The sequence below is a fragment of the Saccostrea cucullata genome, unplaced genomic scaffold (assembly GCF_032062105.1).
Source record: "Saccostrea cucullata isolate Sc308-1 unplaced genomic scaffold, CSIRO_AGI_Scuc_v1 ctg4104, whole genome shotgun sequence".
In the NCBI taxonomy this organism is placed as follows: Eukaryota; Metazoa; Mollusca; class Bivalvia; order Ostreida; family Ostreidae; genus Saccostrea; species Saccostrea cuccullata.
The window spans coordinates 192-72,280 of NW_026936605.1; the positions used below are offsets into that span (position 1 = coordinate 192).

Consider the following 72,089-nt stretch of genomic DNA (forward strand, 5'->3'; position numbering starts at 1 on the left):
GCCATTCAGAATAATTCCCCCCCCCCCCCCCCCACCCCCCTGGCCCCTTTTCTCCCGAAATCAAATTCTTAGTTTGTATACTCAGAATATTAATATTCAATGTGTATTGTAACACAAGAAAATCAGTCTTGTAAAAGGAACATCAAACAGTCATTAAACAATAGTATTTCAAACAATATATTTGCTGACAGTATTTTAAATTGGCAGGGAATATGTTTCAAATTCAATTTCAAACTTAATCCTTCCAAGTAAATATTCTCATTATTTATTTATATTTTCTGCAGGAATGCAAAAATCAGATCTAGTAATGATAGGGAAAAATATTTAAACTTCTTTAAAATACTAAATGACTCTTTGCCTTCGGCATGCTCGGAGAAACGAGATTTCCACACCTCCACTGTGTAGAATAAATTTTTATTGACAGGACAATCACGTGGACTTCCTGTGAGCCGTGTAAAGCTGAAGATAGAAAATAAAAGCCGATGATTACTTTCAAATGGATTTATTAATCTTAAAAATTTGATTACTTTTACTGCTTGGAAAATTTAGGGAAAATAATACGAATTTTTATTTTATACAACAAATATCTCAGAATGGAAGGTCTCTCTCTCGTACATTTCTCTTTTCAATAAAAACTATGACAGCACGTGCCCATTACGTGTTTAGTTTAATTTAAAAATTTAAAGTAATAATAATTGGAATGCCTCTTTCCATCATCTTGTCCTAGTATAATCACAGATACATGTAGAAATTAGCTAAAAGAATCATCATAAAAGAATAAAAAAATACACATAAATATAGAATATTTTGCATAAGAATTTTAAGATTCGAGTGTTTTATGCAAAACGTTAACAGACAATTGTGTATTAAAAAAAAAATCCGTTATTTTACTCAGAATCGCCTTGATACGGAAATACATGTGTGGTTGTTTTAACCGTGTACAGTGTAATAAATTCATTCTTCAAGCAGTAGTTTTATCTTAAAGTCCACATTATTTTATTAGTCAAAAGAATAAGCATATTCACTATATAAGAAGATTAATTTTATATTTAGACTACACGCATGGTAAGAAATACACATGTTTTACGGCAATTAAAATCATGTTATTAAAATATCGATTTAAAACATAGGTGTGTGCAGAAAAATATTTTTATTATTTATTTATCTATTGTTGTTTATTTATATTTTAGCACCTGAAATTAGAATTATAGAATAATAGAATATTTTCAATTCAATGAAAAGATCGGAGGCATTCCGAATAAATCGTTCATCTTTCGTTCATCGTTCGTTCACCGTTCACTTTGCGCTCGCGTTCGCGCTCCGTTCGCGTTTTGCGTTCACTCACCGTTCACCGTTCGCACATCTTTCACCAAGTTGCGTTCATCGTTCGCACATCGTTCACTCACTGTTCGCTCTGCGTTTGTTCCCCGTTCACCGTTCGTTCGGCGTTCGTTCACCGTTCTGGTGGGAAAGTAGAACGTTTCAGGGACTATAATAGAAAAGTTTAATACTCAAAGGACACCCTATATTTTGAAAAATGAGTGAAAACGAAATCATGTAGGAATATCCAAACAATTATTTTAAAAAATCAAAAAATGTATTTATCCACGTTTTTTTGAAATTCTAACAGATAATGAAACTTAAATTCATTTTGCTTTAACCCTCAAAACAAATTTACAATAACAAGAAGCAGTTGACAAAACGGCAAAGGCCTGAAAAGAGCAGAGAATTGCAAGAGCATAAAACAGGTTTATATGCTAATTACGTACAATGTAAATATTAGCGGTCTTGTTGTTCAAATTCATATTCGGGGAGCAAGTTCAATTTCTGGAGGAGTCTATAAAACAATTTTTTTGCAACAAAATTGAAAGGTTTATGAGAGGAATGAAACAGAATAAGGAATTCTCTCACTTATATAAATTTCTTCATGACAACATCCAAACCCACAGGCCATGAAGAGTAAAGGAGTTCTGAGGATAAACAGAAAGTTTATGTTTTGTCACACCAACCAAAATTGGCCAGATCCTTCAACCTTTGACTTGTTTCATTTCCCAAACTTAGAAAAACATCTATCAAAAAGAAATTTAGTACAGCAAATCAAGGGATTTGCCATATATTCCAGTATACGAAGGGTCATCCTCAAAAATGTGTTCGAAAACCAATTAGAAATTGAATGGAAATGTTATGGACATGTGTTTTAATTTAACTGGTATATTTTAGTTAAATCATTAAGACTAAGTCATAGAAAAGCGTTTTTTGTTTCTTTCTGAGCCCTAATGACATTATGTATTGAACGCCCCTCGTATCTTCAAAATAGATTTTGACAATGTTTTATCATTTCCATTCAAATGAAAAACAGCAGGTTGGACTGAACTTCGGACTTTTAAGGGGGATGTACAAGCCATATTGGATCTAGTCTGGTGTAAAATAAGAAATACCAAGAATGCGCTTAATACTCTACTAAACTAGCTCAAAGTTACTAAAAGTGCTTACACACTAATTACCTACTGTTAGAGACCAAATTAGTAAACAATTAAGTTTATTTTGTTTTAATTAGGAGGAAGTTAATCATGTTAGAACTGCGCAGCTACAGCATTCACGAGATGATAAATGCATTGAAAATGGTGTTAGTTTGATTCATTGATAATATATTTGCATATCCATTGCTCTCTCCCACTATGAACACGTAGGCATCAACTGCGTTCATAGAACTATAGACACAACTGCTTCTAGTATGAGTGCAATTGCTCGATCACACTCCTGTAGAACAATCTCTACTATACACTTACAAAACGTGCTGAGAAGTATATATATGAAATGTTTCATAAGAGGAATAAAAATAAGTTTTTAATAATATTCTTTAAAAAAAAAAAAAAGGAAATTCAGAATATTTAAAATTGCTGATTTTTATCTTTAAAAATTCAATTTTGGTCAATGCATTTAATTGTATAATAAAAATTCTTTAAAATTTTAGAGAACTGCCATATTCTTATTTTTTCGTATCATGCATATTTGTACAAAGAACGATAACTCTTTACATTTGGGTAATGACATTCAGAAAGAGAAAATTTCTTTAACTAGTTTTTTTTTTTTCTATTTCAAGAATGATTTCAGCTATTAAAAATAAATAGAAAAACTAAAAAAAAAATATAGAAAAGCATTCTGGAGTAATAATCATTATAAAAGCATTCTCATTCTTCATCATAGTGTTTAATTATTGATTTTTGTCAGAGGGTTTTAACAACGTTGATTGATGACGTCATAACTGCATCAAAACAAAAATGTGATGACAGCGCTGCTTGTATCCAGAAAACTGTGTTTAAGAGGGAAATACTTTATAATTTTTTGTGATTTATTAGAGAAAAGGAGCATGAATCAGGTTTACTGATTTAAAAGCCATATGTTTTTCTTTACTGAAGACAAGAAGCTGCGTCCTTATGTAAGGCAGAATTTCCTCTGATACTCTTGAAAAAAAAATCAAAGAATGCAAATATAAGTAATAAACAACGATTATTCAGTGAACATGGCATTATGAATAGCAGTAGCTCTGCTGGCATATTTTCCATGATGCGCTCTAGCAGATATGCCAGCAGAGCAATTGCTATTCATAACACCATGTTCACTGAATAACGTTGTTTATTTCTTAAATATCTGCTGTGGATAGATCCGTTTATTACCATGATTATTTTTAATTTTTCATGGAACAAGTCTTGATAATTTGTTGGTTTCTTTAAAACTCAAGAAAAAAGATAAAAATGTCCTAAACATATGTGTTTACGGTGGGTCTTTTTTCTGTGGCGATAGAAGTTATTTTCAAATGGGGCACTGCAAGGAGGATGCTTAGCATTTAGAAAATGGAAAACAATATGCGGTGCATGAAAAACAAATTGTAATGACATGTCTTACATTCGAAAAGTTGGTACATATGTCTATTCTGTTTAGAAGTTAGATAGAAAAAATAGGCAGTTATAGGATTTCCTTCAGGCACCTCACATAAAAAGCTAGATTGTTTGCAATGACCCACACATAGTATGGAGTAATGTTTGGACATAAAAAACGCATCATGTCTCATTATGTTGACAACGTTGTAAGCTCTCACTCATTGAACATACGAAGCTTGATAATATATATTGAGTTGTTTCTTAGAAATTTAGAAGCGAGCACAATGTTTCATTGCTATATGTCTATCATCGCAAAAAAAAGTGAGAGGCTACCCCCCCCCCCTCCCCCCGGAAAGCCTATGTTTGTTTTTCAAAATAGTGCCAAAGATTAAAAAAAATGATATTTTATGCTAGTAAAATTGTTTTAAGTTAAGTTTCATGTATTTTATGTTAAATTGTAATTCCTCACTTTGTGCCTCATTATCTGTAAACCCGTGGGGACCCCCCGGTAATTTTATCCTTTTGAAATAAGAGAACTAGCATCATTATATCTACTGCTATTGTAAAGACAAGACGGCCAAACATTTGCTGAAATATTTTTTGGATTACCCATCTCCATCCCCAAACAGACTTTAACTGTACTTTAGGCCACCTCAAACTCATATGTGTATGTTTTTCATTGTAATTAATTAATTGCTTTTAATATGTATATTATATTGCTAGTCATATCCTGTTTAGGCCAAATCATAGAATTTGAGCCAATTCATATGTTTAAGGCCATATTTTTTAGGCCACCTATTTTGCCAAATTATATATGGTATGTAATAGTCTTATACTGGGAGACCAATTGTTATTGCGTAATTGTATTATAATTTTTCTCAGGAATTGTGTTTTAAGGTTACATTGTCTCCCAGTCTTTTTTATTCAGTTTTATGTATTATATTATATGTTGTCATTTCATAATAAATGACATATTTTTGGAACAAACATGTCTTGTGTTATTTGGCAAAAAACAAGTTCAATGTTGTCAGATTAGTGTTTAATTCAAGGAATGAAGGCTGAACTTAAATTGCATTACTAAGTATGTGATGGAACATGTACTAGCCTTATAAGACCACTTGTTATAAAAATATTTGGTTGCCCTCTCTCCCAATCTACTGCCTGGAAATGGCCCGACTCATTTTTACATTCCATTACACGATATTTTTTTTCTTTTTCTTCCGTCAACAATTATGTTTAAATTTTAAGGAATTTTTTTCCCCTATAAATACGGACCCAAAAATTTTTCTCTGAGTTTGGAGGACCACCAAACGTCCTTTTAAAGATGGTATAAAATATTTAATTTAATGTTGATTTTTTTTCTTTACTTTGTAAAATTGTAATTTTGACAATTTGGGCAAATAGAAAAACAGTTTTTTTTATTCATTAAATCTCCTAACCCACTCTGAATGTTTCATTCCTTTTCAAATGTTGCTCCGCTGTAATGAAAATTGTAAATACATGTTTATTTGACACAGTATACGAGGGGTGATCAAAAAGTAAACGATATCTAAGGTATTTGATAGTTATATTATTGTTGAAATTTTTAAGTATTTTTCAAAGTCTAAATTGGAGGTCTTTGATAGCGTATTGCTTAATTAAAAACACATTCCTTTTCAAACTTGCTTTCACCGGGCAACATAACAAGTATCATATTTAACCATCTGCCCTCCTTCTCTAAAATGATCTATCCCATCATTAATTGAAATTATAGGAAGTCATTTGTCTTAATAAACTGTGAACAAATTCTTATACGTTACTTCAAAGATATTTCATAGATATACCATAAATATTAAAGTCGTTTTTTGAACGAGTTCCACTGAGACAAGCATTTTTGTCACAAGTACCTGCATAATGACGTCATTTTCAGATTGTGACGTCACAAAAAAAGGAGCAATATGCTATTTATAGAACTTGTGTTTGGCTATGTTTCTAAACTGAATTGTGGTTTTGTAGATATACAGATATTTTGCGAACTTTTTGATCTCCACTCAAACTAGTAGGTACTAAAACAAGGTCATTCATATCGATTTAATGTGTCTAATTTCTTTGTGTTTCATTGGTGATAATTAAAATTTTGATAGATAATATAAGTTATATGTGGCAAACTTACAAACTCTTAATTTTTTTTAAATTTTGATGGTGCTCATTTTTCCTTACCTGGAATCAAAGAGTTTAAGATTTGTTTTATATCAATACGTACACTATTTAACAACTGTTCGATAATAATACTAATAGTAATACAAAAAAATTACTTCAAACCACACTATAACACCTTTCCTCTTTTAAAAGTGTTCATATTATTTGAAATATTTTGCAACTGTAATTCTCTTCTACATTTTAAGATTGTTATGTACCTTCATATTAAAAGGAGGTCTGGAAAACAAAATTCTGTGCTAAAAATAAACCACGTGCTGCTATCCATGAACTACTTTCAGGGCTCTTTACACAAGACAACGGTACCTTGCTTTGAACTTGAAATTATCATTTAAAAGTGTGAAATTTAGACATTTTCTCAACAAATGGTTGTAGAGAGAATATAAATGCACAATTTGCATATTTTTTTTGGATTTTTTAAGGCGCGCTCAGTTCTAAGGAGCATATCAAAAGCATTTTTCTGCAAAAGTATAGATTATATATGCACAACATACATTCAGTTATGCATATTTATTGTATCTTTATCATAAGGACTTGAGATTTGATCAAAATATAATGTAGTTTAGCCATTTGAAGAAATGTTTACATTTTGTTCTCACTGCACTATATGTGGCTGGACACCCCCCTTAAATAGCTACTAACAGGTCGTCGTTAAATATGAAAATGAAATGTAACCGAAGAATCTTTAAAATGAATTAACACAACTTGTCAAGTTTATGACTTTATCAGGAAAAAAAAGAAATAAAATATTTGCAAAGTAATTATTTTAACAAACATACACTAAATAATTATACAGAAGCTTGAAAGTTCAATGAGCCTATCATCACGAGGAGAATGACCATTAAACGCCCTCTCTCTGGCCAATGCCATGGATTTATTATGCGTATAATGAGCTGTCTTCTTCAAATCGTCAGCGTCTTCGCAAATAATATCATATGCTTTCGAGAAAAATGGGTGTACATAAAAAGGATGATCAAAGTTCCTGCAAATAAGTCTTTCCAATTGCTGTTCAAACAGAGAAATTATTTTTTTGTCAACATTAACACTGTTTCCAAAACAAAGATATCTGTCGTTACATTTAGTACACAGATCTTTGATTTCCTTACATTCATTTATCATATCATAAAGCTCAGCAGTCTCAATATTAGTAAAAACTAGAATTGTATATTTATAATTATCTTTTAACAACTTCTGAAACTGCTGGAACATCTCCTTATCAGATTCCTGAAATCTCTGATCTGCAGAAATGACGTAAACAATGGCATGAAATCCAGGACATGTTACATATAAACAGCGCTTCAAAGTATCTAGGGATTTCTTTTTATCTTCAGTAAGACCATCCACCCCAGGTGTATCACAGACAACGTATTTTTTTTCATTCCTTACAACATTCGCAAATGAACATTTATCTGTCACAGGCATAAAACTTTTCCTGCTTAAAAAAAGCCTATTATTGCGTTTCCTGTGGCACTTTTTCCTGCTCCGACTTTTCCAAGAAGAAGTATTCTTCTCTCTTCAAGAAGAAATTTAACACCTATCACATGAAACAGAAAAAAATATTATATTTAAAAATGTTATCCTTATAAGGCTTCAGTCAAAGTCTTTCATATTTCATTTAGGATTTTTAAAAAGGTATTCAGGAATTTCAACATATTTCGTCCGAGCAAAAAATACATATTAATAGAGTAAAAGTGTTTAATCCTCGTCAACAAGAGACAGAATTCTATGCTTAGAAAAGCTCAGAAAATGTCAGACCCTCGAGAACTCGAAATATCTTGAATTTTCAAAGTTTCTCCAAGATACCACGCTCTTCGAGTATTTTGAGTAAACTATATATTCTAATGACATGCAAGCGTTTATGATGTAAAAACATGTAAAAGACACAAAATCTTACCTTCATAAGGGCTCATTCATATATATTGATAGCAAAAAAAACAGAGCTCTCTTTACGAAAGAATACATATAATCATATATAATGTAATCATAAATGTGCTCTTTGTTTGTAAAATCGAATGTAAAATCTAAAGTACATGTTTATGATCTGTAATGTTTCTTTTTCATCGGCTGCTTTGCACTAATCTGTTTTTTTGAAATAATGTAATGTCATTGACTTTTCGTATATTTTACTTTTTATTGAATATGAAACAGTTTTCTTTCAAATACAATATGCATTATCATCCAAAGAAAGCATAAAGAAACCTTCTATGCATTTCAAATATTCCGGAAAGGAAGAGGGAATCTGGATAATCCTTATCTGTCCAAGCAGAGATCTCCGTCCTTAAACGTTCTCACATTTGTAGCTTCCTATCTTTGCACGATTTTATGAAATACAGTAATAAAAATAGATATCATATGAACTAACTACAACGACGAATGTGAAATGCATCTCAATTCTTCAATTTTAAAATTCAAATATTTTGAAATTTGTTAATTTTCATGTTTCATAACAACGGTAGCCGTTTGAAAAAAATTGAACCAATACCACATGTGTAAATTCTAATTTTTCAGTATTTTGCAGTCTGAAAAAACCTTAAAATAAAAATATCAAATAAAAAGAAGAAAATTTCTCTTTAAACTATTTCGCATGGGTATCTTAATTGCAATAGACTTTGTAAAATGATGACCCTCTCTGCCAGGATAATTAACCAGAATGGTAAATGTGTCAGATTTTTTTCATGTTATCACATCAATTCAATCAATTTAATTCATGTTTGTTTATTTAAGGAGGCTCATTACACCACTTTTTGATGACGTACTACACAAAAAAATAAACCTCCATTGTTTCGACCGAATTACTTTGGGGTCGAATCGTATGGGTACCTCACTTATATGACCCTGACCTTTAAAACGCTTTAAAAATAGATGAAACATGCGGTGTTATAAACAGTGAAAACAAAGTAACGGATTCATTTTACATACACCAAGAGGGATTACTTTTTAGCAGAAACCAAAGAAAACAACAGCCAAATCTTCGCCAAACAAGTAATGTGCAATTTCTGACATGTCGAAGCAGTGGGCTCTATCAATCAACCTGTTTGCATGGAGGAAATTCGAGTTTAAATCTACAACTTTGTTGAAATTAAAAAAGTTATTTACTTGCACAATTTACTGTGTTGGTGTTAATTTATACATTTGCTTTATTGATTTAAATATATATTATGGAAGTTTAAAGCTTTATTTTGAAATTTAGATGTAATGTTCAAACGTTCCTTTGTGTTTTGAGTCTTGGGTAATTAGGAAAGATAACTCTTGAAAAAGGACTTATTATACCAAATATTTTCGAAATTGGAATTTTCATTTCGTTAAAACATTTTTCTTTCAATTTGTCACAAGCAATTCATTGAAATACATTCCTTGTCTCTTCAGAACTCATTTTTAAAATATTTTATGCGCAGATTAAAAAGATAATGACATTTATTGTTTTTTAGAAGAAAACTATTTTTTCTAATAAAATTAATATTAGGTATTATGAAGTATTTTCATTGTGTGTACTTGTCTAAAGAAGATGTCCATCATTTGACACTGAAAGTTCTGAAATTCTGGAAATAATAAACTTGAAATAAAACATTTCACTAAAATAAAAAGAAAGTTAAAAAATTCTCTAAAAAATATTTACGATATCAATATCTCCATTTGGATATTTGGCATCTACATGATAAGTGGTGCTGTCATGAAATCTAAAATAAACTGTGGATGTAATGAGCCACCTTAAAATACAATCTAAAATTAGTTAACCAATATTTTAAAATTAACATTGTCGTCAAATAATAAAGATCTTTAAGTCAATACCAAACAAATTAAAAGTTAGCCGACTAAATAAAAATAGCATTCAAATATACTCAGGGACTTTCAAAATATGGCATGTCAAACGTTGCTATATTCGATAATCTTGTGATGTAATTATTCCAAATCTTGTGATGTATGTTCGAAATTTTGTGATGTATGTTTGAAATCTTGTGATGTATATTCAAAATCTTGTAATGTATTTTCAATATCTTGTGATGTATATTCAAAATCTTGTGATGAATATTCAAAATCTTGTGATGTATGTTTAAGAACTTGTGATGTATATTGTAGTGAAATTGCATATGTAAATAAGTCCACAATGACCTTTCACCCTGACCTCATAGCCATCCACCCGTTCCGGCACGTTTCCTACCTCAGTCGAAAATTACCAGTCAACCCCTTTCACCACGTTTTCCTGTTATATTGTTGCATGTACCTGTGTTTACCCATTATGTAAACCTGGGTGTTCCTCGTCACCTTTTATTGTAAGGTAGGCGACATTTTCCATAGTAAAATAGTATAATTTTACTACATTGGCGTCGCCGGTAATTCGGAGCGGGGCATATTGAATTTACTATGGAACGCCAACACTGCCTTATAGCATACAACTATGCATTTATTATGTCAATTTATCATTACGTGATGTGAACATATCTTTACGTTATGTCAATTCTTTATGAGATTATGTAAAAATATCTTTACATCATGTCAATGCTGCATTACATGAAGTAAATACACCCTTTCATTATGTCAGCACTTCATAACTTGAAGTCGAAAATTCAATATGTGAAGCGATAATGTGTTTACATTGTGTTAAAACTTTATTACGTGAAATGAATGTTTCTTTACATCATTTCATTTCTTTAATATGAGAGGTCAAAATTGCATTACGTCAAGTGAATTGTGTTTTATAATTAAACTTATCATTACATGAAGTCAAAAATCCATTCCTTTTCGAGAGTGTATATTTTTATTATATCAAAGCATTATTACATGATATGGGTTTATCTTTATTTAACGGCGAGAGCATCATGATGTGAGGTGAACACATCTTACCTTTATGTCAGTGCTTTATTACGTGGTGTAAAAAGTGTATGACATTATGTGAACATATCTTTATATTATATCAACACTTTATCACATTATGTCAAAACTCAATTCCGTGACGTGGATATATAATAACGTTATGTCAACTCTTTCTTATATGATCTTAAAATATCTTTATATTGTGTTAACTCTTTATCATGTTGATTCCAAAAGTGCATTACCTGATGTAAAAATACATTTACATTATCTCAAAGCTGTATATCTGGTATAAAATGAATGTTGACGACCGTGTTTTTATGACTGGTAAGAGGGGGGGGGAGGGGGTCCTGATTGATACGGAAGAATTAGAGGCACAAAATATCAACCCCCCTCTTTTCCCAAACATAACTTTACAATAGAAAATGTAATGTTCATTGAAAGTACAGCCCCCACCCCCACTTTTTGTTGAAGTATAGTCCACTGAGGGTAATGTAGTATATCTGACAAAAAAATTAGGACTGATCGAAGTTGGACCCCCCTCCCGAAATAGGATTTTCGGGCTTGGAGTAGACAATTTTTTTTTTGGCTTCTCAAGTTTTTTTTTCGGGCGAATATTTTTTTTCTGGCTACCCCCCCCCCTCCTCCTCCTTTCGAAAAAGATGATACGTCACGCACTGGAATTAGTAATTTTTTCAACTATTCCAGGGCCAGAATTCTATTACAAAAAATCTACCAATCCCTCATCTAAATCAATTGAATATGCCTTAGTAAGCATGCATGAACACATATCAGTAGCGGATATGAGAATCTTGAACAAAAAAAATTGTCCAATTAAGCCTGAAGGGGACGGTTTATGGTTGGAGACCAAGGGGGAAAGCAGAGAAGCTCTCAGGCTTTATAGTTTTATAAAAAAAGTTTTCAACTTAATTCAGCTAAACTTAATGTGAAACTAATGCAATGTCCTACAAAGTAAAACCAATAAATTTATTTATTTTTTGTACATGTAGAATTTGGTCACTAAAGATGGTAGGGCGGGATTTCCCCCTCCCCCCAACCCACCAGTGCACGTGTGTTATACGATGTATTTACACTTTAAAAAAAAAAGGAAAGTTCAAGACTGATAAAAAAAAATATGACAATGTTCTTAGTAAGATCAGAAGTTTAAGACTTTTATCCAAAAAAAAAAAACAAACAAACAAACAAATAAACAAAGAACAATTCAAAATAAAAAGAAAAAAAATTGCTGCACGACTCATAATATTTGATTTATTTAATTACATATGTATCAGATTAAAGTAAACGCCATTGAATTTCGACGTGACTTTAATTCACAGTCGCAGTGTTAAGGCTTTGCACGTTTCAAGATTGTCAATCCTTTGTCGCTTAAAATTTTTATTTAAAGATGCCATTCCCAAATCGCTGAGATTTCCTCTACGGCAATTTTCTCTCCCGCCAATTTTAGTGCTCTCGGAACGCGGAAAATACAATCGGAATTCCTCGGATGACTCGTACCTCGCACATAACGTTTGAATGGAGCGTAGCGGAGTCAGCCGAGGATTGCCGATTGCGGAAAATACGGTATGCTCATATAAAGGCCGAGGATACCCGTGTTCGCATAACGTAATAGTGAATCGACATAATGTAGTAGTGTGAGTTAATATCATAAAGAATTGACATAATGTAATGATAGGTTAACACAATGTAATTGTTGTTTAATTAAATGTCATGAACAGTAAACATAACGAAATGCAAGAATGTGTAAATGTCTTAAAGTGTTGACATAATGTAAAGGAAGGTTTACACGATGCAATAGTAGTGTGGGATAATATCATAAAGAATCGACACAATATAATGGAAGGTTGACACAATGCAGTAGTAGTGTGGGTTAATGTCATAAAGAGTTGTCATAATATAAAGGAAGGTTGACACAACGCAATAGTAGTGTGAGTAAATGTCATAAAGAGTTGACATAATGTAATGGAAGGTTGACACAATAAAATAATAGTGGGAGTAAATGTCATAAAGAGTTGACATAATGTAAAGGAAAGTTCACACAATGCTATAGTAGTATGAGTTAATATCATGTAGAGTTGACATAATGTAATAGAAGGTTAACACAATGTAATAGTTGTGTGAGTAACTGTCATATGGAGTTGACATAATGTAACTGAAGGTTGACGCAGTGCAATTGTTGTGTTCTGCTATAAGGCAATGACGGCGTTCCATAATTTACATGTATTTTATTTGCAACAATTCACGTGTGAGTTTCCACCCGTGAATAGAAACACAGGTGAAATCTTTTACAAATAGTCATTTTGGAATTTTAGGAAACTGTTGCTTACAGGCGTAATAATTAACGTTACTCGCAAAGTTCAAACAATTTGACTAATTTGCCACGTTATTTTTTTCTTCACTTGTAAGTCGCATTTGAACACGTGGTGATATCACAGTCAATTTATTTTGTGTTTTCATTTTTTATTACTATTTAGTGTACTATTATCGTAAGGGCGTTTTTTAAAAACGTTGGTACGAAATTTTTCAACATTAACATTGTCTTGTGCAAATTACATTTTTTTTTCTCGACTCATTGAATTTTGGTCACTTGTGCCACAACGATTGAACTTTATTCTGAATTGTTTATCTATTTCATATTTTTGCACGAGACAAACAGTTTTTTTTCTATTGAAAAGTTATTGTCACTCGTGTTGACAATTTTCGAGGAGCGCCGTTTTCTTCTCGACTCGTCATTTAATTAGGATTTAGAGTAATCATATATTTCTTTTTTCTCTCAGTTCCCTATAAATATTTTGGGGAAAAGTAGAGATATGTTGTGTTTTTGATATTGTATATTTTTGTTGTGTAGTTTCACACAATCTAATTAAAATTAGATCCTTTACGCTCCTTTATTTTGTTATGTCGCTGTACAGCGACATAACAAAATAAAGGAGCGTAAAGGATCTAATTTTAATTAAAACATTGCTGTGACGTCAAGCCTTTGTTCTTGCAGTCTAAAAATTTACCTGTAGCCGTCCGATAATAATAATTGCCAGTCTGATAATATATTATCGGACGGCAATGATAACAAAATCGGACGGTATTTAAAAAGCAAAAAGAAGAGTGAAATTAAGATTAAATATGTCCAGAAACCCCCAATAAAAATGTTTGGAAAAAAATTAGGGAAACCAAATGCAAGGAAATTAAGTTGATCACAGCACAAAGTAGCATATCCATGAGAAAAATTCTAAGTTTAAACCTTCCACGACATTAATTTTCACTCTTTAAAAGACTTTTTTGATTCAGCACTTTGAATAAGCGAATTTAAATCCATTTCTGAAAAAAGATTCTGCAATCTCCTTTTATGTTTGTTCCCCGATGGTCACACTTTCAAAAGCTGAGAATTTCCAGTATCTTAGCTAAAAATTCAGCTAGGGTAAAAATCCGCATTTTACTTGCCTTGGTGATGATTAAAATATCACCCAAAATTATGTCAGTACAGATCAATGTCAATTTATGCACATCATAAATAAAAATGTCTCCCCCCTAAATCTTTCACCACCGTACCCTTGTCCTGCTAAACGAAACGACTGCCATTGAATGAAATTACTGAAACAAGAGTTCACTCACTTTTTTACCGTTCACTCATTTCTTTTATCTACTTATCAGACGGGTAGAAAACAATGGATGCTTGAACTCCCATTGTGTTATTATCGGACTCCTCCAGGTAACTTTTGGACATTTAAATGGCAATGTTTTAAGTAAGATATATGCCTCATACTATTCTATATGTAAAATTATCAGACAGTTTTCGGCCCTAACGGGCCTCAAACAGTCTGATAATTTTACATATAGAACAGTATTCGGCATATATCCATTACTTAGATTGTAGTTTCACAGAGCTAGTTCGCGCAAATTGGTTTACCTGTAAAAGCTAAATATAGCGCATGTGCTTCTCGCTCTAACAGTAGACTAGACTGATTTTGTAGTGTAACGGTTTTACATCTCAGCTCTGTGGAATAAAAGTGAATCTATTTGATATAGTTAATTCATATAACATCATCAGTTGATTATACAATTAGTTGATAAGCTTTTCTACAACTTTTCGTAACATCAATGCTTTTTACTACCGTCAACTGTCATCGGGCGTTAGAATACATTTATTTAACGTTGTAAGAGTCAAGCGGTAATTAAAGCAAGTAGTTTATTAACGATTTAACTCAATAGTTAAGATTTAGTAGTAGTTTAGAAACATTTGACCAATACAAGTATTTATCGAGTGAAGAATACAGAAACAGCGTAAATCAATTATCAAAGATAAGAGAGGATAGAAAGAAAAGCAGATAGAAAGAAGAGAGAAACGTCAAACTAAATCATGAGAAACTTTACTGTTGAAGATACAATTATTTATTGTGTTAAAGTAACGTTTAATTCACCAATCAACCAGAAATAAAGACAACATCGTAAAACAGTTATTAGATAAAAAGATAGAGAGAATAGAAGATAGAAAGATCTATTAAACCGGCTTAAAATACAATTGTTATATTGTGTTAAAGTAACGTTTAATTCAGATCACAGTGAGAACATATATCTTGTTGTAAATCATTGATTTAATGTGTTGTGATATTTTCACCGGCGTTTTCTTTTACCGTAACGTAGAAATAGCTCAACATATGTACATTCGATGACTGAATGTTTCAGTAGTGTCAAACGGCGTGATTTATTTCCGTAACTTTGAACTACTGAAAACAACAAGATGAATCCAGCTATGACACCTTGTGCAGCACCTCCTGGATACTATGGTGGACCATACATGCCATCTCTCAACCCAGGCGGGTGTAGGTATCCTTATCCCTGTACACCAGTCCCTGGGAACTACCTTGTGCCATTTCCACAGGGTAATGGTGGACCATTCCCACAACCATTCTTTGGACCACCACAGCCATGTCCAAGCATTCCATTTGCATATGGTCCATATCCCAGAATGTTTCCACCTGAATACATGGTACCACAGCAGGCATACCCCCAACCATGCATGTATGGAGGGCCACCAATGCCACCATTGACCCAGTTACAAGATGGAGGAGCTGTGCAATATTCAACTACTAGTGTGTCTCCTGTGCAATGTCCCACTATGTCTCGAATTGAAATTCCCAACAACCATGGCCAGGAACTATCAGATGGTTCAGCATCATTGAAACTTTCAGATGCCAGCAGCTGTGAATCTGTCCTGCCTGCAGCAGTAAACTTTCAGCAGCAGATGCCAACACTTACTGCAGCAGTACATCAGCAGCAGCAGATCCCAACAGTTACAGGGTTTTCACAAATACCGAGTAGTGATGTATCACCTGCAGGTATGCAGTAGAACACCATGGTGTCACAGGATGGTCTCCATGTTCCTGGGATTTCAACAACACCAGACATACAGGACAAGGATGTTCCTGAAGGCAGTTCATCTGAGTTATGGCTACCGAGTAGTGAGCAATCAACTGCTGGTTGCCAAATAACTCCAGATGCTGATTTCATCTCGGACTGCCAACAAACCCTGGATTTGACTTTAGATACACAGCCGTCTAGGAGTGATCCTTCGCCTGAGCATAGCAACAAGTCAGTTGTAAATGCTCAGGCATCCAGTAATTCAGAGAAGCCCTCCTACCAGGAGCTGGTAACAGAACAAGAGGAAACAGCAGCCTCTTCACTATTAGATCTACCTGTTCATGAGAAGGAGATTAGTGAAGCGCTGAATGCTGATTTCATACTCTCTGTACCAGTAAAAGCTGTGTGTCATGAAACCACTGAAAGTGACAGTACAGGTGGCTCAACCAAGTTTACTTGAGTGCTGCCGAAAAGGACCTTCCTCCCAAATACAGAGAGTACCTTGTTTGTGTAATCTACTTTGTAGACCTTGGGCCGGGCATTCCATCTGGGCTGTCACTAGAGAATAAATGTTGGGTTGTACCATGGCCCATCACATTGACAAAGATCATTTGCTATAAAATCCCTGAAATGCTTTTACCCAGTGTTTTCTTATTGAGTTTTTTGACTTAGGTTTATTACTTAGTGTTGGTTTTATTTATTCAAGTAGTGTAGTAATATAAATATTTTTAGTATTCTAGTACATGTACTTATTAATCAGTAGACTGTAGTGTTAGAAATATTAGTTTTACTGCAATCTGACCTTATTCAGATTTAATTTATTTATAATTTAAAGTCATATACACTATATGAACGCCGAATTTTGTGTGAAACAAAATGATTAATGATTTAAAACACATGAAGTGTGATGAAAAAAAATACTTTCCACAAAATTGTACTATAGATGTCGTTGTAATAACAAAACATTTAAACAATATCTAAGAATTAAGAATTCAGTATTTTCATGAATATTGATGAAGGAAGTGCGTGAACAGTACGTATTTCCAATCGTATTTTAACTGGCGCAAGTTATAGCGTGTATACTTTTAAGTAACTAACATTTACACTTGAACTGGTAGTTAACTCTTAACTGGTACGTCATAGATGGTAGTTGACTAACGTACTTAAAGTACTTACTTCTTATAGTCAGTTTAGATATTTAGTAACTTAGTAAGTCGATAATTATACTAAGCATGCTAAAATAACCAATATATTATTGCTAATTATAACTTGCAGCACTATCTACTAGTCATTAGTGTTTAGTGATACTAATAAGCTTAAGCCTTGTCTACACATAACATTTAGTATTTTAGTGATTTGTTTATAATAGGAAACTGGCTAGTATATCAGTATACATGTAGCTAAAATATGCACAAACTACATCTGATAAGTTGCAATATTACTACTTATAATTAAGAACAGCTGGCTATTATTACTACTTCTCGCTTTTAAAAATAAAAGGGAGGGGAAATGTGTAGATTGTAGTTTGTAGGTCTTAATTATAGCAATGTAGTTGTTAAGTTATTAACCACCAGATGTAGCAATCTTAAATCTTATTTGCACCCGAGTCAGTATTTGAGTATTGCTTGACTGTAGCTCACATTATAAGTACATACCCGTAATATCTAAACAATATATTATTGATTATATAACTTAAGATCCATGTACTCTGCCCAAGCTTTTGTTAATCTCAATGCACATGTGGTGTAGATATGCGCAGTATTAACTGTCATGATTAAAATACTAAAAGCTCACTTACATGAGTAAGCATTTAGTATACTTTATATCTATAGCACTTGAGATTTAGTAAGAAGTTAGACGAATTTAGCAGTATTAGAATAGTCATTACTATTTTGGAAAAATAAGTGAGCATATGGTGAATATTTTGGTGTAATTATTGCTTAAGCTAGCAAAGCAGATAAAATGTTGATTACAAGTACTGTTCTATAGATACATAGTTCTTTATACGAAGTCATACTTAGGCTAATTTAATTAGTATATAATTAGGTCAAATCTGGGTAAAGCATATTCAGGCAGTATATAAAGTGAAAATTATGCAATGATCTATTCTATTGGATGCCCTTGACCGTTCCTAAGGATATTCAGAAATACTTCAATCAGGACTGGTGCGATCATGCAATTTATGCTTTCCGTTGGATATACCTGGCTGATATCAGTGTCGGTATATCATGTCGGATCGCCTCATATAATTATATAGGCAAATTGCTTTCCATTAGATACCCGGCTGACTATTCTCAGTGACGGTATTTGGCTGGATTGCTCCATGTAAATTACTTAATGCTTTCCGTGAGATACCTGGCTGACCATTCTCAGTGACGGTATTGCAGCTGGATTGCTTTGTATATAGTTATATGTCATACATTTTCCATATCATACCTGGCTTACTAATTTTAGACAGTGACGGTACTGATGCGGAATGTGTCTTGTAAATATGTTTTCAGTAGTATTATTTCATAGGTTCTTCTATCAATAGTCAGCAAATATTCTTCAGTTAGTTTAGTTCTTAGGATAGGTAATAAGAAAATATACTTAGTTTAGGTTAGGTTTGAGTTAGTATAAGTTATATAGTATTAAGCAATGTCATATTTAAGGCATACATAAGAAGTTAATCGTAATATATATTAAGTGAATTATTAGAATACATCGCAACAGTTTAGTTAATTTATCTGTTGTAAAGTTCTAATATAGGCTGCACTCCGGCACAATTTATAATTTGGCAAATCAGTTGTATACATGATTAAATTATATAATGGTACAACTGAATATCACTCGACTAAAACCATGCATATGCCATATGACACCATTCAATTACAGGACTCTCAAGAAAGTAGGTCAGTGTTAGGTCATAGATAAATAGATATTCTTTTGGCTATAAATTGTTAAACATGTACATGAATTATTTCATACATTTTCCTTCTCATATTAAATAATTATTATATATTACTGGTTTACATTTCTCTGATTTAATTACAGTAATTGCCCCTATCTTTATTAAATAAAACGGGGAGGAATGTAGTGAAATTGCATATGTAAATAAGTCCACTATGACCTTTCACCCTGACCTCATAGCCATCCACCCGTGCCGGCACGTTTCCTACCTCAGTCGAGAATTACCAGTCAAACCCTTCATCTGTGTTACCTGTTTGTTATATTGTTGCATGTACCTGTGTTTTCCCATATGTAAACCTGGGTGTTCCGTCGTCACCTTATGCTAAGGTAGGCGATATTTACCATAGTAAAATGCCATAATTTTTACTACAATATTCTATAATCTTGTGATGTATGTTCGATAATTTTGTGATGTATATTCGAAATCTTGTGATGTGTGTTCTACAATTTAGTGATGCGTGCAATAATATTGCATTATGAGTAATATGACGCAACAGTATTCCTAATTAGTATATAAGGACAATTTTCATTGGTTAGAAATAACGAAAGTAGCCGGAACGGTGATCGATATCGTGATGCACACAACGTTGCAAGTGTGAAATTGGCGAATTCAACCTAAAGTCAAAATTATAGGTAATAGTAGTAAGACAGTATTGTGAAAATGTATTGTTTTGGTATCACGAAGCACTAAGTCGGTCATAACATGAAAAGCGGGAATCAAGAATATTAATTTGATTTGTTTGAAGGTATTTTAACACACGACATCAAAAGCAATTTAAGGTTTCGTCAAAGGTCAACATGTCTAAAAAATTATTTTTGCAATAGTTATAAAACTATGTCTGGTATAGAGTCAAAATGTTTACAGTTTATAAATATATCATTGATTAATAGACAGAAAGTATCACTTGATAACAAATATTTTCAAAAAGATTTTGTTGGAGAAGAATTATATCAGAAAATGTGCATATTTTAAACAAATGCACCTGCTTTATTCTGTCCTTTTTGTGAAAACAATCATTGCAGAAATTATGTTTATCATTGAAGGGCAAGTTGGACGTGAATGGTCTCTGAAAGGTTGATATTGAAAGCATGGCATGTGTAAAGACAAGACCCCTTTAGAACCCGCCATTTGCAATGTACTTTCACTTTCAAGTCTTAATTAACATTTAGACAAAATAAACAGGGAAAACAACTTTCCAGAGACTATCTTAGTCCAACTTGCCCTTCATTGATAAACATATTTTGTTTCTGCAATAATGGTGTTCACTAAGAGCACGAAATTAATTAGGTGTATTTTTTGAAAACATATTCATTTTTAAGAAGAATTTTTCTCAATTACTATTTTTTTCAAGTATTTTTTTTTATCAAGTGATACTTTCTATCTGTTAATCAATGAAATATTCATAAACTGTAAAAGGTTTAACTTTATACCTCATATAGTTTTGGGGCTATTGTAAAAATAAATTTTTGAACATGTTGATCTTTGACGAAACTTTAAAGGCTAATTGCTAGAAAATGTTTTATCCTAATTAAAGGTCCTCATATTGTAGTAATGTTGATTAATCGGTATGATTTATCTTATATAGGTGCTAGTAAGAATAATCTAACTGCGTCTCGGGACAAACTCTTACCACGTAGGGTTCGAAATTGGCCCATTGACCGTAGCACTAGTCCAGGGACGACTTTGCATTTAAAAATAAATAAATAACACGACAAATTTTTAGGAGAAGGTGGCTGTCAGGTAAAGATTAATTGCCATGCATTATTGATTATTGTCATTCACAAATTTGTCCAATTATTGTTAAAGTAAATGTATTGAAAATTTCCAAATATTTTAAACCTGTTTTTACAGCCTGAAATAATAAATTTAAAAATTCGTAATATAAGTTATGATATATCATTTTCTTGACAAGCAATAAACAATGATAAAAATTATTGTCGCATATCTGCGGTGATTTTCTTTGATCTTTCTGTGGTGATATATTCCATATCACATGGATAATACTTTCCAAGCATGTTTCAAAGTTTTTACACTCTATAACATACAGTTTTAAGGACAGACGAGACGTTCCTTAATAATAGATAAATTTTTCTAAGAGTTTGTCATTGAAGTATTGCTACTTAAACATGTTTACTCACAAAAAATTGAGGTACCTTACCAGGCATTTCTGCAAGATACCAGGGGTAGTTTTTCTTATATAATCCTTTGGGGAAGAAAAATAATTTTCCAATTTCAAATGTTTAAGTGTTTGGATCTTTTAAAAACGTTTAGAAACTGATTTAGAAATCAGAATGTTATTAAAATTTTGAATATTTTTCATACATTATGAAGATATACAAAACAGATTTTGAGGAACGTCTCGTCTGACCTTAAAGAACAGTTTTATGAGCTCATCAGTATATTAAATGGTTAATTTATCAAAACCTGCCACAAAAATTCAAATTAAGATTTTTAAGTTAAACGAAATTGTCCAGGGTATTTTTAGTAAAGTATGTCAAAGGTAAAGGTCAAGTGAATTGTAAGGCTGGAAATTTTCCTTATGTTTTATTGCAATCAGTGCACATGGTAAATAGCATAAAATTACCCCTTAAATGTAGTTCTATATATAGAGAGACAATAATATTTCTTTTCTTTTTTCATTTTCAGCAACTTTACGTAGGTCTACAGTTTAATTTTGGACCCATGCACTAGGAATATTATATCAGCAGAATCGTGCCACTGAATCAAAGGGAACTCTTTTTTTATGTACGCATGGTCGATGTTACTTCCTCTACTAGTCCATGAGCCAGGCCATGAATTTTTCGGTATCGGTACCATCTCCAGTGAATAATTTTCATAGTTAATTTTTGAAAGACATACATCTCTACTCAGAAAATGTATGATAGCATTCAATTGATTGTGGCTTTAATTGTGTATCAACTGTTTATATACACCAACCTAACATGTTCTTTCTCTCAGCTGTGTCTTTGAAAGAAGAAGGTTGGTTTTTCTATACGCAATTTCTATCTCATTTCGGATGATATTTTCTTGAAAAGTCTTTTGGATGCAGACCATGTTATTACCCTGTTCAGTTATTATTCAATATTGGCTCTGTAATGAGCCGTTCAATTATTAAGGAACATAATTCTACCCTTTATCATAAAAGTGGGACACGCAATTTTGAAACTTTGATCAAAGGAAAGAAATTACTACTGTGACAATTTTCACACCAAAAACATATTGCATGGTCATTTTATTTAAAGAATTTTTATCACGTTTTAGCATTTCAAAACATTATTTCAGTAACAAATATATATAACTTCATTTAATAGTAAATCTTTATCCCTATCCTAAAAATGAAAATTGAAGGAAAATTCCCTTGATTTACCCTGTGCGTAAATTCGTTATTTACTTAACAAAAGTATTGTGAATATGTCAGACCTTTACGTAAACTGTTTTATTTATTTAATCTCATGCTAAACCATGGTGATAATGGACACTTGTATGTTCATCTAAGTTAAACATGTAATATATTATATATTTTTGACATCAAAATTAAACAACATATGTGCACAATCATATATGTGCTTTGTGGTACGTGGGCTGTGTCTCACGACCTGCAATGTCCTGACGCCCCTTCCCTCCACTAGTCCGGGTAGAGGGAACCCGTACACTCTTAAAGGAGATCCCTCTAGGACAGCACTCTCTACATAAAGCGCTGACGGGTCGCAAACCCTTTTAATTGAGGGCTTGTCTACCTATAACGCATGTAAAGACTGTGCACAGGCGAACGCCATGGTTCAACGGAGAAGAAGGCAGACACAGCAAGCACCTTGGAATGCTTGGAGCAAGCCAAGGCACATATAGCATGTCTGGGTCATCCGCTGTATTTGTCTCCATCTCCAGACGTCCAGACATTTGTCTTGCCACTGGATATAAATGGTTGGGCGAGAGAGGGAGGTCGGCGACGCGCAACCCTTCATTTTAATCAAACTCATCGTGCAAGTCATTCGATCATCTTCCATTCCTTCTATTATCACCCCAAAGCCCTGCGGCGACAGGCGAGCAACAAATGTGACAGGTATGGGTTCACTGGAAGTCGGAAGACGTGGACCTACACACAGGCGGCACATGTCATACAGCCGCTCTTCTCCGACCAGAGCAGCGTTGGAGTTCGGCAGCCACCTGTGCGACTGAGCAGCCCTCTTAAGGAACGCACTGCTCACCTCCATGGCAAGCGGAGCGGATTAAAAATGGTATCCCAAATGTTGCCTGCTCCTCCCTTCCCAAGCCAGTTTACCGTGACTGATGGGGACCCTACACATGTGGTCGAAATAACAAATAGAAAAAGAAGAAAACAAGGATCAGAAATACATCATTGTAAGGAAGAGAGACAGACAGAGAGTTCGTTTGTTCACCATTTGCGGCACGGAGTGCTGGACAAATCATCGTCTCACATTCTCTAAACTTCACCTCTCAACTTTCGAATCAAACTCAGGATACGTCCTCAGGAGACTAGGGTTTCAAAACGTCTCAACGTTGGTAAGCTCAAGTTGCCTTACATCTTTCAGTACTTTGCTGACACCCTGGAAGAACGCATGAACTCCCGTGGAAGCAGCATGGAACACACTTCGTAATACAGTGTACAATACAGCCTTCAAGTGTCTTAGGCCCTCCACCAAAAAAAAATTAAAGACTGGTTTGATGATAATCGTGCCGAGATCACGTAGCTTCTAGAGGACAAACATAGCGCTTACGAGGTTCATATAGATGATCCCACTTCCACAGCGAAAGAACGCTCTGAGGAACGCTCGCAGCATAGTACAGCAAAAGCTTCGGGATATGCAGGACTCCTGACTGAATATCAAAGATGACGAGATCCAACGCTAGGCTGAATCTCATGACAGGCCCAGGAATTTTTTTTTACTGTGGACTTGGGGAAGTCTAAGGGCCAACTCCATCAGGCTCATCCTCTCTCCTCAGTGATGACGGGTTAACACTCATCACAGAGAAGGAAAAGATACTTGACAGGTGGGCGGGACATTTCAATGGCGTTCTGCACCGCCCTTCTACTATCAACAACGAAGCCATCAACCGACTGCCCAGGTTCCCATCAATCACTGGACGTCGTTCCCACGTTGGATGAGATCCAGAAAGCAATTAGTCGTTTGTCAACTGGTAAGGCACCTGGCGGATACTCCATCCCAGCTGATATTTACAAAAAAGGGGGTGTGGCTCTAGTCGAAAAACTCCTTCATCTGCTTGTGAGAGGATCGGCCTGACCAGTCACCTCCGCACCCACTGTCCAGGTCAACCCCCTCCCCCACGAAGATGAGACAGTGGTCATCGTCGTCACCGACGGACGAATAACCAAACTAGTATATGTGCGTTGGAACTTATCTTTTTCTTTATACAAATTTTTGACGTACATGTAATTGTTGAATAAAAGTGGTAAAAATATAATTATTTTGTTTGAATCAAGGCTGAAAACTCGGTTAATGCTCTTTTAAAATGTTCATCATATCTCGGAGTAATTCTGGAAGAACTTTCTATCAAAGTTGGCAACTGTGTGACAAATACTTTGCAGGTTGCAAATATATTTTGCTCAAAATATCTAATTTGAGCAAATAAAGGGCAATAACTGTGTCTCCAGCACTGAGGCCACAACAGATTTGATGCTATCATACATTTTCTCACTAGTTAGGGGTATACCTTACCAAATATCACTACAAAGTTTATTCACCCAAAATGGTACCGACCACCACCAGTGGCTCATGAACTATAGTATTAATTTACGCTTTGTACGCAGTCATATATTTTCTCGGAAATTTTTGTCCAAGCATATTTAATATAAATATAGCGACCTTCTAGAAATTCCACATAATTTTCTATCCACGGATTAAACAGAAATTGAGATTCCGAGAAATTATGACCCCATGGAAAAAAAGTACGTCTACAGTATTATAAATTTATGTGTTGTTTTGTTTATTTTAAAGCTTCCTGTTCTTTTATGAGAAACTCCTTACTTTGATGACCGATGGAAAAGCCTCTTCCCCCCACTGCTAAAGAACCCCGTATCTTAATCGCCAGTCATTAATCAGCGATCACTTTTATCAAAGCTCCAAGGTACATTATTGAAGTCTCTTTTGACACCATTTTTTTCCAGTCTGTGACTTTGTTTTGGAAATAAGATTGTCATTTTTTTGCTTATTAATTCCTTATAAATCAGTGAACTTCCTCTTTCGTAGTTAATTAGAAATTATTAATTAGAGTTCAAAAAACTTAAAAGCAGATAGCCAAAACCCCCAACATTTCAACTTGCATTTCATTCCAAATTTTTTTTTCAATAATTCGCTCATTAGATTTTTTTAAGTTTTGAAATGAAAATACTGTAGGTGAATTTGTAAAAAGAATTAGCCAAAAATTCAATAATCTGTTAGGAAGAGTAATCTCTTATTTTTCATCCCTAAAGGACAAAGATAAATTTTGATGCACTAGTATAAGAAAGATAAATAACTCAGAGACAATTTGTGCAAATTTCATTCAATATAATTAACTTTTAATTGTCTTAAAATTTCAAAAATATACTATGTATTGGCACTTTTAACTATTTAATGAAGTAAGTCAAACTACTAGGTCACGGTTTACGAGAGCAGTAACTATGACAATTTTCAAATGCCATAGTGCCAAGAAATAAAGGTGCAAAATATTTAGTCCATATCTCTTTCAGTTTTTGAGGTACAAGGTGTGACAGATGGACAGACGCCGGGTACAGTGATCCCTTGGTCCCGCTCTGCTCCACAGACGACATAAAAATGATGTCTGTCTATCAAAATCTTTTGGATATCATAATCCAGTTAACCTAATGCATAACAAGTCAAAACTGGATTTATGAAGTCAGGTCAAACCATGAGTCTCTCAATCTGTCTTTGCCAACAATGTTGCTAAGAAATTCTATATGTTAGTCTCTTGCTTTTGATTAATCATTTCAGTTAATGTATATTGCAGAGAAGTTGGTTGATTTTTAGTTTTAAAGTTTGAAGACCTGCTTCATTTATTACTGGTGCTGGAGAGATCCCTGTGAATGGATTTGAATAAAAAATGTACAAGCAATTCTATGACAATGATGATGAGAAGAGACTCCCATTTTCCTCTACATATTTATTAACCCTCAATTTGCCCCGGGCTGCAACTGTGATGTATTCACAGCATTTGTTGTCAACATTGATTGTTAGAGCATTGAAAGAGTCTCAAGGTTTCCATAAGATTTGAATGAAATATTTTGATGATGTCAGTTTTATAGTTTCATTTGAAAAGAATGTGACAAGATGTCTAAAGATGTTCTGTTCAGGCTTTAACCAGTCAAATTTTACCTGTTATTTAGAGCAGACTATTCAGAGAAATGAAAGGACAGTAGGCATTTTATAATGTGTTGTTCTGAATTTTCAGGTGTATATATACAAATTAATGACCTCGTACAAAATTTTGCTTTATAAATACTGTATACAGGGTTATTTTCGACTTTATTATTTTCGTACTTTCACACTTCCCAACAATTTTGCTCTGTCACAGTTCTGTTTACGAAATTATTGTGCATTTTTTTAATTCACCCCATTTTAAATTTGTCCACCTATGAGTAGGGCGAAAGGGGCGAAAATACTGTAGATCACTAAATTTTTGCGACACTTTATTTTTGCGAAATTGTCATTTACTCTTTATCAGCGAGACATAATTTTCACGAATTGTTGTTACTTCTCAATAAAATCTTAAGGTATACTATTATACGCGAGAATGAAATTTTCGCGAACTCATTGTCTCGCTTAATTACATGAAAATAGAATTCTTGCGAATAAAAAGTGATTAAAGTAGAATGGGGGCAAAAATGTTCCTGTATATAGTAGATATATTGGACATTCTTTGTAAATCATAAAATTATTGCTTTCTGTAATGGTTGTGTGACAAGTATAAAGTGTAGTTACCTCTAGTTTAGCTACTACATGTATATGATGTTTTCTTTTTATAATTTACTCTAGTACAAAACCTTATCAAGGTTATGTGTTATTATGCGAGTGTTTTCAAAATTTGCTTTTTTAGACACCCGAGGCAAATATTCAAATGAGCCGAATGCGATCAAAATTTGTTCACTGTCCATATTGTCATTAATGTTTCATCAACTTCTGCAGAGAAAAGGATCATTCTCTATAAGGCTGTTTTGCGGCCTACAATGACTTTAAATTTTCAGATAGCATTTTTTTCCTTGAAAATTGCATGAATCACTAGGCCTATGTTCCAATTTAATGATAAACGTTCATTGGTTAATGAAACATTAGTATTTTTAATGATATAGGGTCACAATGGAAGGTACTATTAGTCCGTATTAGCATTAGAGTAATGGGAAAACTCAAGAGGTTGGCTGTGTTAGATAACTCCTACACATGTCATAACCAACTTTAACTAACAACAAAATTTGCATGTAAATTTCTTATAAATATAAAAGGTGACTACCAAATTATGAATTTGGTTAAAGGTGGTTATGACATCTAAATAAAAACTTTTCACTTCATTTTAACGATATTTGCAGAAAAAGCTAACTACTCACAATGAAGGATATTAGCTTATGTAAATTATTTCTTTTTATAAACTTTTAGTTAAAATAAAATTTCTGTTGATTTATTAAGATTTATATCGGCCAAGCATATTTACTAGAAAAAAATGTTAACTTTTTACTTAAAAATCTAAAAATCAAAGGACTGTTAGAACTGGATGTCATGAAATTTCAAGTGGAGACGTTTCTTTGAAATGTCTGATAAAAATTAATAAATAAAAACCTTTTAATGAATATAAGGTGTGAATATGAGTTTCTTTTATATTTATAATGATAGTTTAGTATATCTATATATGCTACTTCTTTGAATTTCGTTTTAAGTACTGCATATATTCTTTGTTTTTCCTTATGAGTACTGTATATGTTCTAGAAATGATGAAATCAATCTTTGTTGAAGCGGTAACATGCATTTATTATTTGTGTTGTAGACTTTTTCCCTATGGGTACACACATCATTTTTATATGGACACTTCCGTACAAGTATCATGTATCATATAAGTTACGATAACATTAGTCCTAACTGTCTTAGAAAATAAACTGTTAAAGAGGAGAGGGATTCATAAATGTAGTATGTGATTGATAATGAATGATGCTTTACCCCATTTTAACAGTTTTTCAACCAGTTAAAGAAATCATCAACTTGAGGTCAAGTGTTTATGCATAGTTGCTTCACTAACTACGGTTTCAAGAGTGGAAAAGGAGCACTAAACCCTAGGGTCCATGTTGTTGTGGGATGTTGTAGAAATCTTAATTCTATATATATACTAGTTTATACGAATAACTTCAGAATCTGATATGCATAGTTGACGGAACTGTTAAAATTCTGCTCCATTTTATGTTGTGTCGCTAGACAAGGGGGGGGGTCTCAACATTTATACATGTAAATACATAAAGTTTAGATGGCATTTTAAATTGAATATATCGTGCTACACGAGTAATTACATAAAAGCAAAGTCATTTTACGACGCTATTTCATTTTACTTAGAGATGTATATTTCAATGCAACCGCTCTGAGTTAAATAAATTGACTATTCACATGTATATGGATAGTCAACATGCAGTTGCATTGATAATCTAATGCTGTTAATTCTTTATTTTTTTTTGCAATAGTTGATTTTTTCTTTATTACTACTTCAGTTTGATTTAATCGCAATCAAAATCTATTCCGTGCTTTCAACATTTGATACATAACTTTAAGAGTTCAATAGAAAGAAGAAGGTATGGTTTTAGCTTTATTGCGCCCTTAAAATGTAATGACATCAAAAAATTTTGAAACTGCCTTCAATATTAGTTAAATAAATGACTCTGATAAATCAGGAATGAATATGGCATGAAGGTTTATCATTCTGCAAATATGACGTCATTAATATGAAGCATTTCTCTATTTTCATCAGAAAAAGCTTCAAAATGGCACATTTCAAGGGTGATTTTCATTTAGAAAATAGTGTCCACATTCATCGCCCACGTTAATTTTTTGATATATTTGTGCAAAATTTAATAACAAATCACATATCTCAAGATCTTTGTGGGCAATGCCTGTGGACAATGCTATCTGAAAGAAAATTCCATTAAAAATTGGTGTCTTCTGCATCTTTTTAAGAAAATGCACATGTTTATGACGTCATAATTAGCATTTAAAAACACGTGTGAGAAAAATGACTTGTATGATTTTTCTGCATTGAATTTCAATTATTTTAAAAGCATGAGTTTTCAACTTTTACCTCAGTTTCATTTTTTAGAAAATCACAGGGCCAAATTTGTATGGAAACCATACCTGCTTCTTAGGAACCCGATTTCTAAAATGGTTATTTTATGCGTAAAATAAGTACCACATCTATAGAAATGATATATAATTACAATATAATTATATATGATGTAATATTTTTCAATAAATTGCAAATCAAACTTTTTCCAGCACTATAAAGTGTGGATTTCGTAAAGATTAACGTTCAAAATATCCAAAATGTGGATGCTTCGGAATTCTTGTCAAAAAATATCTTGAACCAAAAATTAAAAAAAAAATCTTCGAATTTAATACTTAGGTCTGATGTATTTCCGACATAAATAAACAATTTTTGATCATTTACATTCAGAAACATGCATAGAAACTTGATTTAAATAGACGTACCCTCAATATTTCTATAACTGACAGCCATTTTTTTTTTTATCTCTAAATCACATGACTAAGATGATCGATGTTGAAAAACAAACATCAAAATCATGAACAAGAATGATCATAGTTATATAAAATCACATTTTAAAGTAATTTTATCGTAGGCCGGAAAATGAACCTTTTAACATGTGTGAGTCAAAAAAAAATAATTATGATAATGAAGTATCCTTAAATCTTTTAGAATCAAAGGGGAGATAATAGAATTTTAACTTAAGGCAATATCTTTATTAAGTGAAAGAGAATTAGATCCATGATACATATAATGGAGGTCTTCAAGTTGATTTCTCAAATCCCATTTCTATGAGAACCATTACATGTATCAGATTTCTTCAAAATAATTGAGATAATTTAAATTATGCATTTTATTTTCTTGTTCATGAACTTATTTTTACACATTTGAAGAACACAAAGATAAGGGGCCATTCCAAGTTTTTTCTTTGTGTCTAAGCATCCACACTAAAATCAAAAACCTATCTTTCTGTCTGAAACAATACACAATTTTGTAACCATAAAATTTCTCATCTTCAATTGAAAATTCTCTGTGCATTGTAACTGTAGTCAAACTACTAGATTATTAAAAGAGAAAATGTTTGGTACACCATTTAATTTTTTTTTTAAAAGATACTGATTCCAAAAGAGTAAATTGCTTTTTAAAGATTTGTATTTGTCAATATTAATTTGTGATTGTTTTCAATTTTACATGTATGACCTAAAAACCAATCTGTCTGCAGATGCTAAACATAGAAAAAAAAAAACTTGAAATTGCCTATTATAGTTAAAATATATTTGTCTATTGACTAAATGTGCGAACTGGAACACGGAGCTGAAGTGAATAATGTTTCCCGAATGGGTCTTTCTTTTTATATGTGTATAGTTGGTACATTTTTTCATTGTTGCTTCATTATTAGCAGTTGCAATTTTGACATTAAATGTGATGTCAGAAATATTTCATTTCAAGCTCTCTGTGCATGTATATTGCTTGTGTGTGATAAGCTCTTTGTAAGTTAGGTTACACCATTATATATTTTAATAGACACCTGAATGGACAATTCACATTATCTCATGTACCTTTGTTATTTTCCATTAATTACTCTCATTTTTTTCATGATTGCATGAAGAAACATAGTTTACATTTTGAAGTTATAATAAATTGCAGACAGAATTTCTCAGTGAATATCATGCTATAATTTGGATTTTTCCAAAATGTATACAAATTATTTTTATATACTGGACTAGATTAAGCAAATCATATTAAGTTAAATGTGAGGGGAGGGTTGTTTATTTAAAATTTTTGGCATGAGAGGTTTCGCTATATTAAAGCTGAACACGACACGTAAATAGGCATACGCCTTTACGATATCATTACCTACGATACATCAACACCAGGGTATACTTTTCAGATTCGTCACACCAGACTGCTTTATTGTCACGTGTTTCGGCGTGGAATGGTGACCTGCGTTTGTGCTGGTTAATTTGCATTACCTTTGTTTACATTTTATTGCAGTTACGTGTATCCGTGATTATTGGATACTGCTCTAACCTGTACAATTATAATTGAAAGTTTCTTTGTTATCTTACTTTCCTGCATTAGAAAAAGTATTACGTTATTAACTTGTTATTGTCGATACCGAGTGTTGTATAGCATATGTCCGTCTACACCAGTTTCGACTGATTACACAGAACAGTGACCAAGTCCTGCCCTTTATATAGGGGTCTCAGGGTATAGCGATTCTCCGATCAGAAATGGCGGCCATATTCCTTTTACGAATCTTGTTCAGCTTTAAGTACATTGCTAATCAATGTACCATTAAAAAAATTATTAATAATTACTAGTATTTCATCTGATACTAAATAATAGATGTAATACATTTTAACCTGAGCGTTTGTATTTTCTTTTATTAAATGTATTTTAAAAAATTATTGATTTGTTTTATCAAAAGTTCATAAAAACTTTTTTGACAGACTTTTTCCTAAAAATATAATATATTTAACAAGTGCAAGAAAAGAACTTAAAGAGCAAGTCCATTACAAATTAACAATAAGTAGCCCTACCTGGACCACAGTGCATTGATGATGCATCTAGGTATACGTACACGATCAGACTTGTTTTGGGTGCTAATCTGACCTACATTTTCCAAATATATTTAATTCAATTCAAATAAGTTAACGGGTTAAAGTTTTAAGAGCAGGTCTATTACCAAGTAACTATAAGCTCTATCCGGACCAAATTTGCATCGAGGCACTTACAGACCTGCTGCTTTGGATACTGGATCTGACCTTTATTTTCCAGATGAGTGACCAGGTTCAAGATTAGTAGGTCCATTAGGCATTACCATGTAACTATAAGCTCTATCTGGACCAAATTTGCATCTAGGCACTTACAGACCTGCTGCTTTGGATACTGGATCTGACCTTTATTTTCCAGATGAGTGACCAGGTTCAAGTTTAGTAGGTCCATTATGCATTACCATGTAACTATAACCTCTATCTGGACCAAATTTGCATCTAGGCACTTACAGACCTGCTGCTTTGGATACTGGATCTGACCTTTATTTTCCAGATTAGTGACCAGGTTCAAGTTTAGTAGGTCCATTAGGCATTACCATGTAACTATAAGCTCTATCTGGACCAAATTTGCATCTAGGCACTTACAGACCTGCTGCTTTGGATACTGGATCTGACCCTTATTTTCCAGATGAGTGACCAGGTTCAAGATTAGTAGGTCCATTAGGCATTACCATGTAACTATAAGCTCTATCTGAACCAAACTTGCATGAATGATGTATCTAAGGATGTACACTACCATACTTGCTTCGATGCTGGATCTGACCTACATTTTCCAGAAGAGTAAACTTAGCCATATTTTAACCAAATTAACTTATGGATGGTGTATATAATGATGGGGATTAGCTTTGAATGACCAGTTTGAGATAGATTTTTTGCTTTTCGACTAGCTTTATATTTATGCCCCTGGATCGAAAGATCCTGGGGGTATATTGTTTTTGTCCTGATTGTCTAGCTGTCTGTCTGCATGTTGTCAACGTGACGAAAATTAACTCCCGACTCTGTAATCATTAAATTTTTCTACATAAAGCATTGTTTTTTTTTTGTAGACGAAGTACAAGAAGGTCAAAATCTGACCTAAGTCTATTTCAATCTCATAATGATGATTATATTAAACTTAAAGGAGTTTATGATTTTAAAAAATCGTATCAATTTACAATTAATCCCTATCATATCAATATGAGGACCTGAAACAGGATAAAACATTCTCCAGCAGATAGACATTTTGATGCTGCTACCGTTTGTATTTTCACGTTAATCGTTATGACTTATAATCGTGATGCTGTTCCAAAACAATACATTTTTACAATACTGTCTCACTATAGTATTAGTTATAATTTCGACTTAAGGTTGAATTCGCCAATTTCATACTTGCAAAGTTGTTTGCATCACGATAACAATCGCCGCTCCAGCTACTTTTGTTATTTCTAACCAATGAAAATTGTCCTTATTTTTTTTATAAAACTGTTGCGTCATATTACCCATAATGCAATATTATTGCACGCATCACTAGATTGTAGAACACACATCACAAGATTTCGAATATACGTCACAAGATTATTGAACATACATCACAAGATTATTGGACATACATCACAAGATTTCGAATATACATCACAAGATATTGAATATACTCGTACATCACAAGATTATAGAAAATACATCACAAGATTATAGAATATACATCACAAGATTTCGAATATACATCACAAGATATTGAACAAACATCACAAGATTAAAGAATATACATCACAAGATTTCGAATATACATCACAAGATATTGAACATACATCACAAGAATATACATCACAAGATTTAGAATATACATCACAAGATTTTGAATATACATCACAAGATTTCGAACAAACATCACAAGATTTTGAATATACATCACAAGATTATCGAATATAGCAACGTTTGACATGCCGTATTCAAAACGCCTATTGAAATTGTTCTTATTGTCATTGGTACATTATGTTACATGCTGTAGTAAATTCATTAAAAAATCATAATTTTCCAGGAAATGTTTTCATTTCCAATACAGTCATCGAATTGTTTTAACTGAGCTTTTTCAAGATAAACAGTTAAAATTACACTGTCAACAATTTTTGCCGTTTTGATTAGCAACGTGTATGACCACCATTTTCAACTTTACATGCTCTCAAGCGGGACCTCATGGGTTGGCATACATATCGAATTGTCTCAAAGGAATGTTATTCCACTCTTCCTGTAGAGCCTGTGCTAATTCTGGTACGTTTGCGGTTTGGCGTTGACGTCTTTTTAAACGTCTTCCAAGCTCGTCCCACATGTGTTTCATTGGGTTAAGGTCGGGAGATCGAGCTGGGAATTCCAAGATGTTAACTCCATAAGTGTTTAAAACGTCGTCTATCAATGATATTGATACATGCCAAAATGATTAAAACAAAATACATAGGCAAGGTATTATAAAATCTAAATTGTGAATTTGTTTCACAGGACATTTTTATATAAGCGTTTTTTAAGTCTCTGAGTATATATCTACAGTAAAGGATCAATTGTACAACTTCATCCGATGAAAAAAGAAACAAACATTAGCAACTTTATATAAATTTGTAACAATGTGAAAATATTGTGAATCGTATGAATTTTATACATCGAAAATGAAATATAATTAACAAAAAAAATATAATGTTATAAATCTATCCATATATCGTGTATTAACTATGATAGGAAACGGTCGCAGAGTATTTTACAGTGTTTTCTCAACAAGACAAAATCAACTCTAAAGCTATTGCATGATGGTCTTAATGTACATCTACATATTTGTCATGATGTAAAAAACACACACTCACACACACATCCAGCAGATGTATTAAATCTTCTAATGCATAATTTTTATTTTTACATGTAAATATATTCTTTTCTCTAAATATGAAAAGGCCTTAAATATAGTAATTAAACTTTTAAAAATCTTTCCATTTAGAATCCTTGTTAAAGGTTTTACAGTGCAATCTAGGTTCTGATTTTGGGATGATCATCGCTCGATGATCTCAGGACATATATAAAATGTTTTGCAAGAATTACACGACAAAAGAAATATTTTGATTGTAAATCACGCATTTCTTTAGCGCGAAGAAAAATTAAATCCAATAAAAATTTGTAATTTTACCCCTATCGTATATCTTCAAGAACTTAACCTCTAAAAACAGTTCAATACACTCTGCTTCTTTTGAGAATGAAACGCATAATGTTTATCAAAAGGCAGATACAATAACCTTGTCAGCAAATACAATTTATTATAGAGTCAAATGCTGACTGACGTTTTTGTCCCCCGCTTTCGCGAAAGCGAGGGGACATTAAATCTCATTCGTCTCTCCGTCTGTCTAGCTCTCCGTCTGTCAGTCTGTCCGTCACAAAAACTTAAACCTTGCCCAAACTTTTGATTTAGTAGAGCTATGACTTTCATATTTCACATGTGTATTCCTTGTGACAAGGCCTTTCTTTGGGTACCACCAATTTGACCTTTTGACCTTGACCTTGGAGTTTGACCCACTTTTACACAGAAATTTCAAATTTTTACTTTGGCCATAACTTTGGAATGGATGGTACTAAGACTTTCATATTTCACAAATATATTGTTTGTGGCAAGACCTTTCATTGGATACCAACAACCTTGACCTTGGAGATATACGTACTTATGAAAAAAAGTTAACCTTGACCATAAGTTTTGAACGTTGAGGACTAAGGCTTTCGTACTTCACATATGTAATCCTTGTGAGAAGACCTTTTATTGGATACCAAGAACTTTTACCCTTTGACCTTGACCTTGGAGTTTTAACTACTTTTTAAAAACTTTAACCTTGGTCACAACTTTTAAACAGTAGATACTAGGACTTTTATATTTAACATATGTATTCTTTGCGGCAAGTCCTTTCATAGAACACCAACAACCTTGACCTTTGAGATTACGTACTTATGAAAAAACTTTAACCTTGACCATAACTTTTGAACGATGAGGGCTAGGGCTTTCGTACTTGGTTTAAGAAGATCTTTTATTGGATACCAACAACTTTTACCCTTTGATCTTGACATTGGAGTTTTAACTACTTTTTTAAAAAACTTTAACTTTGGTCACAACTTTTGAACGGTAGATACTAGGACTTTTATATTTCACATATGTATTCTTTGTGGCAAGTCCTTTCATTGGATATCAACAACTTTGACCTTTTGACCTTGACCTTAAAGATTTACGTACTTATGTAAAAACTTTAACCTTGACCACAACTTTTGAACGGTAAGGGCTAGGGCTTTTATACTTCACATATGTAATCCTTGTGAGAAAACCTTTCATCAACAACTTTTACCCTTTGATCTTGACCTTGGAGTTGACCTACTTTTATAAAACGTTAACTTTGGCCATAACTTTTTAACGGTCAGGATAAGGGTTTTCATCCTCCAAAAAAATCAACTTCAATGATAATTTCTATGAAATGACATATGATAGGATGTTCATATTACACACAATATGTCATAAAAAATAACATCTCACCAACAAAGACACCGAAAGCGGGGGACCACAATTCTTTGAATTTGCTTGTTCAAACTAATTGTTAGTCCATTTTTATACAGTGAATTGACGACGGAATTAACCCTTATTTTCCGACATCGAGCACACGCAGAGGGTGTGACAATTCGGCAGTGGATATTCACTCCTTCATGGCACCTGATCCCACCTCTGATATTTTGAAGGTCCGTAGTTTTCTCTGCTCCTATTTTGTATTGTTTTATTAGTTTTGACATTGAATACTGTTCGTTATCTCCATATTCTTCACGCAGAAGCTAAAAAAAAATGACCTGAATCGACCATACTATAAATATATATTTTTCTAATTTTCCTTCATTTGATGTTATTTTTCGCTAATAAAAAATGATTTATAAAACATAATTCTGGAACATACACCCATTCTATAACAGTAGAGGAGTAATAATAGATAGCTTTTGTTTACCTTTTATATTTTTTAAATTTTGTATTAAAAGAATAGAAGAATATTATTTTTACCTTCTGCCATGTTTTGAAGAGAAACAACCCAAAAAGGGTATGCCTATTATTTTATGTGCAATGATCCACTACACTACATATACCGCGGTGCTGATAAGCCCCTTTAATATTCGTACACAAATCTGATTCGCTATTCTATAAAAAGAAAAAAAAAATCACGACGTGGCTTTAACATAAAAGCGAAATGGCGGCAGCAGGTAATACACATATATATTGTCTTTGCTTTTGTATTTATATATTTAATATTGCCCATTTTTAAAACTTGATGTATGAAAAGAATAACTTTGCTTGTGAAAGAAATACAGATTTTTATGTTTTCCCAATCAGACACCTACCTGATACTAGTATGTACCCCATCTTCAAACATTTCGATCTAATTCTATTTAAGGGACTCCTATCCTCAACCAGGAAGGACTCTTTAATTTATAATTCAATTTAAAAAGTCTTAAAATGAAGCTTGAAAAATAAATCTTTTCATGCAACAATCTTCATTTCTCAATGTGCTCCAAGGTTCTTTGAAGTTCTCAGAAAGGTCTAATTAAAAGTCGAAATTTTTACCCCGTAAAAGCATTTTAAAATTAAAATATATCAAGAGATTGATGTTCATTTTTATCTTATCATAGATACCAATGTTTATTTACATGATATGAAATTATAATTAATTATGGAGCTTTGCAATGACAAGAGAAACTTTATACACTTTGCATTGTAAAATGATCGAAGTAAATAAAAGAAATTAAATGACATTATATGTATAAAAACTGTGGAATATCTTCGAAAGCCCAAATTTGAATTGGAAAATGCAGGTGTTATATTCAATGACTTTAAACAAACTTGAAATCTACTAATTTTTTCTAAATAATATGATTAAATTGAAAGATGAAGTTTGAATAATTACTATGGGTAAAAACACGTTGCTTTGAAAATTCAGAGACATTTTTGTGAGCATTTTCAATTAGTCAACGCTTGATTTTTGGAACCTGAGGATCGGAGTAGCTTAATTTAATTTTTTGCAACTTACCATTTTCACATTATTATCTCCTAATCCTTATGTGTCAAAGACTGTATATATATATAATATCATTTCAACGTTTTATCATCAACGTCAAATTGGACGTCACTTAAAATTTACTTGATATCGCAAGAGTTATCCCCCAAAATGTTGTATATGTTTGCCATTCATCAAATTGAATATGCGTATTTTTTAAGTTAATAATCTTACCTATTACTGTCTAGGTAATGATATAGAAAATATTTGCAAAGTAAAGCACTACTGTCCATTAATTTTTATAGACATCTTCGGTATAAAGACATTCACAAAATTATACCATGATTGAAATAAGAGAATATGTTTGCTTTAAGAAGACCGATATATTTAGAATGCAATGCAGGGGTAATAATATTATTTATGTAGACACATAGAGGAGTAATGCGGAAATATGTGGGGTCTATGGAACGCCGTCACTGCCTTATAGGAGAACACAACAATTGCATTGCGTCATCCTTCCATGACATTATGTGAACACTTTATGACATTTACTCACACTGCTATTGCATTGTGTCAACCTACGATTACATTATGTTAACTCTTTATGATATTCACACAACCTACTATTGTATTGTGTCAACCTTTCATTACATTATGTCAACTCTTTATTATATAGACCCACAATACTATTGTATTATGTCAACATTTCATTACATTATGTCAACTCTTTATGACATTAACCCACAATACTATTGCATTATGTCAACCTTCCATTATATTGTGTCAACTCTTTATGACATTAGTCCACACTACTATTGCATTGTGTCAATCTTTCATTGCATTATGTCAACTCTTTATGACATTTACACACACTACTATTGCGTTATGTCAACTTTCCATTACATTATGTTTAGTCTTTATGGCATTAACTCGCACTTTAATTACATTACGCCAATCTTCTATTGCATTATATCAGCTCTTTATGACATTAAGTCAAAACAATTTTACGTGGTGTAAAGATGTTTTTATATATTTTCAACTCATTATTACATTATGTGCACACTCTACTATTTGGTCTTAGTAGTTCATTACATGATGTCAATTTTTCCTAACTTTTTGACAAATCATTATTATGTTATGCCATTGTATCTTTATATTGTGTCTAAAATGGTTAGCCTCTTGTCAGTATATCTTAGAATATTTCAACTCTTTATTGTGTGACGTAAGGTTTAGGTTATGCCTAAAAGTTCGTTTCGTGTTTTCAATATTACTTGCACATATGTTAAACATGCAAATAATTTAAATTAAATATATCAAATATTAAATTATATACAAGACTTAGTAATTCCTTAATTAAATATCAGGTTAAAATTTATAAATAGGATCATGTTCCCGTGGAATCTTTATTGACGATTGTTTTTTTTTAACGTCGAAATTCAATCAATGGCCGTTTAATCTCATAATTATCGCAAATCAAATAGAATGTGTAATGCAGCAATTTTTTTCATTTTATTTTGAAAAGTCCGAAACTTCTGATCTAACTACAAAACACTGTCCTAAGCTTTTTATCAGTCTTTAACCCTCCTTTGTCTTTCGCATTTCATACGTGCACCGATGTGTGGGTGGGGAGAGGGGGGTCCCCCCTCTCATCTTTAGTGACCAAAATATGCATGAAATTAATCAATTGGTTTTACTTTGTAGGACATTGCATTAGTTTCACATAAAGTATAACCGAAATAAGTTGAAACGTTTTATATATAAAAAAAACACTAAAGCCTGAGAGCTTCCAGGCTTTCACCCCCTGGTCCCCAACTTAGACACCATACCGTTCCTCTATAGCTACTCTTTTTCAAGAACCAGTGAGGGACTGGTAGAATTTTGTAACAGAATTCTGGACCTGGAATGGTTGAAAAATGACTAGTTCCAGTGACGTTGCATCGTTTTTGAAAGTTGGAGGAGGTTTGTCAGCCAGGAAAAATATAACGTCCAAACTCAAAAATCCTATTTGGGTGAAAGGGGAGGGGGGGGGGGTCCAATTTCGATCAGTCCTAAAAAAAATTCCCTGATACTTCAGCAAAAAGTGGGGCGGAATTTCAAACCCCTTCAATAAACATTTTCTATGATAAAATTATGTCGGAAAAAAAGAGGAAACCAGACCCCCCTTATATAATGTGTCTCTAATTCGTCCTAATTAATCAGAACACCCCCCCCCCTTTCCCGTCGTGAAAACACGGTTATCAACTTTGACATAATGTAAATGTATTTTACACCACGTAATGAACATTTGAATCAACATGATGAAGAGTTAACACAATATAAAGATATTCTTAAATCATATAAGAAAGATTTGACATAACGTAATTATATATCCACATCACGGAATGGAGTTTTGACATAATGTAATAAAGTGTTGATATAATATGGAACGCCGGGGCTGTCTCCATAATATATGTTCACATTATGTTATAAACCTTTTTACATCACGTAATAAAGCACCGACATAAAGGTAAGATGTTTTCACCTAACATTGTGATGACCTCGACGTAAAATAAAGATACATTTACATCACGTAATAATGCTTTGTTATTATAGAAATATACACTCACACAAGGGAATGAACTTTGACTTAACGTTATGATAAATTTAATCATAGAACACATGTAAAACGAAATTCACTTGACGTAATGCAATTTTGACCTCGCATATTAAAGAAATGAAATAATATTAACATACATTCATTTCACGTAATAAAGTTTTAGCACAATGTAAACATATTTTCACTTCACATAATGAACTTTGGACTTCAAGTTATGAAGTGCTGACATAATGGAAGAATGTGTTCACTTCATGTAATGAAGCATTGACATGATGTAAAGACATTTTTACAACACCCCATAAAAATTGACATAACGTAAAGATATGTTCACATCACGTGATGATAGATTGACATAATGAATGCATAGTTTTATGCTATAAGGCAGTGATGGCGTTCCATAGGGGTCCTTGATAAAATCCATATTGGGCAAGGACGTCAGTGATGAAGCTCCATGCGGGTCACATGAAAACAGCAGGCTTGGGGTCAATTACTTTGAAATGTAATTAATTACTTTCAAATACATTGATAATTTTGTCAATTACTTGCAATTACAATTACATTGATTTTTTCAAATGTAATTAATTACTTTCAATTACTTTGACAAATGTAATTAAATACATTTCAATTACTTTGAGTTTTATTTTTTTAAAAAAAAATAATTTTTTTTTTAAATAAGATTTTTTCTATAGCGATCGAATTCGAACTTTCATTCAGTGTTTTTGTTCTTGGGTATGATAGGGGTTCACACCTGGTCAAAATTAGACCTTTACTTTATAATGAGTGTGACACACTGTATAAACAAATTAAACATTATGAGACAATTAATTATTTTACAAACACAAACCCATGCTACACCAGTATGATGTATGGCATGATCTTTTTTGTTACTTTCTCAAATCCATATTTTTGAAGGAAATGAATAATATCTATCACAATTCCATTCATTATTTTCTATCTTAAAATGAATAGAATACAGGTAAATCTAAAAGGGGATGTAGTTTGTCTAATTACTGTAAAACAAATTAACTATCTAAACAATCATTGTTATTTGCAAGTGGGAATAGGATGAACTGAGATTTATAAAACATGGGAATAAGTAATATAAACCCACTAGTATAAAACTATGTATCAGTATAAGACACCTTTTTAAATATAAACTTTATTTTGCAAAAAAGTAATTGAAATGTAATTGAAAAGTAATTGAAAATACATGACCTTTTTTGAAATGTATTTAAATACATTCAATTACTTGTAATTGAAGGCTTGCTCAAATACAAATTACTTCCAATTACTTTGAAAAATGTAATTAATTACACTCAATTACAATTACTTTATTCAATTACCCCATCCCTGGAAAGCAGTATATTGATGATGTGTGGCTGGTAAATTTTAAATATATGGTGGGTTGGTCACGTCGAGGGGGCACATTAGCAATATGAGGTGGGTAGACAGCATAACACCGTTTCATGCAGTATTGCTCTTGACTAATGAAATTTCACGATTTTTATCAGAGGCAGGATAATGATGCATTCAGAATATTCTAATTTGACTAAATCAGTGATCCAATTTGACGTCGTAGTAGGCAAAATGACGTCAATTACAGAACACAAATTTTTGTGATATTGATATTTAAATTTGTTTTTAGTTAAGGAAAATGAATAAAAAAATGTAGAAATTAACATTTAAAATTTATCATGTTATGCTGTATCTGTCATTTGGATTAAATCGACGACCGATGACGTCATAAATGTACATCAAATAAGTTGGGAATATATAATGTTGTGTAAAGAGAATTTAGCTAAGAAGGCATGTTCAAAGACGCGTAAAATGTAGTTTAGAAGCAAATATCGTGAATACTATGTGAATTTTATAGGGAGTGAAGGTTTAAGGTTTATTAAACGTATACGGTTATTTATTTGCTTTCGAAAACAATCAGCTATTACCGTTTCCCGGTAGGCCTTTCCTCTGTCATTCGTGACAAAAATAATGCAAAAGAACCAACAGTTAGCTGGACATTCCAAAACACAAGATCTGTAGAGATTGAAAGCTAAACTTCTAAAATACTTGGAAATTTAAGTGCTGCTAGAATCCCGAGGTAAGCATGGTTTTACAAAAAAATCTCGGGTCATATGTATAATTTTCAAAACATCGGGTAAGGATTCTCGCGAATGTGTGGAACAATTATTTACTTATCGGACATTGAGATTCTAGCAGCACTGTTAAGGCATAATAGATTTTTTTTTCAACTATATTATTTACTCAAAGAAGTTAATTATTAAACTCCGGGGTATTGTTGTTCTGTTAGCTTTCTTATTAGGAAACATTTCGCTATTAATAGAGTAACGTGATACCGTGGTGATGGTGCACTTCTTTGCCTTAGACACATTTTTATGTTTTATGCAATTGTTAATATATTTGTGGTATCTCTCCATTATATAAACATACAGAGAGATAATAATTTCAATTATGTATGAAGTTTGTCAGAAGTCAATACGTGACCTAATCACACGGTGCAATAATATCTACCGATACATAAATTATAAAATAACATGCTCTACTTGCTTTTCATGTATAAAAATCAACAAAATAAACAATTAAATTGATAATTATTTTATTTTAAATGTAAACAAATATTTCATATAGTTTTTGGTCTATCGATTCAACCTGTGTACATAGAGAAAACTAGGAGCCTAGCTTTTGTTTACATTTTTCTTCACTTTTGTCGGCTGCACAGTCTCTAACGTTCATCCTAATTTTTTAAGGAAAACCTTTGGTAAAATTTTCATGATAAACTTTTATTTTAACTTTAAATTTTACTCACGATAAATGTGTAAATCTGTTGAAAAATATCATTGCAATCATGCCATGAACAGCTGCCAATCACCTCGGCGTTTTCACAGTTCAATGTAAAGCTGTCGCTAGTTTCTACGTGTTTATCAGTGTTTTACGATAAGTATGCCTTTAGTTACTGAAACCATAGAATGTTTTTGATCAAATTGCAAATTAACTGGCTCGGACAACTGTCTCAATCCATCGGATCCATCCATCCCTTTCCGGCGACCGAAATTCCTCCAACTTTTTATCATCAAACTTCGGACGTGTTTCTTGTGTCTTTTCAGCATCGATTATCATTTTTCACGAATAAAAATGTTCCCAGACAACAATCTGTTCACTATAACTGATCACAAGTAGCCTTTCACAAAATATTCCCTTCGAAATAGATTCCTTAACCTAATGCATGCAAAGCGTAACCGCCATGCAAACCGATTTACACCTTGCGTCATTTTTCAAAATCTACGACGGACGGTTAGTGCCATAATTTAAATTCAAAAATATTGAATTGTCTGTATCAAATGTATATATATATATATATATATATATATATATATATATATATATATATATATATATATATATATATATATATATATATATATATATATATATATATATATATATGTGTGTGTGTGTGTGTAAGTAATAAATAACAAGTTTATAAACTTCAATGGGAAATGAAGTGGTAGGTACGTGATCAAATCTCATGAGAAGGCCTTCGGCCTTAACAGGATTTAATCACGTGACCGATCCACTTCAATTCACATTGAAGTTTATAAATTTGTTATTTATTTCTTAAATAATAGTTTACGTTCTATCAGCGGCCTTGGCAAGTTATTAAACTGAAGGGGCCGACTGTGGTTTCCATTGCGCATCATAGTAAAAATGAAGCGTATTATCTGTTTTAAAGCAACTTTTTGCGCTTAATTATTAAAATTAAACAAAATTAAGAAATTATAGATATAAAAATGTATTACAATTTTATATAACTGATTTTTTAGCCGATTTTGTAATTGATAGGTAGGTTGACGTCGTTACAGTATGTTTTGACGTTATTATAAACTGAAACTCTTAAAGAAAGGGGTAATAAAATGTTATTGAAGAAAAAGTAATAAACATACGCACGTAAAATTTCAAACATAGAAATTTGAGAATATCTCCATTATTTTTAATATGTTTTCATATGAATCCTTTGTTTCCGTCACATTTTGTACTATACGCAGGTACGTTAAGGAGGCATATAAGTCATTTTAAAGAAAATTAAGTTTGATTATTTACCAAAACTGCTGATAAACGTGAACTATAATTCTTTATTACATAAAGATAACATAGTGTCTAACGCAACGACGTGCACCACAACCACGCCATCATTTCCTTAATAAAACAGCTAACAGAACAACAATACTCCGGAGTTTAATAATTTCTTTGAGTAAATAATGTAGTTGAAAATATGTGTTTTGCCTAAAACGTGCTGCTAAAATTCCAATGTCCCGTCAGTAAAATAAATTTTCCACACATTCGCACAAAACATTATGCGATGTTTTGATTTTTTTTTTTTTACATATGAACAGCATACTATGGTGGCATATTAATGCCATCCACATAATTTTTCGTCAACATAGCATATCATGTCAAATCAAGATAACTATCGCGTCAAGTCATGATAACTTTCTGATTTGTCGACAAACACCGACTTTATATCTTGTCAAGTCAAGATAAGCTATCTATCACGTTTTGTTGCAATAGCCATCTTGACATGACGAGATAACTTTTAATCGCTATACAAGACAAATTATCTCGTTTTGTCTAGATAGCTATCGAAAAAATACGACAGCTTATCTTGACTGTACAATATAAAGTCGGTGTTTGACGACAAACCAGAAACTTGACGCGATAGTTATCTTGACTTAACGTGATATCTTACGTTGACAAAAATTATGTGGATGGCATAAATATGCCACTAGAACAGGGATTTTTCATAAAACCATGCTTAACTCGAGATTCTAGCAGCACGTTCCAAGTATTTTAGGTGTTAAACTTTCCATTTGTATAAATCCTATGTTTTGAAATTTACAGCTTATTGTTGTTCTGTTTTTTTTTTTGGTCACAAATGACAGAGGAGAGGCCGACCGGGATACGTATATAGCTGACTGTCTTCAAAAAAAAATATAATCGATGAATATAAATTAGCAAACCTGTTTTATTAACAGAACTCCATATAAATTTCACAAAATATTCACAATATTTGCTTTTAAACTCCATTTTACGAATCTTTGTACATGTTGCCTTAGCCAAATTCTCTTTACACTGATCAATTCCAAAGTTACTTGCTGTACACATATGACGTCATTGATGGTAGATTTCAATCAAAATGACAGAATACAGCATAACAGAATAAGAACATTTCATTTTTGTTAATATTTACATGTTTCTATTCATTTTCTAGAGTTAAATTACATTGTTAAATACCAATATTACGAAACTTGTGTTTTCGAATTGACGTCATCTCGCCAACTATGACTTCATAATGTCGCACTGATTAAGTCAAGGTAGAATATTTTGTATGCTTCCTTATTTCCCATGCGCACTCTATAAAAACAGGAAAATTCGTTAATTTTTGGCATTTTGAGATGCCCCCTCTGGCAACAAGAAGGTAGAATTTTGTGTTTCTTACATATATGGTATAATATAGTACTACACATCAAATATCATAGTTTGAACAAAAAGTCTAATGTAGCATTGGTATAATTTGCTTTAAAGTGCTAAAAATTGGCATTTCCCTACATAATCCTTTGGTAAATATACCTGTATTTAAAAACACCTGGACGGTAGTTTTCCCTCAAACTTTGCATATACACTGAAGAAAATGTAAGTTATATATGGTATAAAAATGAAAAGTTTCGCTATTGTAGTTTTCACACAATAAAACCACAGTCAACGACAATTTGAAAGCTTCCTTTACATACCCGCGAACAAAAGCAATTAAAAAAAAAACCTTTATCTGCAATATCATTATAACTAAGGAATGAAGTCTATAAATACTATTGTAGATTTTTTTAAAAAAACCTCAAAAAGTCAAAACATTATGATTTTTAGGTACACAGAATACGTCTATTGAAGTCTTATTCATTGGAGAATGTGGATCTGGAAAAAGCACCACTATTAATAGTCTTCTGGGAAAGGAAGTGACCAAAGGAGGCAAAACGTTTCTTCTAAATGGCTTGACAAAAAGTGTTATGGCTTGCTACAGCAAATGTCCATCCGATCTAATATTGATGTTAGGTGAAACAATATTCTACGTTTCCTCATAGTATGAATTATTGTTCTTGAAGATAAAATTACTGATTAAAGAACCAAATAAAATCTTGATTATTTTTTTCAGCAGACAATTCCAAAACAGGGATACAAGATTCTAAAGAAGAAGACGGAACTGAAACACTAATATACCATAGAAGAGGCATACCTAAACAAACAAAAATATTAAATGCTGAGGTAAAATTTGCTATACCTGAACAAGGAACTGAAGAAAAATCAAGCTATCAAATAGATACATCAGCAAATATTAAGACATTTAATGCTGAGGAACAAGATACTAAAGTCAAAGAAGGATTTGAAGAGACATCACATCATCAATCAGACATACCAGCAACTATTGAAATATTGAACTCTGAGGATAAAGGTTCCAAAGCCAAAAACGATTCAGAAGTAAAAACGATCCATCAAGTAAATACACCAGCAAATATTGAGACATTGAACGCTGAGGAACAAGATTCTAAGGACCAAAAAGAAGCGAAAGACAAATCCAACCTTCAAATAGGTTCACCAACAAGCACTAAGACATTTAACCCTGGGGAACAAGATTCTAATGCAAAAAAGGGAACAGATAAGAAATCCGACCAACAAGTAGATATACCAACAAATATTGAGAAATTTAACGCCGAGGAACAAAATTCTATAGCCAAAAAAGGAATGCAAGAGATATGCAGCCAACCAGTTTATGAATCAACCAACATTGAGACACTGAACCCCGATGAACAAGATTCTAAAGTCATAACAGGAGCTGAAGTGATATCCAACCATCGAGTAAATACACCAGCAAATACTGAGACATTGAATCTTGGGAAAGAAGATTCTGAAGCCAAAGACGGAAAGGAGAAGAAATTCAACAACCAAGTAGATATACTAACAAATGTTAAGACATTAAACGCTAAGAAAGAAGATTCCAACCCCAAAGAAGGAACTGAAGAGAAATCCAACCATCAAATAGGTAAATCAACAAACATTGAGTCTTCTAACCCTGGGAAACAAGATTCAAAAGCAAAGGAAGAAACTTTAGCGGAATCGAACCACCAAGCAGATATACCAGTAAAAATTGAGACATTGAACTCTGAAGAACATAACACTGAAGCCAAAATAATAACTGATGGAAATGAAGAGAATTCCAACAATCAAATAGGTACATCAACAGACATTGAGACATTAAACTCTGCGGAACAAAAACATACAGACAAAGATGGAACTGATGAGAAATCCAACTATTATATCGAGGAATCAACAAACATTGAGACATTGAACGCTGAAGAAAACGGTTCTAAAGCAAAAGAAGAAAATAAAGAGATATCCAACCATCATGCAGATATATCAGCAAACATTGAGACATTGAACTCTCAAGAAAGAAGATCCTAGAACCATTGAAGGAACTGAAGAGAAATCCAACTATCAAATAGGAAAATCAACAGACATTGAGTCATCTAATCCTGAGGAACAAAATACTAAAGCCAAAGAAAATTGAAAAGAGAAATCCAACCATCAAATCGATGAATCAACAAACATTAACACATTGAACTCTGAGGAACAAGATTCTAAAGGCAAAGAGGGAACAGAAAAGAACTCCAACCATCAAATAGGTACATCAACAAACACTGAAGCATTAAACCATGACAAAAAGGATATGCCAAAAAAGATACGGAAGTGATATGTATCCACCCAGTCTATGAATCTAATAACACTGAGACAATGAATTCTGAGGAACAAGATTCTAAAGTCAAAGAAGGAAATGAAGAGAAATTCAACCATCAAGTAGATATACCAACAAGTATTGAGACATTGAAATCTAAGGAACGAGACTCCAACACCAAAGTAGGAACAGAAGAGAACTCCAAACATCATAAACGTACATTAACAAACACTGAGACATTTAACCCCAACAACAGGAATCTAATTCCAAAAAAATAACAGAAGAAATATGCATCCATCAAGTCGATGAATCAACCAACATTGAGACAATGAACTCCGAGGAACAGGATCCTAAAGTCAATGCAGGAACTGAAGAGAAATTCAATCGTCAAGTAGATATACCAAGAAGTATTGAGACATTGAACTCTAAGGAACGAGACTCCAACACCAAAGAAGGAAATGAGAACTCCAACCATAAAATAGGAAAATCAACAGACATTGAGTCATCTAACCTTGAGGAACAAAATACTAAAGCCAAAGAAGGAACAGAAGAGAAATCCAACCATCAAATCGATGAATCAAAAAACATTAACACATTGAATTCTGAGGAACAAGATTCTAAAGGCAAAGATGGAACAGAAGAGAAATTCAACCATCAAATAAGTACATCAACAAACACTGAGACATTTCACCCTGTCGAACAGGATTATAATGGCAAAGAAGGAACTGAAGAGAAATTCAACGATCAAGTAGATATATCAACAAGTATTGAGACATTTAACTCTAAGGAACGAGACTCCAACACCAAAGAAGAAACAGAAGAGAACTCCAACCATCAAAAAGTTACATCAACAAATACTGAGTCATTTAATCCTGACGAACAAAATACTAAAGGCAAAGAAGGAACTGAAGAGAAATCCAACCATCAAATCGAAGAATCAACAAATATTGAGTCATCTAACCCTGGGAAACAAGATTCAAAAGCAAAAGAAGAAACTATAAAGGAATCCAATGATCATGCAGATATACCACTAAATATTGAGACATTGAACTTTGAAGAACAAAACACTAAAGCCAAAAGAAAAACTAATGGAAATGACGAGAACTCCAACCATCAAAAAGGTACATCAACAAACACTGAGACATTTAACCCTGACGAAAAAAATTATAATGGCAAAGAAGGAACCGAAGAGAAATTCAACGATCAAGTAGATATGTCAACAAGTATTGAGACATTGAACTCTAAGGAACGAGACTCCAACACCAAAGAAGAAACAGAAGACACCTCCAACCATCAAAAAGGTACATCAACAAACACTGAGACATTTCACCCTGACAACAGGATTATAACGGCAAAGAAGGAACCGAAGAGAAATTCAACGATTAAGTAGATATATCAACAAGTATTGAGACATTGAACTCTAAGGAAAGAGACTCCAACACGAAGGAAGGAAATGAAAAGAAACCCAACGATAAATTAGGTAAATCGGCAAAAATTGAGTCATTTTACGCTGGTGAACAAGATTCAAAAGCAAAGGAAGAAACTCAAGAGGAATCTTAACGATCAAGGTACTGAATCAACAAACATTGAGACATTGAACCCCAAGGAGCAATATCCTAAAGCCAAAGTAGAAACTCAAGATGAATCAGAAAATATGAAGACATTTTCAGCTGTAAAACAAGTTTCTAAAGGCAATGAAAGAAGTGGAAGGACAATTAACGATAAAAAGAATTTATCTAATAAGGTGTCAGAAAGAGTTATTATACCCAATAGATCAGAAGACATCAATCAAACTGCTACAAATGAGGGTAAAGCAATGGATCCTGTCAGAGACAATGTGAAAAAAAATTCCACTCACGAAGAAAAAAAAAATGATTGTCTAATTTTAGAAATGAACAGAGAAGAGTATGCCATGAGTGAGAACTTGATCACTCTTTACGATACACCGGTTTTAAAAGAAGCTGTTGATACTATTGTTTATGAAAGAAAATATTTTCATGCGGTTGCACTGTGTTCCCAATGACAAGATATACAGAGGAGAGAAAAACATTTTTAAAAAATGTCCTGGAACTTTTTGGAGATGAACTATTTGAACACTTAATTATAATTTTCACTAAACCTGAAAACTTAGTAGTAAAAGACGAGATAGAAGGACTATCAAAACAGGATAAATTGTTTGAAAAATTTCTAACAAAGACAGGAGAAAGATATATTGTGTGTTCTAAAGATCATAGTGAAAGGAATGAATTTTGCAATTCTTTTTATGAGAAGCTGAAAGAAATATTATGCAAACATGGACAAAAACGCATAACCATGAAAAGGAAGAAAACTGTTCTTTCTGCTTTTAAACGTTTGATAAGAATCACATAAAAAAAAATGATTGAATGATTTTATACATTATCAATTTAAAACGTGAAAAATTATATGTCTTCTTTGTGAGTCAGTGCAAATTTAGTTCTTTTGTCCTTTACAATTAGTATATGATTTAAAATAGTTTTAGTGTTTTTAATACATTTTAACATATAGTACTATAATAGTAACCTCTAGTTTCACATAAATTGTAAGGGATATTTAAATTAAGCGATCTCGCCATCCTCACTAAAAATACCAAAATTGAATCCTCACTTAAAATTCAACCTATTTTTGTAAAATATAAAAGAATTGTTGTACTGAAAGAGCCAAATTTTATTAATACATGTGTAGAATTATATGAAAAAAAATGTATAACAGTTTCTACAGATAAAATATACGAAGACAACGAACAATATTCAGGGTCGGAAGTCCATGAAACAATACAAAGAAAAAGTCTCAATAACGCATCACCTGTGGTCCCCGGTTACTCGTCAATTTTTTCAACCATCATTAAAATCCTTAAAAATTACATTATATTATTCTCTTATGTCTGTAGTTTATGCGCCAGGGTTTAAAAATATCAAATAATTGCAATAGACGACACGCGAAGCTGTGTTTTGAAGGTGGGGTTCTTTGATTTTCATGAATATCAAAAGAAATTTGTGACAGGTACCCACTTCGCGGCTTTCGTAGACATCGAGCGCAGATTTGTTCAACGTCGAGATCGAAATATAATGTGAATATTATATCTAAAAAAATTGTGTGAAAATATCTTTGTTGAACAACCTTGCTCTCTGTGTTTTCTACTTACACATGTAAAAGTATAAGGATTTTGAATCTGATCGGTGAGCACATTTACATACCATTAACCTGTTGTTGACCTATTAAGAATAGATAATATGTCACGTAATCCATACCTTCACAGGTGAATAAATCCGGAATGTGTTCACTTTATTAAGCAATACATGTAGCTTGTATTTGAAAAGTACGATCAACAACTTTTATTTTTAAAATTTAAAACAAAGTTCTCACTAGACTTCGATTAATATCATTTATGTTACACCTTGGGCTTGGATGATTTTCCGGGACATGTTTTAATACTTATTCGTGTAATCGCAATTTTCCGGGGCATTGTTATTGCAAAGAGAAAACGAATCAATATTGTAGTAGATGTTTATAATAAGATACACATTTCATCAACTCGGAAAAATTATTCGGATACTTTATAACAGAATGCAACAAAGAAAATGATTTTTGACTTTGGATGTCATCTCCCAATCTTGTGAAATGTATAATAAGACCGAAAGAATCCGTGTGAAATATAATAAAAATGTTTCTTCATTTCAACTTCTACATTTGAAGTGCATAATTACGTATTTGTACACGTCATGTATTGATCAATTATCGATAAGTTAATAAGAATATTTCTTACAGCATTTAGCGCGAAATCTAGAAATACACATACATGTCAGGAAGGTAGTATCATTGGCAGGGGTGAAACATTGTTTTCTGAGATAAATCTGAGCCCCCCCCCCCTCCCTAAAAATTGTTCCGCCTTTATGTCACTATGAGTAAAAGTTTGACTTCCACTCCTACTTAATAGATTTTATTCGATTTTGGAATCTGGATTCCTCTTTTTCTTTACCTTTATCAAACTTTTGTGTAGTATCTACTTCTTTTCCATTATTTTTCAGCCCCCCTCCCTTTACACACGAAGGGAGTGTATTACTGTGTGTATCTTTGCCGTAAATTAATGTTCGCTCGTTTGTACGTTTTGAATGAAAATATAAAAGAAAAATTAATACAGTGGTTTAAATACTTCGACATTTGATTAAACAATGATAGATTTTAAAAGTATTAAAAGGTGATTATGGGATTTTCAAAACTCCGACTAAAAATACCTCAAGATCGAAAAGAAGACCCCACCCTCTCCAAGTTAAGAAGAATTCGAATAATATCCAAAATCAAAAACAAGCATTACTATTATTATAGTTATCTTATCTCATGCTACAGCTCACAATGCTTTTCTTTAAACAGGTCGAGACCACTACCTTATATGGAAGACAATTTTCAACACGTGACGATGTCTTCGTCACGCCCGTTCTCCAATCAAGTGAAAGAGTCCCAAAGCATAACAGTCTACCATGTTTTTAAGATTCAATGGCTACACGTGGTTTTCGTCGGTTTACTGCACAAAATTTAACTCGTCAGCGGAAAAACTGTAGAGCTTCTTTATCACTTTATTAGACCGAAATTGAAAGATTATATTCTAAAGACACTGCTCCATGCTCACATTTAATATTGGAGTTGTTTTAGAAGATTAAAGCTGACATGAATTCTTAAAAACGCAACATTTTCATCTATGTACGACTTGTTTCATACCAACTATAGTCGTATTCCGCCATATTTTCAGATACCTTGTCTCATTGTAACGATGTATACCCGAATGCGCTCGTTACACTTGAATGATTTTTGGGTTTGGGTATCGACTTGTGCACATCTCCGTTATGTTCTTATTCGTTTCCACTCAAACGAACATAAATAATTTATAAAATAAATAACAACACGTATATAGGTAGGTACAGAAGCGCTCTCGTAAGTGCAGTTTAATATAATACACAAAATATACATTTTCAACGTTCCTCCTTGACAACTCATCCAATCTACAAAACAAAACATATAATTAATAAAACAAACATGATACTTATGAGGGTGGGTGGGCGGGGCAATGTCTGACTGCACTGAGAAAGAGCCTTCGAATGGCATTTAAATCTTACACACGCTAAAGCGTGCGTGCTTTAACAGAATACCTGTAGGACAGGTATTCTATAAATACTTTAACCAATCAGACCGACACTCTTCATATACACTAGATTAACACGTGTCCGTTTGATACACGTGTTATGATAACTTCAATAAATACATTTATGTTCTTATTCGTTTCCACTCAAACGAACATAAATAATTTATGAAATAAATAACAACACGTATATAGGTAGGTACAGAAGCGCTCTCGTAAGTGCAGTTTCGACAATAAAGAAAGAAAAGAAATAAAGATTACAAAGCCAACTGTTTTATCAAAACAGAACGTTTTGATTGTACATTTTCGTGTTCATAACTCTTTTGCATTTTACGACTTCCATGCTTCATGTTTCCTAAGAAGACGATCACTGACACTGGCTGCAGCAGTATCACCGCCTGACCTCAAACCATTTTCCCAACATTTTATAAAATCTTTAGTCCTAAACTATCTTTAACTAAAAATAAATTAATGACGTCTCTGATGTATCTGATAAAAAAAAAAAATATCCAAGTAGCATATTAATCGGACAAGTATCAGAATTCGTACGTGATCATATACACAAAAGGCGCCTTGCTTATAAACATCAGTTTTTATCTTTGCAATTAATAACTTGGATAAAATTCATAAAAAGAAATATGCGACCTTAGAACTAATATCAACAATTTTGAAAAACGTAAAACCCTATATATCCTTACGGAAAATACAAGTACACAATTCATTACATATAATGATTCATTATTTCCACAACACTTTTTTTTTTTATTTATCACAGCTGATAAAATTAAAAGGTTTCTTTTGACATTGTTCTCTTCTAGAACTCTTATACAACCTTCTTATACAAGCTTGTTAGAGTCGGATAATCCCGACACATTGTGGACTCAGGATACCCCATGAGTAGCTTCCACTACTTTACCTGTACATCGTTTTGTATTTCATGCTTTTGACTTCAGGCAGCGGTTGGGTAAGGGCTCCACAATAAAAGGATGGAGCCTGAGTGCTGTTAAACAAAGATGTTCACCCACCAACCCAAAACAATTCTGCAAAACGTACACAGTAAATAAATTCAAAACAAAAATGTTAATTCAAGACAACAGTGTAAATCTGCGTGTATCAGGGCCTTGTCACTGCAATACACAACTTGATAAACTCTGTTTGATAAACATGAATTGAATTTCCAAAGCTGAGAAAACAACATTCAAACATCAGCAGTACAATAATGTTCCAGGGCCATTAACAATGGCTTTATCGTATATTTTTTGAAAACTTTAATTTTCGACATCTGCAGTACATTAGTGTACCGGGGCCTTAAACAATGACTTTATATTAATATATTTCGAATTATTCATTTTGAAAACATTAATTTTCGACATCTACAGTACAAAAGTGTACCAGGGCCTTTAACAGTGAATTTATTTTTCTACCATTGTATTATTCATTTTGAAAATTTTTAATTTTCGACATCTGCAGTACAAATGTGTACCAGGGCCTTAAACAGTGAATTCATTTCATACAGTTTTATTATTCATTTTGAAAACTTCAATTTTCGACATCCGCAGTACAAATGTGTACCAGGGCCTTAAACAGTGATTCATTACCAAATACTAAAATCAAACACCTCTTTATCCTCTTTTCTGTTACGCTCAAATGTATCTTTTAACACAACCGCTGATGTATTGATTGTTGGGGTGCCGCCAACCCTGGCCGTCTGCATGCACTTGTAGCATAAGTCCCTGGACTGAGGTGTTGCAATGTAAACTGAATTCGAAAGCAACAACAGCAAGGGGAAAATGTTTACCATAGGATTGGAAGAAAAGCAATTTACTCTCTTTACTAAGATTCATTATAATGATACTTTCATGCCGTCTCCACCCTGGAGAACTGTCTGTATTTCTATTATACTTATGTCTTGTTTAATTTTTTTTTTTTTTACCATGGTATCTTAACAGCTTTGTTATTACAAACATATAATGCCTTGAATTTTTATCAAGTAGCTATTAATAATTCCTTGTTAAACAAATGTTGTACCTTGTTTCCCTCTTGTATTTCGAATAACCCGCTACGTTTTCGGGTGTAAATAGCAGCAAAAATGCAAATGAATTAGACGTGGACTGTGACTTCTCTGACTCTAGTAACAAAGGAATACCTCCATGTGTTTCGTCAGACATAGGAAAATGCCGCTCATAATCCATGGGGACACTGAATAGATACGTCTGACTGCACTGAGAAGAGCCTTCGAATGGCATTTAAATCTTACACACGCTAAAGCGTGCGTGCTTTAACAGAATACCTGTAGAACAGGTCTTCTATAAATACTTTAACCAATCAGACCGACACTCTTCATATACACTAGATTAACACGTGTCCGTTTGATACACGTGTTATGATAACTTCAATAAATACATATGGTAAAGCATATAAGAACACATGAGGTGATCAATACATTTCAAAAACAAAATAAACAACATAATAATCATATTTTTGAATGATTACTGATTTGAATCAAAAAGAAAAAAATGCAAATTTGGAAGAGAACTTTAGATGCATGAGTACGTATTTTTACAGTGCGCCAATTATGCAGAATAAACTTGAAATAAAAAGCAGTAAAATTTTCAAACACAGTTTGAAATTATATCATTTGAATGGAACAAAACAACCAACGTCTTTGATTTGCAGGTCCTATGCAATTGATGCATATCGAGAAAACGCCTCGAACGCTGTAAACGTACCCATACCTGGTAATAAGGCTACTGCATCGGTTCGAAGATGTGCACAAGTCAAGTGGTATACACCCTGAATTCCATTTATTGAAATATGTATCACAAAAAAGAAATAAATTCATAAAAGCTCAATAGTAAACACACTGTCATTACTACGTACACACTAGCACGACGATACACTTAGTCCGTGCTGATCAGATTTTGGTCAGGGAAAATATCAAAAGTGGAAAGAGAAGTTATTTGGTATTTGCGCGGCTGAAGGGGGGGGGGTGTATTATAACTGATGTTCATAAGCTATAATTGTGAATTGTTTATCTACATGTAGTTCTAATATACATTCTATACGAAGTCATGTATATAGTCTGCAGTTGGTTTGTGTCGCAAAATTCATTTGTCAATTATAACTGATTATTTTAGTACTAATCTCAAATCTAAACCAAGTAATTTGATGTACGGCAATAATTTACTTCAAATCTTAAAAACAATTAACCAGAATACAATTTTTTATGTGTACATCTGTACATTCTTTAACACATACACACACGGAAAGAGGTCATCCCCTGTTCAGATTGACATTTAGGCATTTGATTTTTTGGACTTGGGGGGGGGGGGGGGGGCATACAAAAATAATTGACATGATCGTTATTTAAATATTCTTGGAAGACAGACATTTCTGCCGAATTCAGTTTTGAGATTATTTTAAAATGTCTCACTCCGACCACAAAGTATGTGCATTTTGAGGAATGTAACTTTTTTATAATTATGTTGTCAAAGGAAGTATTTCGAGATTTCAGTATCCCTGCCTGATAGTCTAGGTATTTTTTTATATATATAAATAATTTCTGTAGGTGAATTTGGGAGATAATTTTAAAAGCTAGGATAGGGATACTTGACACTAGTTGAATACGGATTATTACTTATTCTTTTGTATATTGAACTCTCTCTCTCTCTCTCTCTCTCTCTCTCTCTCTCTGTAACCACCCGTTGGGGCAATGATAGGTATAAAATCCTACGCACTTTTTTCTGTACCATTTATTATGCCTAAGGCCGGACAGATCAAGGATTTTTCTCAGGCGGGATGTCGAAACTTCATAAATTGAATAATAATTTCACTTTGGACAAGAAATTAACCCTAACGCCCAAATTGAAAGAGAAACTAGACGTACATGTATTACGAGCAATGACAGGCGCGGATCCAGGAATTGAAGTTAGAGGGGGCGTCAAAAGTAGGCAAGGTCTGGGTCTGAAAAGCCCTGTTCAGGGCCCAGTGGGCGAAGCTCCTGGGTTCTAGAAATTTTGTAGGGTAAAAATGAGGTCTACTAAGTAGACATATCTACATTTTCTAGACGAAACTGTGATTTACTTTAACTTTGACAATTTTGGAGGGGGGGGGGCGCCGGGCGCGCCCCCTTAAATCCGCCAATGAATGAACTCACTAAATGATACCCCCTGCCTCCCATATGGTTATAATGGCAAAGTCCATATTTCGCTAACGTGTCAGATCAAAAAGTAAAATAGGAGGTGCATAATGGTAATATGTAATAAACTTAAGATTCTTTGAAAGTTTCATTACATTTCTCTAAGTGGTATAAGAGGATTTGCGGATAAGAGATGGGTACCCCAAAGCGTAACAGACAGACGAACGGACATAACGATTACTATATAACCTCCCACTTTTCAGGCGGGGGATATAATAAACGTGAAATATACATGAAGGAATGGGAACTTTCTCGAATACCTTCTCAAACGTATGTGTCGAACTTGGACAACAGACAAGAGATTTTTTAAAAAGCTAGTTTAAGGTAGAATCATAGAATGTGGAATTCTCACGAGGAGTTTACTCTCTCTTCCTTTTTCTAATAATTATTAATTATTTATGTATAGAAATTTATTTCACATTGAATTCTATTTTCATTATCATTGTATCAAAGAATCAAACTCGTTTATTATACCCCATGTGTGAGGTATAATGTTTTTGACCCGTCAGTCAGTCTTCTTCTTCTTCTTTTTTTTTTTTTTGGTCAGCGCAACTTCTAATAAACCACTGAGTTTTGTCGAACTTTGCAGATATTTATAGGAGACAATGTGTGTGTAGATTTGCACATCACCAGGAAATTCCGAATTCTCTATTTTTCGGGAATTTCCGCACTTTTACATTTAGATTTTGGCCATATCTTGAATATAGAGGTGAATAGTTTGTCAGCGCTACCCCTCATAAACCGCTGCACACAATTTTGTGAAACTTTGCAGATATTTAGGGCAAAATGTGTATAGATGTGCATATTACAAGGAAATTAAGATTCCTTTATTTTTTTCTTGGAATTTTAGCACTTCGACTTTTGGGGGAGCGTGGGGTATGTAAACGTGCTCACTTTTTCTGTCATATTGCATAAAATTATAAATAACTTTAAATCAAATTAAATTATGTCTAATAAAGCAAATACACAGTATTTATTTGATAATAATTGATCATAAAGAAATCCAATCTGTTTCAGACGTTTTTCTTACATTATTTTATGAGAGTGTTATGCATGTTTTATTACACCCCCCCCCATTATCACAGGAAAATATCTCCAAAAGGTGAATGATTCGTAATAATGTCTACTTTTTTAATGAATTTGGTGAAGTTAAACCATGTACTTTATCGTAAATTTTATTTACAACATATACAGACAGGAGTAATGTTTATTTTTGAAAAAAATTACTTGCATTTTTTGTTCAATCATGCAACCCCACTGAGCTTTCAACCTTTGATATTTTCCCTGACCAAATAAAATGATCGGCATGGGCCACGTGTGTCCAAGCATCTTTTACTGTTGAGTTAGCAATGGATTACATGACTTCTGAGATGCATTTTTCAATAAAAGTAAAATAGGATAATTCTTTCGACATGTGCACATCTCTGTAACGATAGCAGTTGTCAGGTAAATGTTTTTATCACTGCCTTTGACGCGTTTTCTCGACCTGCATGGGTGTTTGGTGTACATGTATGTATTCCTTGTTAGTTTATTTCCTATTTTGCAGCAAATGCATTCAAAAATAATTTAATTCTCGGTATAGTTCTATTTTTTGTTGAATTTTTTTTACTTTTCAAACATGTATTTGGTCAGCTTATGGACTTCTCAAAACTGTTATCGGAAATGTGTACATGTCGACAGTTAGGCTAGGAAATCACTCAAGTGAAGCAATCGTACAAGGCTATATATAGCAGGTACAGGTGACCAAAAATTTCAATTAAATATGGCGGAATCGAAGAAATATGGCGGACAAAGGCGTACAGGAATGAAGTAAGTCGTACAAAGATGAGAAATGATGGCTTTTTAAGAGTTCATGTCAGCTTTAACAGTTGCTTCGAATACCGTACAAACGCTTTGACTTTTGCATATAAATTAAACATTTTCTGATAATATTGAGGGATAAATAATAATTGCACATCTTCTCCTGCTGTCTAAAACCAAGGAACTATCTACTACCTGCTATAACCAAGTAAACGTATATCACGTGAAAAAAACTCAATGTTTTATCGACACGATAGCACTTATACGTCTCTTTGAACAATGGTATACTAGGCCGATGTCTTATAAGTAGATATAAGGCTTCATAAAGAAAATTTTGTAAATGTGAGCATAAAAATGAAAGATTATACATCATTTTAAATATTTCTTTCACAAATCTCAAAAAAGAATTGAAAGTAAGTTTCCAAAGGACAATTCAAGTTGCCTTAAATTTTCAACACAGCTAGGTATTTGTAGTAGCCCATAATGCATTGCGGCTCATTCAGCAGTAGGTAAAGTAAACAGATTTGCTAATTTACATGCAAATTTATTCTGATGTCAGAAAATCTAGTGGTCTCGACCTGTTAAATAGTACCTAATTTAAATGTTTCCGCCCATGTTTATGTAATAAAGAAACCGTACTCTGTTTGAAAGAAAGTTTTCCGGAATTTGTATATGAGGTGGGTGTTGGAAATTGGCTTGTATTTCTTGATATTCAGAGTTAAGAATAATGATCGCACACCATTAATATTTTAGTCAGAAATACTATGTTATACATCATTAAAATAAAAATAATTCCGTATCCTTGGGTATATTCTGTAAAATAAGGACGAAAAAAGGGACCTAGCTACTATACTTAAGTGGAATACTCTTTTTGGAGCAGAGCAGGGACAGATGCAATGAAGGAGTGTACATCCCCTGACGACAGGTGTCACATATATAATATTTGCTCCGCTTCGTATAAAGGCCCGAGCGGTGTAACGTTGAATAATGACCCGAGTTGAAAATTGACCCGGGGTTCATTTTTCTCCGTTGAAAATTGAGACCAGGTATTGATTTATACCCGGTGTCATTATTCAACAGTTTGATATTTTTTTTTTATTTCTGATGACCTGAACAAGTTGAAAATTGACCCTGTTGGATATTGACCCCACCTTAGAATTACATGTAGAACATTGTTTGAACTGGGAAGTTGTTTTACGGGATTTATCACTTTCTCTTTCTATTTATATATATTTATAATTTTTTCTCTTTTCAAGAATAATAGAAATAAACCTATCATCCCGTTTATTATGTACATTTTTCTCTTTTCAAGAATAATAGAAATAAACCTATCATCCCGTTTATTATGTACATTTTGATCAGTGCACGGTTTTATTTATCTTCAATCATAACAACTTTATTTTTTGACAATACGTTCAAAAACCCATAGCAACCATAAATAATTAAAAATACTATGAATAGGGCATAAAACAAAAAATCCTGGGAATCTGGTTTTTAGAAAGTGAACCCTATATATATTTATAAGGTGGCCAGTACATCCTATTTAGTCAAATGTAGTATAAAAATTAACAAAATTAAAAGCCAAAAAATTGAAAAACATCGGCCAAAATGAATCCAATGAAAGCTAGGTTATATTCGTGAAAAAGATCAATATAGAGACCATAGCATGTAAGTAATGCTGACTTTAAAAAAGGTTGGTGAAATCCCTGTAGCGAACTTATCTATCAGTAGCTGTCTCGACTTACAAATTCATCATTTTCAGAGCAAAACCTTTAGAATGAGATTATTCTTATTCTAAAACATATCTATATTATTCTAGAGAATGTGATTCCTATTAGTTGTTGTTCCTATTCGATAATTTGTAATATGTGTTCAAATTCCTATTCCCATAAGAGGAAATACATGTATGACAATAAGATTCCTATTTCATAATATATCATTTTTAAACTTTTCTATCGTCAACATCCTTTACTTTGGCAGCAATATGCTTTCATCACCTGCATAAGGAGTGTATATATCTTAGTTGATTCGATACGCAAAAGCATGTTCTACGTATAAACAATTCCTAAAACGAGGTAAATTATTGAAAAGCAGGTTTATGAAAGAATATCAGCAGTCTTGTTTAAAGTCACCATTTCGTAAGTTCTATGGTCGATACAATGACCTTGTCAGCGCATACAATTTATCATTAAGGCCTCTCTAAACACTGCACACTAAAGAGCTCTATTTACAGGGTAGTTTTATGCAGTTTGAGTGATCTGCCCTTTGATAAAGAAATTGTTATTTACTGTATAATACCGGATTTGTAATAAATTAGAATATGTTCAGCATTATATAAGACCAAAAGTAAGAAATTAAAATTATTATTTTCATTTTTTTCCCAATGTAATTAAACAAAAGTGATTCCTTTTCACAAATAGTTCATTGTCTTTGAACATTTTCCTGCGCAAAGGCACGTACCCTTTGTTCTAAATGAAGGAAAAGGTCTCAATATGCACATCTTTATATAATATGTTTTTCTATGAGTCCAAAAACAGTTTTTGCTAGTGTTTAGAGCTTCTTTAAGTCAAATGCTGACTGACGTTTTTCATACTAATTGTTAGTCCATTAAAATTATTTATACATTGAATCCACGATGAATTTTTCCGGTATTTCCCGATTATGACAAGGAGCGGCTTTGATTTTAAGAACCCTATATACACTGCACACTAAAGAGTTCTGATTCTAAGGTATTTTTCTGCTGTTAGGGCGATCTGTCCTTAGGTCAAAATTCTAAAAACTAGAAATTTACAATATATTTCCCAATTTGTAATTAATTGTAGTATTCTAAACAATTTAAAAGGTCAGGATAAATTAACTGAACAGGTTCTTATCATGTATTTTCTCTACTGAAATAATAAACAGTGATTTCTATTCAGTAATACTGTGTTGTCTTTGAACATTTTTCCCGAGGGTAAATGCCGCGAACCATACAGTGAAAATTAAATAAAAAGCTCAATATTAACTCCTTTATACAATATATTTTTCTCAATTTCAAAAACATTTTTTGCACTTGTGTAGAGAGGGTCCTTAAATACTGTTCCTTATCTCTAGTTCCTAGTCCTAAAAATTACGAATTAACAAAAGAGAAAAATGGCAGGGCAGACCTTAAAAAGCAGTTATTAGAAAAGGTCCGCCCTCTATATTTCAATTATCTTCATGTTTAAAAGGGAGTGATTTTATATTGTTCTTTACTGCAGCAAAACAATTGAAAAGGGAATGGGGTGGACCTTAAAACACAGTACCTGTATAATTAAAGTTCCGCCCTCTTTATTTCATCATACGAGGGACGTTCAATAAATAATGTCACTAGCTCGATGGCATACAACATAGTAGTCATATGACATAAAGCTTGACTTACTCTCATTATTGGATCTTTAATGAATTGATAACAGTTTGTGTGACCACATTTCATCGCATTATTTCATCATGGAAAGCTGAAAAACAAGGGCTATTCGAGACACTGCATTAAAAATGAATGGTCAAGAATCAGTAAACTACAGTAAATTAAACGCTTCATTAAAGCAGCTGTAAAACCTGTTAATATTCCAAAATTATATAAAATGAAATATGTGAAAGTTACAGCAAACAATGTCTGTTTTATAGACAAGTGAACATGTAGATTTCAATAAACAAAAATTGTATAATGGGCATCAAAAATTGGGTACCGTCCTTGGCAACAATGACTTACAACAACCGATGTAAATTTGCGAAATTTCAACAAATTTTCAATGATTATTTTTATTGACTTAAAGACAAAGCAAAATAAATAAAAATCATTTTGGGGATAGTTCACATTGTTTTAAATCAACATTTTATAGTAAAAATATTTAATACTAATAATAAGGTCATCCTATATTTTGAATGTTAAAACGACAGCGTGTAGGAATATCCAAGCAATTCTATTAAAAAATCAAAAAGTGTACTTATCCACATTTGTGTGAAATTCTAACAGATAATGAAACTTGAATCCATTTTGCTTAAATCCCTCAAAACAAATTTAAAATAAGATGCACTTGACAAAACTGCAAAGGCCTAACAAGTGCAAAGAATTGCAGGAACATAAAACAGTTTTATATGCTATTTTCTGAAATATTAGAGGTCTTGTTCTTCAAATACATATTCGGGAAGGAAGTTCAAATATCTGGAGGAGTCTAGAAAACCATTTTTTTTTTGCAAAAAAATGAAAAGTTAATGAGAGGAAGGAAACAGAATGAGGAATACACTACATTAAATGTCTTAATGACGGCGGCCAAACCCACAGACCTTGAAGAGTAAAAGAGTTAGGGGATAAACAGAAAGTAAATGTTTTGTCACACAAACAAAATTTGACAGTTCTTTCAACATTTGACAAGTTTCATTTCCTAAACTTAGAAAAACATCTGTCGAAAGAAAAAAAACAAGTCAGCAAATCATAGGATCTGCCATATTCCAGTATAGGAAGGGTCATACTTAAAAATATGTTCGAAAAACAATTAGAAATTGAATGAAAATGTTACAGATATGCGTTTTAATTAAAAGAGAATATTTTAGTAAAATCGTTAAGACTAAGTCATTGAAGAGCGTTTTTTGTTTCTTTTCGAGCCCCAATGACATTATTTATTGAACGCCCCTCGTATCTCATAAAGGGAAATATTTTGACAGAGTATATTTTCGTAGCTTAAAAAACTACAGAGAGGCAAGGCGGACATTAAAACGCAGTATAGTATTTGTACCACCTCTGTATTTCAGGTATCTTTATGTCTTAAACTTAAGGGAAAATTTCGACAGGATTTATTTTTGCAGCATAAAAACTTGTAAAGGTGGCAGAACGGACCTTCAAAAGCGCCATAAAAAAATGTCCCCCTTCAATAAAGAACGTAATTTATAGAAAATAAAATACATTGAAGGAATGGGCAATTGCTTGACTAAATTAATACCTTGTTAAAGGTGAAAACAGGCATGGACACGAAAAATATAATCGACTACTCCGAGGAATTTTGTATAATCGATTAATACTAGTAATCGATTACAGTCAGTTTTTTCCTGTAATTGATTGTAATCGAATACTTTAGATAATAATAACTGATTACATTCTCTTCTTCCACCCTTAATTTATCAATGCAGAGAAAATATTTACATGTATTTTGTAGCAATGTTGATGATATATCCTCTGAAGTTTGAATATTTTTACACAGGTTGGATTTTAACCTCCATATTTTATAACTTTTGACTTTAACAGAGAATTAATTGAACAGTCAGGTAAACGCTGCCCTGCGGGACCTGACATGCATTGCTTCATGATTCCTTATGCTCATAAGGTCTCTATTCCCTTTCCTTGGTGTTAACTTTGCAATAGACAACAGTTGGATGGTTTTCATTAAATTTATTAAAGACTTGAAAAAAGCATACATGTACAATCTTGTGTTATTCATAACTGTGATGGACAAAAGGTAGTTAGCGTTAATAGGCCGCATTGCACAGATGTACAATAAAGAATAGGGTCCGGGAAGGACAAATGGCATACCGACTAAAGAGTACCGGTCACAGGTCCTGTTGGTAACAGGTGCCTGGGATCCCAAATTTGGGTGCTAGACATTTGGGGCCGGGAGAGTTGCGAGCGCATCTGTATACCCTGCTTCTGGTGATTGCTTCTGGTCAGCAGTACTTTAACTCCCAAGTACTCCAGTACTAAGCCTCCCCTCCTGTTACAAGAGGTGGAGGGGGCCCCAGGCCTGCAGGCTTGGCAAAGACCTCAATCGAAAAACTTCTTACTTGACTTTTTACTTTACTTTTGTTAAACATTGCCATAAGTTGGATACTTTGTAGACAACCTGTCTACCCAACAAAGTGCCCACCAACTTATCTGCTGGCTGGGCAGGGAAACAACGAGCCAGATATGTTCACAACCCTCCCACTTATCCCCCCGGACCCGCCACAGACATCGATATGATGTTCCTCCATTACTTTATATTAGGGGATACTTTCCCCTTCCCTTGAATGAGGGACCACAAGCCACTTTTTATATAATTTAAGAAGGTTCTGTTGCCCAGCTCGGAGAGGTGGGTTCCATAAAATCTGAACAAGTCTGTATTAGCGACGGATATGTTTGCATGAGAAATAACACCCCCACCTAATTCTGTGACAAATTTAGATATATTTTTGTTAATTCTTTTGCGTTTCTTGTCAATCTTTTTCCATGGTTCAATGGGGCTCCATGCCAATAACGGCGTGGTAGAATGTGTGACCACACCAATTTAGTATTTGGGAGAAGGGTATTATATCACAAAAAGCTGCACTGAATCTCTTGTATGAATTTTTTGCTAGTTAAGTTTGGAGTTACCAAGTCATTGGATCCTAAATGAATTACTAAGTAATTGGGGGGTACTTCTTGTTTGATGAGCTGTAGGATTTTTGGGTCGAGTTCCTGCCAATGCATCCCCCTGTGTGTTCTCCATTGCAGTGTGGCAGGGAGGTTCAGGCTTTGTCCCCCTGAGCAGTGTTTGGCGGCTTCCCCTGCCCAGTAAGGAATAGAAGACCCTGTGATTCATATTTTTTGACCTGCAATGCTTTGGGTTGGTTAGTTCTGGGTTAAAATTAACTATATACACGTTCAAATATCCCTCCCCCATAGGTGGGCAAATGTCCTTAATTCTAGATAGGTGCGGGGATGTTGTGGACCAAGTTACATGATCCTTATGTATTTAGTGACTACTGATTTCCATCTACTAAACTTTTGAATTTCAGAATCTGGTGTGCCCTGAAATGCCAGGTCTGTTGCCCTACCAATGCGAAAGCTATGCGTACCAAAATGACCTGTTGGTGTCGGTATAATGTTTTCGATGGCATTTTGAAGGACGGCATTGAATTGGTATCTAGTTAATGGTTTTTGTATCGAGATGAATTAGGAAACTGTGGCTGACAGGGTATGCGGCCTATACATTCTATAAAATCCAAAGTAGCTCTAACTGGGCGCAAGGTAGCCAGCGGCTGAAACTACAGATGAAGTGTGTATTCTTGCTTTATTCAAAATATTTTGTGTTGCCATATTAAATACCTCGTAGATGGGGTTTGCACCCTGCCAAGCCGGAGTTCTTTATGTATTTTGTGTTCCACTGTATGTAAATTCTTGGGCCATTGTACTGGAGTCGAAAACCGTGTAGAAAACCATTTATAAGAAAAGATTTAGCGCTGTAACCTTGTAGATAAGCAGACAAAATGTGGACATCAATTGGAGTTTTCCCTAAACTGTTGATATCCATGTTAGAATTTAGCGTTTCTATTCCTGCATTTGATTGAGGGGTGTGAGCCGTCACATGAATTGCACGAGTGGACAAACCTGCAATTTGGGTAAAATTTACATGACTTGCCTGAATTAAAATCATAGCAGTAACGATTTAATGTTGAGTTTGCATTTTCCGTAGCCACTGTAATGTAGGACTGTTTGTGATGAAGGTAGACATTTTGTGTGGGGGATATGGGCTTTTCTTGGGCCTGTGTGACAGAGTTGTTTGTAATATGTATCAACCAGAGTTCGGAGTTTATGATAACCCCAAGATGAGTGTGAGTCAGATACTTTGCGCAGCCTAAATTGTTCATCATAGGTGAACCAACCGTTCCCAGATCTATCAGCGGCCATTCTTATATCCCTCATATATTTCAAAAATTCTTGGGCTCTTGTTCTGTATTTTTCCAACATTATACTTGTGAAGATGAGGAAGGCTGACGTCCATTTGTTGACAAAATTGACAAAAAAGTGCTTGTGTTTTTTGCTTTTAATTCGGCAGGAAGGCACATGTGCCATTAATCGTGTTCCTGTATTTGAGATAGCTTGAAAATTTGGCCTTGTGTATCTAAGTGTGTCTGAGATTTCCAAATCTGTGCATGTGGTGCCTCTTTGCTTTTAAAGCCGATTTTAATAATATTGATAGGTCACTTGATAAATTTTCCCGTTTTTTTTAATCCCAAATCTTTTGTTTGATTTTTTGGGGGACGTGGGCGCTGATAGGGTCTATACAGTTGGGGGTCTGGGCAAGTTGGTAGTCTGATATGTTAAAAGGGGGCAATCAAATTAATCATTGATTGTGTTAAGAGATAAATCATTTGCTGTGGGGAGGCTCAAAATATTTAACACCCGTGCTGCTCGAGGTCTCAGCCTCGTCTAGGCCCTCTGAGAGATCTGCTGTGCGAAGCATGGGGTCCGCCACAGTTACTGTGGCTGGTTGCGTAGGTGTGGTTGTCCTCCTGGCCGGGTTTCCCCTTTGCGGTGGTCTGATGGTGGGTGGGTCAGCGTGCGGGGTCCGATTGGCCTGGTTGGGTCGCCTAAGAAATCCCTCGCCCTCTGCCTGGTGACACAAAGTTACGGTCCCGATCCTTCCTGGACCGCGTCGTCACTTTTCCTCTAACTTGCGGTTGGAATGTGCAGATTGTTTCGCTTTCTTTGGATAATAATTTGTAATAGAGATTTTCTTTGCCGCGCTCTTTTTCTGAGTGGCGGAAGCGGAAGTGATACCAACTAATTAACTCGTACCAAGATGACTTTTAGATTTTTGCCAATTCGTTCCATTATTAGTTTTAACAATATTATATGTGTTTCCGTCAATTAAATGAGATTAATTTGGTACAAGGGCAAATTAATCTGCCTTATGAAATATAAAAAAGACTAGACAATTATGTCTTGCAAAGTAATGCAAATGTTATTGTGAGTTCAACATTATTCAAGTTATTATTATGAAAGTTAGAAAATCAACAAATATCATTGAGTGGTTTGTGTATAATATTATGTGTGATTGACTGAAAATGATGGTACAAAAATCATTGATGTATAATTGAAGATCTGTATTTAAATGAAAAAATATAAATTAGGGATGTCAAATCGGTCAATTTTCAATACTCGGTTAATTGGACGTTTTTCCGATCGAGTACACGGGTACTCGGTAAAAGTGTAAATAAATATGAACAAGTAAATTGAAGACTGTAAAACATTGTAATCTCTTGTTCTGTTCTGTAGAAATAAAATCAGATACACTGATGAGAGGCTTATCCGTAAATGTATATTTCTGTTGTGATAATGATGAGCACTTCGTGCCCGAAGAAATTTGATATAACACTTTTTAAATTCACTTTATTTATAAGATAAACACAAGAAATAAAATCATAAGTTGTTCACAGTGCTTTTTGTTTAAAAAAAAATAATCTGCTGCGTAATTGTAATGTAACTCTTTGTCGCGTTTGATAACCAGGTATCAGTCGTCAGAGCTACGTACAGTATCAACTTGAACTCGATCAAGTTCTTCTAACAGAGCAGATGTACGATTTAAGTATACTTGTTCGATTTGAGATTTATATAGTATTACGGGACGGTATTTTGTATTTTGATGCAACGATGGACATCAGTTTTTGAAAGCCTTTGCCTTCAATCAGTTGTATTCGCAATTTAGGATTGTCAAATCGGTCAATTTTTAATACTCTGTTACTTGGACGTTTTTCCGATCGAGTACCCGGGTACTCGGTAAAAGTGAAAATAAATATGAACATGTAAATTGATGAATGTAAACATTGTAAACTCTTGTAGAAATAAAACCACATGCTCTGATAGGAGGTTTACCCGTAAATGCATTTCTGTTGTAACAATGATGAGCATTTAATACAACACTTTTTAAAGTTCAATTTATTTATCAGATACACACAAGAAATAAATTCGATGGTGGTTGGCATTGTTATTGTTTTTTAAAAAATCTACTCCGTAATTGTAATGTAACTCTTTGTTGCGTTTGACATCCAGGTATAATTCCTACAGTTTGACTTGAACTTCACCAAGTTCTAACAGAGCGGATTTACGATTTTCGTATACCTTTCGATCCTACATTTTATATTATTACGGGACGGTATTTTGTAGTTAGGTGCAACGATGGACATCAGTTTTTTTTTTATTGGCATGTAATCAAACACAACCATATAAGCAATTGCGCGTGTAAGTTCATCTGTCTCTTTTCTCGCGAATTTACGGCTTCTCGGAGAATTGACAAAATTGTCTAATTTATTTAATAATAACAGACCCTACACGATGTTCAGTGAAAACAAATAAAGCAAATCATTAAATTAGGGTAGAAGACAGCAGAAGGTAAGAAAAGCCAGGTAACAGGTGCTTGGTCACGATAATTACTGTATAAACACTGCCACAGGCAATAACGGTCATTTAGAGGAGTAGTAAACCAAAATTACTGTATGTACAAGTGCAATGAGCATTTTACGTTTTAAAACAGATTGTTTAATGCATAAATAAATAAGATTAGAAAAATTCAAAAATATACATCCGAGTAACCGAGTACCGATTTTAGTATTCGATACTCGGACGTTCGATCGAGTACCCGGTTAACCGGGTACTCGTTGACATCCCTAATTCGCATGTAATCAAACACAACCATATAAACAATCGCACGTGTAATATCATCCGCTCTTTTCCCGAGAATGTACGGCTTCTCGGAGAATTGACAGAATTATCTAATTTATTTAAACATAATGGATCTTAAACGATGTTCAGTGAAAACAATAAAATTAATGACAAACAAAAAATAAGGGAAGAAGACAGCCGAAGGTGAGAAAAGCTAGTTACCCAGGTGCTTGGTCACGATAATTACTGTATAAACACTGCGATAACGGTCATTTAGAGTCGTAGTAAACCGTAATTACTGTATGTAATGCATTTTATGTTTTAAAACAGATTGATTTATGCATCAATAAATAAGATTAGAAATATTCAAAAATATACATCCGAGTAATCGAGTACCGATTTTAGTTTTCGATACTCGGACGTTCGATCGAGTACCCGGTTAATCGGGTACTCGTTGACATCCCTAATATAAATACGATTGAATTTGAGCTGTAATCGATTAAATTACGATAACAAATAATCGATAATCACTTCAATTACAGATTACTGTCGATAACTTGAAAAAATAATCATTACAATCGATTACGACTACTCGAATATGCCTGGGTGAAAACGGAGAAAATTCTGTATTAAAGCAGTACAAGTATTTCTATCGGTGGAAAATCAAGTCAGGATCCTAAAAAAATCCATAGAGTAAATATTAAGAACAAATCATTGATATCCAAATAATAGGTTTGGTTGTGTTTTCAAAGAAAATTATAGATTTACCCAGGAGGAGATGTAGATATTGTCAACATTAACTACACTTTCCCTTTCTTTTAGACTTGGTTAAGTATTTTCACAGCGTATCATATTTTAATCTTAAATTTCCAAACAGGTATCGTAAAAAAAAAAATCAGGAAAAATCATAATTATGAATTAATAAATAAATCATGCCAGAGATGAAAATAAATAATGTTGGAAATGATGGCAAAAATTGTGGGAAATGAAAAACAAAACTCAGAAAATGCAATGTAGAAACCAATTGTATACTCTTCAAAAAAGAAACGTAAAGTAGGAACAATGCCCTGAAAAATGTATGATATTTTTGTCATACCATTTATTTTTATATGGATATGATGAAATCAAAGGAAATGCGTGATTTTTTTTTAACTGCAATTGTCAACTTAATAATAAATAATTTTTTCTAAGATTTTATCATTGAAGTATTGCTACTTACACATATTTACTCACAAAAAATTGAGGTACCTTACCAGGCATTTCTGCAAGATACCAGGGGTAGTTTTTCTTATATAACCCTTTGGGGAAGAAAAATAATTTTCCAATTTCAAATGTTTAAGTGTTTGGATTTTTTAAAAACGTCTAGAAACTGGTTTAGAAATCAGAATGTTATGAAAATTTTAAATATTTTTCATACATTACGAAGATACACAAAACAGATTTTGAGGAACGTCTCGTCTGACCTTAACAACTATTTTACAAGTCTCACAGACAAAAAGACCTGATTTGAAAAATTTCTGCAAAAATTTTGATCTCAATTTTCAAAGGGGGGGGGGGGGTTCTTATATTTTGAATCTGGTTTTATCTGAAAATTTACGCTCTTTTAGAATTTTGCATCTGAATGTTGCATAGCCTAAAAAGGAAAATTGCAAGAGGTTTTAATGTTACGCACACCGACATATCTTACCTATAAAACAGAAACCATCGAACACCCAATGTAGGCAAAAAATATGGTAGACTACGTGTGAGATCAGTAGCACAGAATCACTTCAGGAGAATACGTAAATTGCATAAAATGTAATGAATGACGTCATATAAAGCATTAGCTATCCCTGAACTGCACAGATCATCTAACAAGACCATTTTCAGTTGACTGCGAATTATTGCAAGAGGATTGTTCATGCCATTGTTTTTACCCCACAACACCCCAAATATCGACATCAAAGATCTCAGATCAATAGAGTATGACCATAGCATCACTGCTGAACATTTTGGTTTAGCTACCAGTCCAGAATGTTTATCTGAAAGTCTTTTATAAGTTAAAGAGTGCAAATGCTTTGTAATGAATGTTAGATAGATAACTG

General features: G+C 33.2%; 3 protein-coding genes across 3 annotated transcripts; all 3 read left to right on the forward strand.

The window, feature by feature from the left end:
- Window positions 1–15,639: 15,639 nt before the first annotated feature.
- Window positions 15,640–16,248, forward strand: LOC134245915 (uncharacterized). The gene has a single exon (XM_062728151.1). It carries the CDS (start codon window positions 15,640–15,642, stop codon window positions 16,246–16,248), a length of 609 nt encoding a protein of 202 aa, XP_062584135.1.
- A 21,004-nt stretch (window positions 16,249–37,252) lies between these two features.
- LOC134245916 (biorientation of chromosomes in cell division protein 1-like 1) lies at window positions 37,253–48,173 on the forward strand. The gene is made up of 3 exons (XM_062728153.1): window positions 37,253–37,265; window positions 46,584–46,685; window positions 46,870–48,173. Exons 1-3 carry the CDS (start codon window positions 37,253–37,255, stop codon window positions 48,171–48,173), a joined length of 1,419 nt encoding a protein of 472 aa, XP_062584137.1.
- A 599-nt stretch (window positions 48,174–48,772) lies between these two features.
- LOC134245917 (uncharacterized) lies at window positions 48,773–49,834 on the forward strand. Its single transcript, XM_062728154.1, has one exon. It carries the CDS (start codon window positions 48,773–48,775, stop codon window positions 49,832–49,834), a length of 1,062 nt encoding a protein of 353 aa, XP_062584138.1.
- Window positions 49,835–72,089: the final 22,255 nt, after the last annotated feature.

Bases quoted from the DNA above. Each gene is read 5' to 3' on its own strand.
- LOC134245915 (XM_062728151.1), top strand. From the start codon at position 15,640: ATGAATCCAGCTATGACACCTTGTGCAGCACCTCCTGGATACTATGGT.
- LOC134245916 (XM_062728153.1), top strand. The intron at 46,686-46,869 runs GCAAAACGTTTC...TATTTTTTTCAG, and splicing joins AAAGGAAGTGACCAAAGGAG to CAGACAATTCCAAAACAGGG.
- LOC134245917 (XM_062728154.1), top strand. From the start codon at position 48,773: ATGAACTCCGAGGAACAGGATCCTAAAGTCAATGCAGGAACTGAAGAG.